The following is a 72,089-nucleotide window of genomic DNA, read 5'->3' as shown; positions in this document are numbered from 1 at the left end:
GCAAAGCATTGACAAACAGGAAGAGCAGTTGTCAGCTGTTGTATTGTGGTATCAACATACATCATGTTAGGACAACCAGAAAAAGCAGATCATGCTTTGTAAAACAAGTGAAACCCTGAGGCCACTGAGTTACATGAACTCTTCAGTGGGCTCTCAAGCAGACATGTCTAAAAGAGACAAATTTTGCAGAGGTCTCCCTTATCTCTTATTTCTTTGACATATCCCTAATTACCATAATAAGATGATGTTTAGAAGACCCATGAAGGTTTGTAGAAATTCAAGATTTTTTTTGTTATTTTGAGTAGATAAACGATCTCATCTGTGGTTGCTTCTTTTACCAGTGCAACCGGAAACCCATACCTATTTCTCAACATGGGTGATACCTATCCATATATTCAATTAATCAGCAAACACTTTCTATGTGTCAGGAAAAAAGAGATGAGAATATGATGTTTTAGAAAGCAAAAGATAAAGGTTTACTTGGTTGAATATAGCCACTTAAGGAGAAAAAAAAGAATCTTTAATGAAATAAAGGACTTCCAAAAGTTCCTCTTGAAGAAATCAGCTGAGTAAAAACTTTGAAATGTAAATACCCAAGTCAAGAGAAACAATTAGTCAATCACCAAGCATTTATTAAGCATTTGCATAATTTTAGATACTGGTCTAAGTGCTGAGGATATAAAGAGAGGCAAAAATGTCCCCCAAACAGAAGTCATTGCAAGGTATTTACATAAACTACTTTGAATATTTTTTGGATATTGGTGCAGTCTGGCTTGTCTATTATCCTTCATTCTTCCTACATTATCAGTCCATCTTCTTTCCTATTATATTTTCACTGATATTTTGATGTTCTCTTTCTGGTTTCATCTATTAATGTTCTTGATATGATAAATCTCATTAGATTTCATAAAAAGATCTCTAAAGGTTCACTGTCTCTTTCATTCTTTCTTTTTGGTTGGTTTATGAGGCAATCCTACTGGTTATCTTCTGTCATGAGTTTGTATTCGAACCTATTCTGGTATCCTTGGCTGCCATGTCTCTTTCTTTGCTTTATGAGGTAAATACCTTTTGACTTTTTCAGTGACAATTATTTTATGGAATTAAACTCTCAGAAATGATGGGAATTAGAAGCATATCTTTACTACTATCTTGTTTCCAGAAGGAATATATTGCTTGCTTAAATCAGTTGAGTTGAAGTTTTTATAACTGAACATGGTATCTTTCCCCCCCTCCCCACAATCCTCCTTTCTTTAACATTCTTCTAATTTGATTTTAATCTTGCTGTTATTGGTGGATATTCTGATGATAAAAAGATGGTATTCTGAAATGATTATCACTTTCTCAAGCAGTTATTTATTATACTGATTAAAATAATAGTTACAGTTATTTTTTGTTATTGTTGTTTAGTCATTATTAGTCATATCTGACTCTTTGTGATGCCATTGGGGGTTTTCTTTCTCTCTCTTTTTTTTTTTATCTCAATAAAATTTTTTCAATTACATGTAAAGATAGTTTTCAACATAGATTTTTTTTATAAGATTTTGAGTTCCATTTTTTTCTCCTTCCTATTGTGACAGTAAGCAATCTCTTATGGCTTACATATGTAGAATGATTTAAAATATATTTCCACATTAATCATATTGAAAACACATGAAATAATACAGAAATGAGCAGAATCAAAAGAACAAAAGAAAAAACCATTAAAAAGCAAAAGCCAAAAAAAAAAAAAAAAAAAAAAAAAAAAAGGTGAAAATAGTATGTTTCAGTTCGTATTATGTTTCCATAGTTTTCTCTCTGTATGTGGATGGCATTTTCCATTCCAAGTCTATTGGTATTGTTTTGGAATACCACATTGCTGAGGAGAGCTGAGTCTATCATAGTTGATCATTATGTAATCTTGCTATTACTCTATACAATGTTCTCCTGATTTTGCTCACTTGACCAAAAAAAATAAAAATAAAAATAATGAACAAAAATCTATTCAGCATCAATTCATGTAAATCTTTCCAGGCTTTTCTGAAGTCAGTCAGCAGACATCATTTCTCATAGTTTTTATAGAAGATTTTAATATTCCAAATTACATTAAAAAACCTTAACTTATTCAGCCATTCCACAGTTGATGGACATTCACTCAATTTCCTTGGGGGTTTTCTTAATAAAGATACTGAAGTGGTTTGCCATTTCCTTTTCCAGAATTTTATAGATGAGGAACTAAGGAAAACACGATTAAGTGATTTGCCCAGAGTCACATAACTAGTAGTGTCTGAAGCCAGATTTGCACTCAGTAGATGACTCTTCCTAACTTTGGGCCTGGCACTCTATTCACCACACTACCTCACTGCTCTGCCATCTTTTTAGCAGTGTTGAATTTAATTTAGCTAATGCTAATTAAGTGCCTACTGTGTGCCAGGTTATGTACTGGTATTCAGAGAACCCTTATGAAGTCTATATTTTACTGGGAGAATACAAAATATACACAATTAAGTATAAGAAAATTCAGAGTATTAGAAGGACATGGCACTAACAACTGGGTCAGTGTGGGAATCAAAGACTTATTGGAAGGGGTCACACCTGAACTTTGAAGGGAATTACAGATTCCAGTATGTCAATTATATATTTTCTTCCAAATCACTTTTTAAAAAAAAGTCATACAATATTTATTTATTTATTTATTTATTTTTAATAATAGCTTCTTGTTTTTCCAAATACATGCAAAAATAGTTTTTAACATTTACCTTTGTAAAACTTCCTCCTTCCTTTCCCCCTCCTATAGATAGCAACCAATTCAGGATAGATTAAATATGTACAGTTCTTCTAAAATTATTTCCATATTTGTCATTGCTGTGCAGAAAAAAATCAGATCAAAATGGAAAAAAAAATTTAAATACATAAGAGAAAAAAAAGTCCAACTCACTTTTTAAAAAAATAAATTTGGGGGGGGGTTACATTTTAAGGTCTGAACTTTTTCTCTCTGTCCCTTCTTTCCCATGCTGTTGGAGAAGGTTACTATTGCTTACTCCCACACATATACAAACATGTATAACATGTGTGTATTTATGTGTTTGTGTATGTACATACACGTGTGTGTGTGAGCGTGTATAAAACAATTTACTAGTTCTTTCTTTGGAGTTTGATAGCATCTTCCTTGATAGGTTTTTTGTAGTTGATTTCGATAGTTTTGAATAGCAGAATACCTTAGTTCTTCATGGTTATTCTTTGAACAATATTGCTGTTACTGTAAACAATTTTGGTTCTGTTCATTTCTGTATTATTTCATGTATTTTCAAGTTATTCTAAAAATAAACCTGCTCATCCTTTTTTTACAGCATAGTATTCCTTTGTAATTATATACCATAGCTTAATTAGCCTTTCCTCAGTTGATAGGTATTACTTCAATTTCCAATTCTTTGTTTCCACAAAGATAGCTGCTATAAATATTTGAAAACATATAGGTTCTTTTCCTTTTTTCCTGATCACTTTGGGAAACTAACTTGATAGTTGTATTGCTGGGTCAAAGGCTATGCACTGTTTTATAACTTTTTACCTAATTCCAGATTCAGTTTATAATTCCATCAACAATGTCTCAATTTTTCCACATTCACTCCAACATTTGTTATTTCACCCTTCTATCATTTTCACTAATATGATAAGTGTGGTATATCTCAAAGTTGTTTTAAGTTGCATTTAAAAATCAATAATGATTTAGACTATTTTTAAATATAACTTTATATAATTTTGATTTCTTTCAAAAAAACAACAACCACCACCACCACAACAATAACAACAACAACCCTGCCTGTTCATATCCTTTGGCCATTTATCATTTGGGGAATAATTCATATTTTTATAAAGTTGATGAAATTGTCCATATATTTGACATATGAGACCTTTAACTGAGAAACTGTGTATAAAATTCCAAGTTCCACTACAATTTTCTGCTTTCCTTCTAGTTCTCTTTAGTTTTATTTGACAAAAATTTTTTATCTGACTTACTTTTAAAAGAAAATGTTCTAGATATAAAGTCTTTGAAGTTTTCAGTGATCCATAATCATGATCATTTGATTAGGTGGTAATTATAGATAGAATGCTAGACTTGGAGTCAGGAAGAGTCCAGTTCAATTTTTATTAATTGTGTTAAATTAGGCTAGTCTTTACTTCTCTTTAACTTCATTTTTCAGCCTACAGCTTCCTTATTTGTAAAATCAGAATAATAGCAATAGCACCCACATTCCTGAATTATAGTGATTATAAGATTTGATAAGGATTTTGCAAACCCTAAAGCTATATACAAATGCTTATTATTGTTATTATTGCAGCTGCTCAATTCTTAATCCCAAAATATATTTTCTGACTGCAATTTCTTTGTTTTCCATTTTTATTGATGGTGAGGTCAATATGGATTTAATTCAGTATTTATAGTAATGTACTAAGTTACTGGGCTTTGGACAAAAATCTTAATATCCTAGATCAGGGTCTTGTTCAATTAATGTTTGTAGATGAAATAAAAATGGCTAACATTTAAATTAATATTCATAGATGATATAACTATTGTCTAATCATACTGTTCCTTCTACTCCCTTTTCCACTGTCACTAAGAAAATGCAATGGGGTTTACATAGGACTTAGAGCCATTTTTATATTCTTATCTGTCCATGAAATGGACTAAAGAATTAATATTTTGATAGGCAGCCTGATGGTGATAAGCCTCTTTTTCAGTGATGTTTGTTCATAGACAGCAAATTCAGTTTGTCACCAAAACCATCCCCAAAGCATTTCCATCTTAACTTTTTCATCTTCTTTTTAAAAAAATAAATTTTTTTGGGGGGGGTTACATTTTAAGGTCTGAACTCTTTCTCTCTGTCCCTTCCTCCCCATTCTGTATCGGAGAAGGTTACCAATTCTTACTTACATACACATACACACATGTGTATAACATGTATGTGTGCATATATGTGTGTGTGTATGCATGAGAAAATGAAATGGGGTTTACATAGAATTTAGAGTCATTTTATATTCTTATCCATCTCATTGGTTGCCATGAAATGGCATAACTTCATTGGCATAGCTCTTGAGAGATCATCATCAGGTCCATGTGGCAGTAGGGTTGGAATTTGTTGGACATCAAGATTCTTATTCTGTTCATGCTGTATTTCACTATTCAAAAAAAATTATGAAATTTTCTGTCAAAATAAGAGTTGTTTTCCCTTTTTAAAAAAGCAGTGTTGTTGAAAAAATATTAGAGTCATAAGACCTAGAAGTGACTTTGACTCTGATATTTATGATCTAGGTGAAAAATTACTTTTTAAAAAAACTTTTTGTTACTTAATTTCCTAAAAATTCACTTTTAAAATGAGAAGGTTGGTCAAGATCATCTCTAAGGTCTCTTTCATTTTAAAATCTTTGATCCTGGAAACTTTTTTGGTCTTGAAAATTAATTCAAGAAAAAAGAAGCTCCTTGTAAGCTTGTGAAATCTACTGCTAAAGAACCTACTTGGCAAGAAAGTCTCCAAGTTTATTTTTTTATCCTAATCTCTTCATCCCTTCCCTTTGTGTGGTATGGCAAATCCAATTTACAAATACTCAGAGATATCTTAAATGAAGAATAGAAGTATTTATTCTTAGATTCTTGCAAGAAGGGAACATCTGACTGGACGCCAAACCAGTCTAGAGAGGTTAGTTTCCACAGAGATTGAAATGAGTTATATAGTCATGACCACAAGAATAATGCTTAGAAGTAATATGAACTTGTTAAATTTTGACCTGAATTTTATGATGGTCAGTTTTGCAACTACTTATGACTGTTTACCCTATTTCATTTCCCCAGATAAATTAAATCTCAATCTACTTTAGTTAATGATTTTATAAGAAACCATATAATCCCCTCACAAAGAGATTTATTTAGAGGTAAGTAATCCATTAAACTAGGATAACCAAGGAGATGTGGTTTACCTCAGGCTTCCTCAACGAATGTCTCCAGTGCATTAATTAGTTAACTTCTAAGAAGTTAAGTAAAGGTGCAGGAGATCAGATATTTCTGATCTTTTGTCCTCCTTCCCAGAGCCTTAATGATTAATAGACCCTTGAATTAGGTCTGGAATTATCAAGTGAGAGAGGTTTAAGTTTTGGGATTCTCTTCAAGTGATTATTCTTGGGAAGTCCTCAGTTTCCTGTTACACTCAAATCCCTCCTTTTTTTTTTTTTTTTAAACAAATAAGGACTTCCCACTCACCAATTCCCACCATTTGTCTTGAAATCAGTTATTACAGAACAGATTGACATTTTGCAGACATAAAAATACAAAGATAAATAATCTAGGGAAAATGAGGCAAGACAATTTAAGGGAAACTGAGTTAGGATAATAAGAGAACTGTGGCATAACATTCCACACTTTCTCTCTTCTGAATATTCAAATAATTGATTTACCCTCCTCGAGATAGGTTTAATTTTGACCAACCCTATGTAAAGCAAATAAACCAAAATAAAACTATAAAAATGCAAGAACTTATGGCAAGGACAAGTCTCTCCCTGATAACCTTAGAGTTATTAGCATAAAAACAGTATTCCTCATTTAGGGAGGCACACAAACCTCCCGGTTGTAGAAATAGCAGGTCCTCTGCAGTTGGGAAGCATCTCAGCCAAAGAATCCAGTTTGAGATGGACAGTTCACTGTGAGTTTGGTCTATGGTCATTTGTGGATTTAACTCAGCCTCTGCTTATATAGGGACTAGTAGTACTCAGGACAGTCCTGCTGCCCATCTTAAAAGGGGTATCCCTGGGCAGCTAGGTGGCACAGTGGATAGGGCACCAGCCTTGAATTCAGGAGGACCCGAGTTCAAATCTGGTCTCAGACACTTAACACTTCCTAGCTGTGTGACCCTGGGCAAGTCACTTAACCTCAGCCTCCAAAAAAAAAAAAAAAAAAAAAGGTTACCCCAAGTTTGTCAGGGACTCCAAAGTGGGGGAAAATGGAGCTTGGAGTAGCTCCACCTGTCCCCTCTTGATAGAACAGGAGCTGCTACTAGGACCCAGATTTCTGAACAAATTATGCAGTTAGACTAAGGCAGGTAACTCTGAACTATTAGAGGCCTGATAGCAAACTGCAAGGTCCTTTGAGAATGCTGAAATACAAATTAAGGAACTGGGGTTAGAGGAGTGGAAACAAATCAGAGAGACTGCCAGTCCCAAGACAGGTGGTTATTTCTAAAAAAAAAAAATAATAATAATAATCCCAAAAACTGAGTGTGCAAGGGCAATTTCAACAGAATAAGGGATTTAAAAGTTAAAACATAGTCCAGTAGATTTTAAGCAAGGAGTAAAAATGAAAAGATTGTTTAAAGGATTTCTAGAGAAATATATCAGTTTCCCAATTTTCCTGTCTCTTCCTCGCCCTTTTTTTTTCCTCATGGAAAGGAGTTATCAAATAACCATTCCACATATAAATCCCAAGAGTGAATCAAAATTCCTATACATAACAGACTAGTACAATAAGTTTCCTAAAAATCCCTCAAACATACAGCAATAGTTCCATCCCAAATTTAAACATACAATAATAGATGACACAATCATGGTTCCCAAATTCCCCATATCAGTCCAAAGTATACTAGGAGCAAGAATGGTAGTATCTCAAAAACTGCTTCATGCTGAGGATGGGCTAAGATGCTCAGTCCAGGAAGGGGATGGGTGTGGCCATGCTGCCTTCTACCAAAGCTTTGGCTGGGCTGATCCATGTCTCAGAAGCAATTCAAAAATCTATAATTGGATCAAAATCTAGAACAACAATAACAGCAACAACACAAACCGCAAATCTAACAAATAAATATTAGGGCAGTCTGAGATAGAAAGACTTGGTTCATGAGACTGCTGCAAAATGTGAAGAGCCAGCAGCCTCCTATGTGAAGAGATAAGTTTCTTAACAGGACAGGCAAATGGCTGTCAGCTATAGTCCCAAATAAATAACAGTTAGGTCTCACTGTGCTAATTGTCCTCTCATTAGTTGGAAACCTTTTGATGTAATCAAAATTTTCTATTGTGTGATCAATAATGGTCTCTAGTTCTCCTTTGGACATAAATTCCTTCCTCCTCCACAAGTCTGAGAGGTAAACCATCCCATGTTCCTCCAATTTATTTATGATCTCGTTCTTTATGCCTAAATCTTGGACCCATTTTGATCTTATCTTAGTATGTGGTGTTAAATGTGGGTCCATGTCTAGTTTCTGCCATACTAATTTCCAGTTTTCCCAGCAGTCTTTGTCAAATAATGAATTCTTATCCCAAAAGTTGGGATCTTTGGGTTTGTCAAACACTAGATTGCTATTTTTACTCACTATCTTGCCCTGTGAACCTAACCTATTCCACTGATCAACTAAGCTATTTCTTAGCCAATACCAAATGGTTTTGGTGATTGTTGCTTTATAATATGGTTCTAGATCAGGTACAGCTAGACCACCTTCATTTAATTTTTTTTTCATTACTTCCCTTGAAATTCTCAACCTGTTGTTATTTTTTCTAGGTCATTAAAATAGTTTCTTGGGAGTCTGATTGGTATAGCACTAAATAAATAGATTAGTTTAGGGAGTATTGTCATCTTAATTATATTCGCTCGGCCTATCCAAGAGCACTCAATGTCTTTCCAATTATTTAAATCTGACTTTATTTTTGTGGCAAGTGGGAAACCTTTTAAAAAAATACTTGAATATCATAAATACAATATCCAGTAATAGGTAAATGATCAGGCTAAATACTTATTTGCCAAGTATTTAGGATATAATGATTACATATAACCAGGTTGGAAACAACAAGGTATGACATAATTGAATTGCATTTGATCATTGCTCTGATCATAGAAATCAGTTATAGGAGAAAAAAAATGTAGGGGCATAACTATAACATAACATAAGCAGTTAAAATTCATCTTTCAGCACATACAAAATAAAATAGCTTTAATTCATTTTTACTCCAGTTAATTGTCCCACTAACTGTCAGAGAGTGGAGCTTTAAAACTCCCAAATAGCATTAACTATAAGCCCAAGAAATTTTTACTTCCAATAACAAATCCCATTAACCAAAATTTCAGATAAATCCTAAACAGATATTTACAATAACCTTATATTTATAACAGTAAGAATGTCTCAGTAAGTTCACTTCTTTCATATCTAAGTAGATGTTTCATAATGAACATTATCCATACAAATCAGTTTGCTTTTAAAATACCCAATACATAGACAAATATTTCAAATTGCATATTGTCCATAACAGAAACATTTTCAAAGAGGAAAAAAACAAACAAACTTATTTTCAGAGGCTCTTTAAATGACCTCAGGATGACTCAATGCAACTAATTAAAACTTAGATAGAATATCCTATACAGAACATCCTAATACATAAAAGAATCCAAGAGGTTCTTAATATTAATCTTTTAGAAATATCATATTCCTTAATCAAGGAAACTATTCTGTATCAAAACAAACAAATATTCACTCAATTAACTTAAAAGCCTATCTTTTGAAATCATTTGCCAAAGCCAAGCCTCTGCAGAAAGACGATGGAACACACTTATTGGGGGAGTTTTTGAGGGGGAGGATTCCACATGGCCGACCTTCCATATCAGACTTCATTGGGGGAAGGGGATTTCACATGGCCCCCCTTCTGCCCTTTTCTTATTCCATGTGGCATTTCTCCTAATTCCACTATGCTTCTCAACCCTCTACTCAACTTCCTCTTTCTTTCTTGGTACATAATTTTCTTACTGTTTCTCTTCCCCAAAAACACATCCTGTCTCACAGCAGTCTCTCTGTGACTGCTCTTCCCAACTAGTTTGTTCTTTCTTTTTCCAACTGATTCCTTCTTGAAATCATTCAAGCTTTCAATTTGCTCCTACTAATCAATCCTTCTTAAATCACTTTCATTCTCCTTTTCCCAAAACTTTTAAGATTCACAGCACAATGAATAGCTAAATAACTCCATAAAATCCATATAAATGCTCAGCAGAGCTGACAGAATTTTTACAGATTACCCATTACTTCTAGAAAAGTAACATACCATCTAAGATACAAACACAAACTCCTTTAAGGTAAGCCACCAGCATTTTGTTTAATAACCTATATTTTAATTTGAAGTCCAACCAAATTAAAAAAAAAAAAAAGTTTTTCTCTTCAGTTGTAAAGCCCTCAATATTCAAACAATTTTAAGATTTTATACTTAGAATAAATCTAGTATATGCGAGGCAACTGTAAAATTATTTCCCCAATTTTAAAATTATAGTACCACTTTAAAATAAATTAAGTTCCCAAAATTCTTAATCAAATATTGCAGACAATTACCAGTTCTCCTGCCCAAATTTAGCCCTCTTAAACTTTTCTGTTCTCTAATTCCATGAGAACAAACTTGCTAATAATTTTTCTTTCTTCTCCTGGGATAATTTTTAGAAACATGCCTAGTTTTCCCACAGGTCCAACAGGTCAGAGGACTCTATGTTTGGCTATTTACCCCTCTTGCTCTGTTTTACTCAACCCTTTTCCCTGTTCTGGGGTAGCTTGTAAAGTCTGAATTAACAATTTGATTCTTTAACTCTCTCTCTTTTCTCTTTCCTAATCTTTCCTTACATATACCTTCATTTCTTCTTTCAGTAATTCCCCAATTGATTTATTATTCCATCCTTCCAATTTCTGCAATTTCTTATTTATGTCTGGCCATGAATTGAAGACAAAATATAGCTTGAACACACTTTCTATTGCTAGATCTTCGAAGTTTAATCTCGAATATTTTTGAATCTCCTCTTTGAGATGTTCTAGGAATCTGAAAGGTGATTCATCTTTTCCCTGTCTAACCTCTAAGGCCTTGTTAATATTTTGTCTTTTGGGAAAGGAATTCTTAGTCCCAATAATAATTAGGTCTCTTAAATCTTGCGTATTCTTCCTGCATGCTTGATTATTATTATCCCATTCTGTATTTACCAATGGATATTTTTGTTCTGCAGCTATCACTTTCTGAAAGCAGACTCTTCCATAGCTGCTGTTTTTTCTTCTGAAGTGAAGAGAGTGGCTAAGATATACAATTATCTCCTCAGCTGTTCTAATTCTCTTTCCAAACGACTATATACTAGTTCCCTGTAGACTCCTGATGCCCCTTGGTTCTCCAGTTTAATGAAAGGTGTCTGCCTTTCTGATTCTGCCTCCACAGCCGGGGGTGCTTGTGGCACCACTGACTGAGGAGGGGCATATACAATAGAGGGACTGCAACTAAAGTATCCCAAGGGTGAGATGGGATCTCCTCAGTCTCTGGTCCTTCTTCCACCTCTTGCCTGGCTTAGAAACAGCCAGTCTTTTATCCCTGAAAGCCAGATTGATACATTGATTCCTCTGGATTGAAGGGATTTTTCCCATTAACATATAAATTTAGTCATTGACATGTCCAATTATCAGAGGAACCATATTTTGGCCAAATCATTCCTCTACCCAAATCTTGTCCACCCCAAACAAAACAACAATACTTTATCATTTTCTTTTATTTTTATACCTTGGCAATTTATTCTAATTCTACAACCAGTTCCTTAATGGACTATTGGCTGGTACTTCCTTACCTGGTCCTGGTTGGGGACTTCGACTGCCCCTTATAGGTACCACACCTTAATTTAGTGAGAGCTAATCTCTCGGGTCTCCCCTGACCCAGCCAATTGATCCCCAGATTCCCAAAGACTTTCCTTGATTTGTATGTACAATTCCTTTCAGGCCACAAGCTCATACACATCTAATACAAAACAGCAGGTCCTATTCTGCTTTTTCTTTCTTTACTGAGTCTCTCTGCCTTGGGCTTCTGCCTAGCAGGGAGAACACCTCCAGACCCCGGAAATTTGAGCGCCTTTTGGTCTCCAAAGCCAAGCAATGATCATTCCCTTACCAGCCATTTATCCTGGATGAGCCCCCATATTGTGTGGTATGGCAAATCCAATTTACAGATATTCAGAGATATCTCAAATGAAGAATAGAAGTATTTATTCTTAGAATCTTGCAAGAGACAAAACATCTCCAGACTGGACTCCAAGCCAGTCTAGAGAGGTTAGTTTCCACAGAGATTGAAATGAGTTATAAAGTCATTACCACAAGAATAATGCTTAGAAGTAACATGAACTTGTTAAATTTTGACCTGAATTTTATGATGGTCAGTTTTGCAACTGCTTATGACTGTTTACCCTATTTCATTTCCCTAGATAAATTAAATCTCAATCTACCTTAGTTTATGATTTTGTAAGAAACCATATAATCCCCTCATAAAGAGATTTGTTTAGAGGTAAGTAATCCATTAAACTAGGATAACCAAGGAGATGTGGTTTACCTCAGGCTTCCTCAACAAATAGAGATTACCCAGTTTACAGATCCCTTACAATTGTCTCCAGTGCATTAATTAGTTAACTTCTTCTACGAAGTTAAGTAAAGGTCCAGGAGATCAGATATTTCTACTAGAGGAGCAGATCTTTTGCTCTCCTTCCCAGAGCCTTAATGATTAACAGAGCCTTGAATTGAGTCTGGAATTATCAAGTGAGAGGTTTAAGTTTTGGGGTTCTTTTCAAATGACTTCTTTGGAAGTCCTCAGTATCCCATTACATTAACCTTGCTTTGCCTTGTTTTGACTTGTCTTGCCTTGCCCTGCCTTCCCTTGCTTTATCTTCCCTTCCCTTCATTTCCCATTGCTTCCAGGAATTTCACAGGTATAATTGATATCTAAGGGTTGTTTTAATTTCCATTTCTTTTATAGAAATTTTGTGATTTTGTGATTTTGAATTTTTTCCCAGTTTTTGATAATTTATATTTTCTTTTGAAAATTATTTGTTCACATTTTCTCATTATTGGCCTTTTGGAAAGGGCTCTTAGTCAACTACTTAGAATTTTAGAGCTGAAAAACAACTTGGGAATCATTTAGTCCAGGTATTCCTGACTTGAAACTTGAATTTTTTTGATAACTATATATATATATACATATTTTATTTCATGCATTTAGAAACATTTTACTGAGAAGGGGTCCATATCTTCACTAGATAGCTGAAAAATCCATGATACAACCTAATTTAGCCCTTTCCAGCCTGAAATCACAAAAAGCCAGGAAATATAGCTGAATTCTTTAGGTTCAAAAAATTCAGTATGTAATATTTTAGAATACCCCAGGTCATCTGGATCATTTAACAATTTTTGTTGTTATTTGGTATTCTTGAGATCTCTTTTGTGATCACAGAAGTGTTTTAAATACTAGTTTAGATTTTTGCTTCCTTTTCTTTTCTCATCTTTGAAGATAATACATTTTTCCATACTTTGGTTGAAAATTTAGCAGTGAAACAGCTGTTAGGGAATTACTATAACTAACAGAAAACAGCTGTTAGGGAATTACTATATTCCAAGGGATGTTTGTGAGTAATGTAATTGACATGAATATCTTTTTGAGCTCAAAAATATAAAATCATACTAGGTTTAGATTTTGATGAGGTTTGAGCTAGTGTTTATTGGGCTTGGATTTTCTTTGAAGGGAATTGGAATATTAGGAGCCAGAGGCAAATGATATCTTTGAGGTCAAATTCACATTTTCAGGTTTTATTCATAGTATCCTAAATAGAAAAATGTCATATTTTAGCATGCCAAATAATAAATGCTTAAGTAATAAGAATCATAGAATTTTTGCCTTATAGCTGCAAGAGAACTTAAAGGACATTTAGTCAAATCCTTTCATTTTTTTACAGGTGAAGGAAACTAAGGCTTAAGAAGTTTTAGTGATTTGCCTAAGGTCATTCAGATTATAAGTATTAAAGCCCAAAAGAGGACCCAGATTCTCTGGCTCCCAGACCAGTACTCCCTCCACTAGAGCATACTGTTTCTAAGGAGAAATAATTTAAACTCAAACAAAAAAAATTAAAAGTACTAGTAATAATAAATTACAAGATACTAAATGGCTTATAATACCTTAAATCTGCATCTTTAAATACCTTTCCTCCTTTTTCTGTTAGTTTTGGCACAGTTATAACAGATAGTGAAATGTAGCATTTCTTCCCAAATTGCTTTTAGTTTCCTTCTCCCATATTTTTCATATTTTCCAAGGACTAAAAACAAACCATGAAATCCAATTCTACTTTTGGAGGCTTTGATTGTGTAATCTATGATAGAGGGAAATATAATTTTGGGGTGTCAACCTGAAAAATTAGTTGGGGAAGGACGTGGGGCTTGCAAAGGAATAAGTAATTATGGCTCCTGTGTTGTTGTTGTTCAGCCATTACAGAGATGTCTTTCTTCATGAATCTATTTGGGTTTTTTTTTTTTGGCAAAGATGCAGGAGTAGTTTGCTATTTTTTTTTTCCCACTGATTCCTGCTATTTGCCAGATATAAGTGCTTTACAATATTATCTTATTTGATCCTCACAACTATATAATACCACATGTAGTATGTAAGTAGTAGATGCTATTATCATTTCCATTTTGTAGTTGAGAATACTAAGTACTAAGGATCACATGGCTAGGAAGTGTCTGAGGTCAAATTTGAATTCAGACCTTCCTGACTCTGGGTCTAGCACTCTAAAGTACTGGACTATGAGTCAAAAAGTTTCTTAGCTAACTTTTCTAAGGCTCAGTTTTTCTATCTGTAAAATAAGATTTAATTCTATAAATTCTGTGATCCTATCAAGCTCTAAGTCTATGATCCTAAGATAGATATCAAAGACAAAAGCTATTAAGCTTCTTCCAGATGATGCATTTTAAAGTAGTATCATTTGCATCTATAATTTCTAAAATTCCTTCCAAAATGTGTATTATTGACAAAAATCACTACTCATAATTAAATTAACTTTAATATTAGAGTCTGTGCCAAACATAGAATGTATAATTCCTCCAAGAGCTTACATTCTACTTAAACATGAGGGAAAACAAATGTCTTTATAATACAAATAAAATCTCATTGTAATTAACATTAAAAAGAAAGTCTATCACAGCATTTCCCTCTTCACTTTATTTTATTATAGAATCCTATGGATTCCTGCTGCATTATATAGCCCAACCCCCTCCTTTCATAGAGAAGAAAATTGACTTTCAGTGATGTAAAATGGTTATATTCCAGGTTATATTGCTAATCAATGGCAGAGACTGAATCTGGATTCTTCCAGGTTTTCTGAATCTCACCTTTGTTTTCTCTCAACTACAACATTCCCTTGTGATGTTTCTAGTTAGAATGTGTAACCATAGAAATAACCTTCAGATTTAGAGCTGGAAGGAATCTCTGAGACCTGTTAGTTCATCTCTCTAATTTTAGTAAAAAGGAAACTGAGATTCAGAGAGTAAGCATGTTCAAGGTCTTAGGAAGTATCAGAGGTGAAATTCAATCTCAGTCTTTGACTCCTTAGTCTTTGACTCCTGAGTTTTTGACTCCTGAGTCTGTGTTCTTTCACTGTATATTAAATGTATGAAATAATGATAGGAATAAATCTGTGGCTTAATTTGCATAGGGAACACTTGATGAGAAAATCTGTCTATGCAGATAGATATATTCTTTACAATTTACAATTTTAAAAAGTTGTCTAGAGAGACAGCTAGGTGGCGCAGTGGATAGAGCTCTAGCCCTGAAGTCAGGAAGAACTAAGTTCAAATCTGGCCTCAGACACTTAACACTTCCTAGCTGTGTGATGCTGGGCAAATCACTTAAACTCAATTGCCTCAGCAAAAAAAAAAAAAAAAAAAAAAGTTATCTAGAACATTGTATAGTTAAATGATTTGCCCAGGATCACACAGCCAGTAATAGTACTAATCAATAACAGTCTGCAGATATAGAACATATTTCTGTACCCAGGTGTTTTCACTTACATTCACCTACATTATTTGATCCCTGCACCAGTCTTGAAACGAATGCTCTAAGTTACTGTGTTTAATTTGGTTTCTACCCATGTAACAATCCCTGTTTAGCTATTAAAAAACTTACCTATTTTTATGATGACTAATGCATGTGTAGGTTAGGTAGCCACCTACAACCTGTTGCTATAATTTGAAAGATGTTTACTTGCCTATCAAAGACAATCTCCCTAAAAGACTGTCACAACCAGATTTCCATCACTAGAAATTCCCAATGTCTTTCAAAGTATCCTAGAAATGTATGATCCTTAGATATTATAGGGATAGTAGTTCTGAAAGCACACTTAAAGGGCATAAAAAGTCTTTATTTTTTCCTCTTCTGGACTGTAATGAAAGAGTGACTTAGTCACTAAATAACTTGGAAAATTAATGAACTAATTTGATTATGGGTGACATAAAGGTTCTGGTGCTTTTGTAGAAATCTTACCCAATCATTCCCAAAGAGGCTATATAGAAATGAAGCCTAAAAGTGATGATAAATGGCCTCAAGGAAATTAGTCACAAATCCTCTCAAACATCTTTTACTGATGGAAATTTTTATTACAATAGGCATGAACCACTTAGTATCATTGCTTTTCTATTCCATTTGTCTGTGTAAAAATAGACCTTACCCTGAAAACAGATATTTTTCTAATGCCCCATCACAGTGGATGACATCAATATAGTTTCTGTTGTTTAGTCATGTCCAGGTAGCTCTTCAAGTACTTAGAGAAAATCTGATATACTTCACTATAAGTCCTTTAAACATTCTATTCTATAAATTTTCATAAGGCATGCCCCAAATCATTATTAAATAATAATAGTTTCAAGAAGATATAGGCCTCTCAGAAGGAATGTTCATTTTTGAATGTGAAGATTTAGAGGATTATCTGGACTGCCAATTTCATGAATTAGAAGAGAGGGATGCTGAGGATTTTTATTCCTATCAGAACTACAGGAAATGATCATCTTTTCTTCAGGGAATTGAATAGATTATTGCTATATTAAGGCCTCAGATTCTCTGTTCTATGTATTTCAAAATTGGTTTTGCAGACTTGGACACTTGTCTTTTTCAGACATGATGTAATCAGCATAGGAAACTGAAAGATATACTGCCTTGTAATTCATAAGCAACTGGATTAGTGTTCTGTCACTTGGAAATTCTGCCTAACACCACAGAAAATCATAATTGTTGACTCAATCTGTTCCCATATTAGAAAGAAAAGTATGTCTCTCAGTCCCCAAACCCCATAGGAATCTTCACTTCAAAGGCAAGATTTCTTATTTGTTTTTCCAAATATTTATTAATTTCAAATTCAACATATGAACAAAACCTGCTTAAAAGTGAATTTTTGTTGGGTTGTGTTTTAACAAAGAAAGTGTAAAGACTTTTAGACTCTAAGAGCATGTGTCAAAGTGAAAGAGTTCATGCTGTCACTGCTAGAATATTGGAGGCATTGTGTAATTTATACTGCCTCTAATTGTATTGTATTTGTGAGTCAAACTGTCTTTTCGTTCCAGCAAGCTTGCACAAAGGGAGCATTTGTTCTCATTCTTTTCTGACCTCAACACTTTGGTTGCAGGCCACTGTGCTGAAATTCTGACACATAGAAAAGGGAACTTGCTTTAGGAGGTTTTCAGGGGTCAGCAGAATCTCTGGACTTAGAACAGAGACAGAGATATGTGAAAATTCTCCCTTAATTTACAGCCCCTAGTTCTTTGGAGGGCTGCTTAATTGTTAATGCATTATTGTGTTCTAGTTACTGGGCAAGAGCTCAGATAGGTTTTCTGTAGGTATTTCTTTTGCCGTATTTGGTATAAGCTATATAGTAGGAATGCTCCTAGGCTGTAATTTTCACTTTAAATTTGAGATTAAGAAAGAGGCTTGTCTTCCCTTCCCCTCCCCTTACTCTGTTCTAGAGCAGAATCTAAAACCAATTAAGAATAAATGTGGCTCTTTGTAGAAAGCCAGAACTCTGGAGAAGTATATTTGAAAGAGATATACTTGAAACAAGGTGTTAACTCAGTGGAATTGATGATATAATGGTTATCTAGTTTATATATACTTAGTACTCAGCATGGTGATATAATAGTTCTATAACTGATGTAATTGTAATGGGCTATTTAAACTGAGGACAAAGTCAGGCACAGACATTCTATCTTTGATTTTCCTTGCTGTGGCTCTCTTGCTTCTCTTGCTAAGATCAGACTGGCAGATTGGCAGAATGCTGGTGGAGGAGATTGGGTCAAACTATGACAAACACAGACTTGTGAAGGGGACAATAAAGACTTTGGATTTTATTCCTGACTATTCTTGTGGTCACTATTTTGCTGAGACCAAGACTTGGTCCCAAGGCCCTCCAGAAAGCAAGCCCAAACATTACAGCACATGGTTCAGCATGCTGCAAACACTCATGTCTTTCCTACCCTAAATAAAAATGTGATAGACCTGAATGTTAAAAAACAGATTTTTTTGGAGAAAGCTTATGAATTAGAAAAATTTTTTCCATCAGTGGCATGGAAAGGCAGCAGTGGATAGAGCTCTGCTCCTGGAATCAGGGAGTTTTTCAGTTGTGTCTAACTCTTTATAAATTCATTTGGGGGTTCCTTGGCAAAAACACTGGTTTGCCATTTCCTTGTTCAGCTCATTTTACAGATGAGAAACTAAGACAAAAGGGATTCAGTGATTTGTTCAAGGTCACTTGAACTAGTGAGTAAGTGTTTTATGTCATATTTGAAATGAGGAAGATGAGTTTTCCTGACTTCAGGTCTGGTATTCTATCCACTGTTCTACCTAGTTTGCCTTGATAAAGACGGGGATCTGAGTCTAAATTCAGCTTCAGATAGTTACTAATAGTGTGACCCTGAACAAATCACTTACTGCCTCAGTTTTCTCATCTGTAAAATGAGATAATAGCACTTAGCCTCTCAGAGGTATTGTGAGGACCAAATGAATTAATTTATAAAGTAATTAGTACTTTTCACATAATAAAGCTTCTTTTCTTCTTCTTGTTCTTCTTCTTTTTTCTTCTTCCTTCTTCTTTACCAGAGATTGTGTTTGTGCTACACTTTCCATTTTTCTGTTCATGACAACAGTTTGAGGTCTTTTGTGCCTGTTTTGTGTTAGGATACAGATTTTGGGTAATATGTATGTGGGATGTCATATAGGATACGGTTGACTTCCTTTCTCCCTTCCCTTCCACCCCCTCTTTCCCTCTCCCTCTCCTTTTTCTCTCCCTTCCTCCTTCCTTTCCTTCTACCATCCCCATCTGCTTTCCATATATCTATTTATATCTATCTACATATTCATGAAAGGGATTAGATATAGATATATGGATATATATATATAGGATATATAATGCATATTCATATGTTCATATATCTATATATAAATTTCATACCTACACACACATATATATATATATATATATATATATATATATATATATATATATATGTAGCCATATATCTATATTCATTCTCTTTCACATACTTTTCTGTACGAGATCAAACTGATTTTCTTGATTTTCCTGTCCATAAGGAATCTTCTGTCTCTTATAGATCATCACCTCCTTTACCTGAGTGGAATCCCCAAACTGACTCCTACATGAGATTTCTACATGAGAATTGGCATGGTTCAGTGGAAAAGCAGTGACATCTGGAGTCAGAGGATCTAAGTTTTATGTTTTAATGCCACTGTGACCTTACTTAATCATTTATCTTCCTTTGGTCTCATTTCCCACTTTTACAAAGTGATACAATTAGACTAGATTTTCCCTATCTATGATTTTATGAGACTTCCTTAAAACTACCAGATGCTAAAAAAGAAAAATTGCCTTTTATTTATTCTTTTTAATAATAGTAATAATAATAATAATAATAATAACAGTTTTAAAATTTGCAAAATGTTTTACAAATATGATCTCATTATTCCTCATAAAAACCCTTAGAAGTAGGTATAATTATTATTCCTGTTTTACATATGAGCAAACTGAGACATAGGGAAATTAAGTGATTTGCCCAGAATTATACAGCTAGTAAGAATCAGAGACAGGATTTGAACTTGAATTTTTCTCACTCTCTATCCAGTAAATACTACATCTATTACACCAATTATCTGCTTCTATTTATACTTTTTTTTTTTTTTTGGTAATACTTACATGTAGGCATGCATCTCTATCTTAGAAGACAATCTTTTTTGTTTTTGTAAATAGTATTTTATTTTTTCTAATTGCATGTAAAGATAGTTTTCAATATTCCTTTTTTATAACATTTTGAGTTCCAATTTTTTCTCCTTTCCTCTTTCTTTTCTTTTCTCCCAAGACAGCAAGCAATCTGATATAGGTTATACATGTGCAACCACGTTAAACATATCTCCACATTAGAAAGAAGAAACAGAAAAAAAAGGGGAAAACCATGAAAAAAAAAAAAAACATTAAAAGTGAAACTAGTATGCTTTGATCTGAATTTAAAATCCATAGCTCGCTCTCTGTAGCATTTTCCATCCTGAGTCTTTTGGAATTAGATGACAAGTATTTTTGACAAGACCCATTTTATTTATATCTTTGTATCTGTGGCACCTCATATAATGCTTGACAAATAACTGGAATTTAATAAAAGTTGAGTGATAGTTGGCTTATTAAAAGAGGTAGAAATAAAGGCAGGAGAATTTGAGATTGATAGCTACAATTCTTCTACACAATTAGACAGGAAGCTCGATGTATTAATGTATATAATAATGTATTAATGTTCTCCTGATTCCAGGCCTGGTGCTCTATCCACTGGGCCAAATAGCTTTCTCTTAACAGCCATTCTTAAAGGATGCCTAGTAATGGTTTTTTAAAAAAAGTTTTTATTGATATACTTTTTAAAAAGTGATTTTAAAATCACTGACATTATATGCAGTGTTCTATACCTGTGAACTACCACTTCTGCAAAGGATTGCAAAGTTCAAGCTTGTTCTTTATAATTTCCAATATTCAACTTCAATTGTTTTCATTTTGTTTATTCTACTTACATAGTTGTTGCCATTGTGTATATTGCTTTCTTGGTTCTGCACTTTGCATCAGGTTGTATAAGTCTTTCTATGTTTCTTTGTCTTCATCCTGCTCAGTGTTTCTTAAAAATGGAAATATTCGGTTACAATTATGGACCACAATTTGTTTAGCTATTTTCCAGTGATTATCTATTTTGTTTCCAGTTCTTTGCTATCACAGAGTTCTGCTACAATGTATTGAGAGTCTTTTTTGCTAATGATCTCTTTGAAGTATAGGCTCAGCAGAAGAATTTCTGGATCAAAGGGAGTGGAAAGGATGGAAATAAGCATTTATTTCCTACTTTCCTATTTATTTCCCCTGCTATGTGCCAGGCACTATACTTTACAGATACTATCCAATTTTATATATGGATATGAACAGCTTAGTTACTTTATACATCAAATTTCAAATTGATTTTCAGAATGGTTGTACCACTTTGAAATTTCCCAACAATATATTAGTGGGTTTATCTTTCCATAACTTTTCAAATGCTGTTCTTTACATATCATTGGAGTCAGGAACAGTGCTGGGACCTAAGAGCAGATAAAAAGTTTTGCTGATTATCATAGTCACAGCTTAACTCAATCTTGGGGCCTTTGGGAATATAAAAAACACTGAAAGCTACTAACTGGGCAACTGCCCAGGTCTCTGATCATTCAAAGAAATAATCATCATCCCATAAATTCCTTTGTATGTGATTTTCAGCTTAGATGATTTTGTAAACTGCAAAAAGTATAATCTTAAACATACAGAGATTTTTATTGCACAAGTGAGAAAATACCATAGTTGGGAGAGAAGGAACAAATAATTTTCAATCTGTACATAGTTTCAAAATATCACTTCCTGCAAATTCTTGGGAGAATGATCTTTCATGTATGATATGGATTCATTATTTTATTCTTTCTACATTTTTGTGAAGGAACAACATAGAAAGTAAATAATTCAGGTATTGTATGTACTTGAATTTGGAAATTTAAGGATTATCCATCAATTGGAGAATGGATGAACAAATTATGGATATGTATATGAAATAAAAAACTCCCTTTTCACAAGAAATGACACAAAGGATTGGTTCAGAGAAACCTGGGAATACTTGTATGAACAAATGAAATGAGCAGAACCAGGACAATTCATACCTTACAACAATATGGTAAGGAAAACTGTGAAAGTTTTCAGAACTCTGATAAATGTAATGACTAGCTCTAATTTCAGAGAACCAATGAAGAGACATATTCTCTATCTGTTGACAGAAAGGGGATGGGTATAGAGTACACAATGAGATTAACAACTTTTGAACATGAACAATGTGGGATTTTTTTTTTTTTTTGCTTGATTAATTTATTATAGGAGCTTTGTATTCATTTTCATTTTACAGAAGTGGAGAAGAGGAAAAGAAAATAGATCTTTGTTAACTGAAAAAGAACTCAAAATAAAACATAAAATAAATGGGTTGCACTAGACAATCTCCAAAGGCACTTCCAATTCTAATTCTTGTGAATCTGTTCTATAAACTATGTCTTACTTTAGTCCTTAAATTCCTGGATAATTTTTTCCACATTCACATAACATAGAATGTAGTTCACCACAAAGATAAATAACTGTTCTATATGAAGTGTATTTTTACTTATTTTACTATCTGTTTTACCCAAACTGATTATTACCACATCTAGCCCCCTCAGGCCTGAGAATTTCTGTGCCTGAAACATTGTTTTGCTTTTTTTACTAGTACAATTTGTAGCTCAGGCTAAAGTTCTCTTGATAGAGCCTGGATCCTAGCTTTGATCTCTGGTATCTATCTTGTAGGAAGAAGTGCATTGAGAGAGAGAGAGAGAGAGAGAGAGAGAGAGAGAGAGAGAGAGAGAGAGAGAGAGAGAGAGTATCTCTAACCGCTCCTACAGCATTTAGTCAAGAAAAGGAGAGATGTAATAAAAATGAGATTGCTGTCTTCAAGTATTTGATGAGTTGGATTTGGCTAGGATCAGGAGGTAGAAATTCCAAAGAGGCAAATTTAAGCCTGATATATGAAAAATACCCCAACAAATATATCAGAATGAAAGTGAAATAGCTTTTCACCAGAAAAGCTCAACTTAGCCTTGATGTCTAATTTCAATCTTTATTCTTCCTTGGATTATTGTTAAATCACACAAATAAAAGTTTAATACTTTATATAAAATCATAAGTGAAAGGAGTCATCCTTGTAGTAGTAATTAATAGTAGAGATGCTTAATTCAGTCTGGGAAACAAAAAAATTGAAATTTATCTATAAAAGTAAGTGTGTTTAGGAAACAGAAAGAGGGACAACAAATGACAATCATTGACACTCTGAAATGTATAATAAAAATGAGAGAAACATCTGTAGTCTATAGAACTACACATATAGAATTCTGGAGAATTTCTGAAGGGAAAAAGGGACAAGTATTTAAAATAAGATGAAGGCTTGGCAGGATTGTGATCTAAACATGTAGAGGGAATACACACACCCATGGAATCATGAGGCCTTTGTAATACTTAAAGATTTTTAAACATTTAGCCCAGTTTCTTCAAATTTAGAGTTGCTGTTTTATTGGTTAGCCTGCCCATGGGATCATAGATATGCATCTGGAAAACCAATTAGAAAACTAATTGCCCACCTTTTTGCTTCAGTATTATGAAAATTTCATTTTCATGTTCATTGACAAATACAAGTATTCATTATATTAATAGGGACCTAAAACTTTTAAAAATGAAAGATTGTAAATTATTATATTTTTTGTAAACTTATCAGTTGTTAATTTCAACTCAAAGATGTGCATGTTCAGCTCAACATTGTAGAACTAATGTTATCCTTCTTGATTTTTATGATCCTTTTGGACATTTTTTGTGTATATTTAACATGAATTTAATGTTTTATTACAGAGTTATAGTTTGTGTGAATGTTTTTCTTTGGTGCTGATTTCTTCCTTATAAATCATTTCATTCTTTCTTCTTTTCTTTTAAATATCCAAAATAAAATCTCCTTGGAACATAGTTCCAATAATGGAACCCCTGGATCAAAGGATATAATGTTTTTTATTTTTTTGCAAGTGATATATAATTCCATTGCCTTTAAAACAATCTCCTGATTTTTTAGAAGAGGAAAGTGAGGGCCAGAGACATGATGTGACCAAATAAAGGCTACTCATATAAGCAAAAAGTCAGGCTATGATTTTTATCAATTATACCATATTCTAGCCTTTTTTCAAAGGATTTGGATTCAGTTCTAAATAGTACTTTTTACTGGAATCACCAGGACTCAAAGCTTTTTAATTTTTTTTTTCCATTTTAGGGAGATGATTTGTACTTTTGCAGTGCCTGAGAAACTGAGGCAAGATAGAGATTAAAGGTTTTTAATATTTTATTAGTGGAGAGTCTAGACTGGGGGTAAAACAGAATCCATGGACAAACAGGATCCATGTTCGACCCCCAGTCACATGGATGGGGCTCTTGTCTCAAAGCATCCAATGATAAGCAAGGGATTCCAGAGACTTTTATAGGGCTCCAGCAACCAGGAAAACAAATGCAAGGGTGGGTAGAGCACTGGGTAGAGAAGTTCCAGGAAAGGACCATAAATTCAATTCTGACAGATTGGAGATAAAGAAGGAAGGATCATAAATTCTGATAAGTTGGGAAGGAAGAAGTTAGGAGATACTAAGTCTGAACCAGAAGATAGAGGATCCCATCTAAGTATTTGAGATAAGCCATCTGGAGTTTTATGACTCTTTGGAATGCCAGAGTAGCCAGGGCTCCCAGTCCTAAATATCTCAGTCCTAATGGCCAGAAAGATTGCCACCAGGGAGACTGAGGCAGAACAATTCAGGGAAATTGAAGCATGACACTTTCTACAGATGTAAAGTTCTTTTGTTGTTGTTGTTGTTGTTGTTTAGGTGAGGGAGTGAGGAATGTAAAAAAAAAAAAAGTGGTAGAAGTTGTTGGAAACAATGTTCAAATTCATCTAAGAATTGTTACCTCTGATTTGGTCTTACACTTGATGTAAGATTGGGATGGGAGGAGGCTCCTTAACCTTCTTCCTGTCTTTCTTGTATAACTTTCTTGGATTTGTTTCTTCCTCATTCTTTTTAAGAGTTCCTTCTCATTACTTGGTGTGTTGGGTGTCTAGACCAATTCTACTGAAAATCTCAACAGCTCAGCCCTATTATTTAGTCTTAGGTCTCTGTAAAGATTCATTTGAATCTATCTTGCTCAAGATATTAACTTCCTGTCATATTGATATTGTAGAACTCTAAAAATAAGTTGCCCCTTCTCTGCACAATTTACATTGGGAGTTTTTACTTACAGGAGTTTCCTACATCTGTGAGGTCACAGGTCCAGCCCTATTTCTTTCTCAGATTTGGTCAGAATCAGCTTCTCTTTCTACTTTTCATTTGCTTCAGTGTCATCTTCTTTACTGTCTTTACTTAACTTGTCTTCACATATCAATACGTCAATCAATCAATTAAAAATTTTTTTTTTAATTTTTGCTGAGGCAATTGGGATTAAGTAACTTGCCAGGAGATGGAGTGAATGTTTTTTGGATGGAGATGGAGTTTCTTGGATGAATCAGGAGGCTAAGGTACAAGGTGGAGAGTAGACAGTAAGAAGAAGTGGAAAGGTAGGACAAGCTAGGTTATGAAGAGCTTTGAATGCCAAACACAGAATTTAATATTTGATACTGGAGGCAATATGGACTCAATGGATTGGAGACAAATTGAGTAAGGGAATATGGTCAGAACTTTTTTTTTAGGAGAATTACTTTGGTGGCTAGATGGAAGATTGGAGTTGGGGAGAGATTTAAGGCAAACATACTAAAGGGCTGTGGCAATCATTCAAGTATAAGATAATGGGGCCCTGTAATTAGATTGGGAGCAATGTCAGAGGAGAGAAGGGTAATATTAAAGAGAGGTTGGAAAGGTAAAATTGATGGACTTTGGGAAGAAAATTGGATTGGGGGGGGGGGGTGTGACAGTGAATAATCTCGAATTACTTTTAAGTTGCTGAGTCTGAGGCCCTGTGACGATGTTGCTTTCCTCTGCAGTAATAGAGAATGTGGCAGGGAGGGTATCTAGAGGAGAAATATAATAAGAGAAAATAATAAGTTCAGTTTTGGATATGTTGAATTGAAGATGTCTACTGGAATCCAGTTTGAGATGTCTAAAAGACAGTTGCAAAGGTGAAATTTGAGGTCGTAGGTTATACATTGGATGCTGAAGTAGGAATAAAATTGTGGCAGCTTCACTGTTTTGTTGTTAAAAACAGATCAATTGAAATATGCTAGTGGATCTCTTCTGTTTCATGTCCTTCTTCCAGGGTTATTTATAAGTATTCCCTGAATGATGAACCTTTATTGTATCTTCAACCAATTTCTCTGCTGGTTTATTACTTCTTACCATTTAAAAGTATTTTGCGAAGTGATAGCTCTTCCCTTGCCTTCATCTCTTATGTTGTAATGGTTTGCAAATGAATTTATACTTTAAATTGCTCTTAGAGATCACATTTCTGAAGGGAAAAGAAATCTAATGGTGGGAAAGCTCTCAACTTTTTTTTTAGCTTCTTACTGCCACTGCTTTTATTTGTTTAAATTAAAAATTTTTTTGTATTTTTAAAAAAAAATTTTTTTAAGAAGTGGTGAAGGAGTTAATGTTTTGGCTTCATCCACTTGACATTTGAGTTGGTTAATTGAATAGAAAAAAAAAGGAGAAAGGGAAGGGATGTTGTCATAGAATTGATGAGATTTGGCAGCTAATTGGATACATGGGATAAATGAGAGTGTGGAACATTGAATCTGGGAATTGGAATTTTTTTTGTGCTTTTCACATAAATAGGGATTTTGGGAGAGAGATGGGTTGGGAGGGAGATAAATGAGTTGGGACATATTGAATTTAGGATCTGTATGGGAGAACCAGTTTGAGAAATTTGATAAAGCACTATGCCTGGATTTAGGAAGACCAGAGTTCAAATCTTGTCCCAGACACTTATTAGTTATGTGACTCTGGACATGTCACTCTACCCTGTTTGCCTCAGTTTTCTCATCTATCAAATGGCCTAGAGAAGAAAATAGCAAACTACTCCAATATCTTTGCTAAGAAAACTCTAAATGGGTCATGAAGCATCAAACATGACTGAAATGACAGAACAACAAAAATTGTATGCATTCACCCTATAGTTTATATGGTATTTGATAAGTACTGATTCTCATGACTAAGTGATAAGAATGTGGAACAGGTTTCAAAGCCTATGAAGTCAAACAAAAATCCTAGAGAAGGACCAAATATAATGAAGAACCAGTTTCATTTCCTAAACTTAAATTCTATATTAAAGGTAAGAGGTAAAAATAGATTTAAAATTTTCTATTTTCATCTTTAAAGAAGGTATATAATCAAATCAAGAAGAGGAAATGTGGCAGAACTATCCAGTTAATATTTTACATGGAACAAATGGTTTCCATTGCTGCTGATCTGCCACCCTCAAAGGAAAATACTCTCCTAAAAAGAGAAAAAATAAAGAGACATGATGTTTTTCATCACTGAAAAGCTATTCACAGTCAGATGAAAATTCTGTTGAATTGTGGGTCTTGAAGGAGTCCAAGAAGTACATTGTAAACCCAGCTAAATACAAGACAGTAGATCATTAAGATACAAGATCATTAAGATACAAGAACTGCAGTGAAAAGAGGAACACTTAAATGACACTTGACAGGCTCAATTCAATTGGAGAAGAATAAACATGTATGGAAGGTCCCAGAAACTAGTTTTTCTTTTCAAAAGGGAATAATGTGAGTTCTGTTAGTGGAGCTCAGTATATTCAGGGGCAGTTCAGAGCAACCCACCAGGAACTAGAAGTAAGATTCATAGGTAGCTTTGTGACTTTGGCTGTGTTTGAAGTCTAGTTTAAAATAACTGAGTTTGAGCAATTTTAAACAGTAACTAGAAATCTTTATTTAACATGCAGCTTACAAAATATTGATTTTAAAAAAAAGTTCCTCATTGTAGTGTGTGATACTTTATTTTGTATCCATTGATATTAGTATACATGTTTAACATATGTAACTGTGTAATTTTTTATAGTCAGTCTATAGGTTATGATATATAATATTTTTTGCCCATTTGTTTTGTATAGAAATTTGCTATATTAGATTTTTAGTTTTTTGTTGTATGTTGAATGAATTTTAAATTCAATTATTAGGGAGCTTTAATTATTCACCCCATCTACCACCCCATTCCATAATGAATTAGCACTTATATTAGAATTTTATTGAGTTAAGGTTTAATTAATTCAATTAGCATATATTAAGTACCTACTATATATGCTAAAAATTCTAGGATGAAGAAAAAAATCCAAATAATGTTACCCTCAAAGAAGTTGTATGTTTTATTGGGGGAAACAATATGCACAGATAAGTAAGGGGTGTGTGTGTGTGTGTGTGTGTGTGTGTGTGTGTGTGTGTGTGTGTGTAGGAGGTTGCAAGTAAGCTGAAACTTGAATAGAGATTCCAAAAGGTGAGTAAGAGATTCCCCTTATAGGCAGCTAGGTGGCGCAGTGGATAGAGTACCAGCCTTGAATTCAGGAGGACCCGAGTTCAAATCTGGTCTCAGACACTTAACACTACCTAGCTGTGTGACCCTGGGCAAGTCACTTAACCCCAGCCTCAGGAAAAAAAAAAAAAAGAGATTCCCCTTACAGGGGATAAATAACTTGAGGTGCATCTGGACAAGAGAGAAAAGGTCCTATACATGAATAACAAATAAAACTGTTTGGCCAGAATGTAAGCTGTGTGAAGAGGGAGTATATGAAAGACTTTAAATGCCACACAGAAGAGTTTGTATTTGATCCAAGAGGCAATAGGGAACCATTGACTCCAGGCTTAGTGCTTTATTCACTGTCACCTAGCTGACTCTGAAGGAACTGCCTAGATGCAAAAATTGATTTTTTCCACAGCAAAAATCTGACCATGTTATTCCATTGCTCAAAAAGTTTCAATGGTGGGGCTGGGTACAAGGAAATCGATCAAGTCCTGTTTCTGACATAAGCTGATTGTGACCATGCGCTCAGGCAGTTTCTTTAGAGTCATCTAGGTGACACAGTGAATAGAGCACTAAGCCTAGAGTCAGGAAGACATGTGTCCAAATCTAACCTCAAACACTTACTAACTGTGTGAGTCTGGACAATTCACTTGACCTCTGTTTGCCTTGGTTTCCTTCAACTGATAAATGGAAATAAAAACACTTAGCTTCTACAGTTATTGTGAGGATTAAATGAGATATTTATAAAGTATTTCGCCCAGTGCCTAGCATATGCTTTTTCCTTCGTCTTCCTACTGCCTTCAGGCATTTTCTCTTAAATGTGTGTTTCCTTACTTTTTCATGTCTTATTTATCTAATGGAGCATATACATCAAAGTGTTTCTTTTTCTTTTCCATGTATAATAGATTGCCTTTATTTTTTATATTATTTTAAAATATTTCAACTGGATTTGAAATCATTTTTCATATACCCAAAGATATAATTTTATTATATCTTTCATATTTGCCCCATACCTCCTCCCTTCACTCCCCTTCCCCCCCACACATATTGAATCCTCTTTTGTAACAAGGAAAAATATTTAATTGAAACCAACTGATACATTGACTAGTAATATGTAACATGTTTCCTACCCATAGTTTTTTACCTCTTTTCCAAGAGAAGAGATATATGTTAAGTACATTTCTTTTAGAACTATTTATCAATGTATACTGTAATGAATTAATACTTGTTCTACAACTGCTTCACTTCCAGTAGAAAATTTAGAATTTAATTTAGAATGCCACATATTATAGTCATGAAGATAAATAACTGGGATAATTACACAATTTTAATATGTTCATTTTCTTTTCTAGGTAAGTAAATGGGGACATGAAGCACTGACATTTCAAATGACCACCATGTTGCAAAAGGTACTTTTAGTATTTTAGCATTACCTTGTTAAAAAGGAAATCCTATAAAGGTATTTGAAGATTAAATTTTTCTCAGATACAGTGGTTTAAGAAATTTAAATACAATAATCATAGATTAAAGGTTTTTTAAATTATAAAATATTTTAATAATAGAATTGAATGCTGTTGTTCAAAATTCTTGATTGAAATTTTAACATGTAGCCATCTTTCCTTTTTCTTGAGTTTATTAATGTCAGTAACCACTGTACCAAGATAAATATCTTTCATTCCACCAGTAATTTGATTATTTACTTTTGTATATGTGTGTGTGTGTGTGTATAAATCTATAGATCTGAGGGAGGAGAGGATAAAATAAAATAAAAAGTCAATGGCTGACATAAAGCTGGTTTACATACTTTCTTTCACTTTTTAGTTGAAGTAATAGTTTGCTTAATGATTATAGTAGATTATACTGTGAAAAAACATAAATTTTTTTTATTTTCTAAGATCATATTATTTAGAGCTATTTATTGATAAATTTTAGGCTCTTTATAGGTCCAAGAACTCTTCTATATTGTCACAGATATATAAGTGAGAAATTATGTAATACTTAAAATTGTTTTATTTTATAAGGAAAAAAAAAAAACATATGTGAGAACCTGGCTTGGTCCAAGGGTTTAAAAAAAGGATATCTCTAATTTTCCTTGTAGTAGAAACTAACTCTGCCAGTGAAGCCCAATAATAAATTCTATGCATATAAGCTAACACAGGAAAAATTGTATAATACTTCTGATGTTTAAAATTACTAAAGTTTATGAATAGTATCAATGGAATTACACTTCATATTTGTTGTTATTATTCAGTCAGTTGTGTCTGATTCTTCTTTACCCTGGATCATATTGTCCCTGAGTTTTCTTGGCAAAGATACTGGAGTAATTAGCCATTTCCTTCTCCAGTGGATTAAGACAGATAAAGGTTAGTGCATCCCACAGCTATGTCTGAGACCATAATTGAATTCTATCTACTGAGCCACCTAGCTGCCTACTTCATATTGTCATTATTTTAATTTAGGAAGTGTGTCTATATACAGTATCCTTGAGTAATAGCTACATGATTCTCTAAAAGAGCTCTACTAAATAGTATTATGCACAAAAAAAGTTTGGAGTAACCATCAAACTAAGCCCCACAAGGAGATCTTCCCTCAGGATAAGTTCTAACCTGTGAATAGGCAGTCTAAATAACTGCTAACACAGTATGAATTAGATGGAAGCTGAAAAACCAGCCTGATTGGTTTAGTTAATCCTTAAAACCTCTGTTAAAATTCAAATATATTTCTTCAGGAATAGAAGAACTAGATCATCAGCATTAAGTAATAGATATTTATCAAATTAGGTTTTTGTAGCAGAGATCAGTATTCCAAGGGAATAGGATTTAGGATAAGTACATTTTAATGGGAGGGAAAGAGAAGGAACTGTTCTGAAGCAAATGCATGCCACAGTAAATATTCTTGGGCAGCCATAAGGTAGCATCAGTCCTTGGGGACATATCTATTAATGGGGTGGTGTTTAGAAGATAGATAGTTAAGGAGGGAAGGAATCTAAAAGAAGAGGCAGTTTTGCAGAGTATTAACCAGAACTATAGAACCAGAATTGATAAACAGATTGAGGACTTACTATTAGGCAACGTCCTGGAGGTCTTGGGGGACGTAGCGATGGCAGGTAGCGGCCAGTGTTTAATCTAGTCAGACTCAGGTTAAAAAGTATTTGAAGTCAGTTGAGTTCAATATTACTGTAGACATTCAAGATCAGGTCATGAGCAATTAGCTCATGAAGTTTCAGATAGGGAAAGGCAGAAATTGTTCACCTTTCTTGTGGAACTGTTGCTATGATTACATTTTGCAAACATTAATAAAATTTGTTGATATAATAATATAGCACTTTGTTATTCTTAATAGTTTCAGACATATTGAAAGTGCTATTTCTATTTGATCAGATAAATCTATTGCTATCAAGGTCTAGTATTCTGGTCAGCTCCCCTGGAGAGAATTTGACCTGATTGAATATAGAGATAAACTGATGTCTTCTATTATTAGAACCTCAGACCTTCTAAATTTGTTCCTCTTTCTGGAGCCTCCAGTCTCTCTGACTTGAGAATGATTCTCATTCCCCAGAGATTTAGTCCCTGTGTTGGACAGAAGGCATACAATTTCCAGTAGGACTTGGAACTTCTCAGAACTTCTGAATCTGCATGAGGTCTGACAACATGTTATCTTATTGACTTCCCCATTATATAGTTTGTTTTTTGGGTGCCTTCTGCTTTACATACTGAGGCTCTGACAGGAGGTCATACAAACTCTCTGTGAAATATAATGGTTAAATTCTAAAATAAAATCAGTTAACATAATTAAAAATGTTTCACATTCCATCATTAATTTTTACTTCTTTTGTTGTGCTTGTGTCTCTTGAGTTCCTTTGGTTCTCTTGTGAAGCCATAAAATGATATGAAAATTTTTAGGAGGGGTAAAGATAGATGGTACTGATGGATATTTTGAGGGCCCGAACTTTTTGGAAAGTTTAGTGATTTTTTTTTTTTTTGAAAAGCACTTATTAATTTAATTAAAACTGATAGGAGTAGCTTAGTGGATAAAATTAGCTGGCCTTAGAGTTAGGAAGTGTTATGTCAAGTCCTCCCTTTGACAGATAGTAGCTTGTGTGATTTTGGGTAAGTCATTTAACATATCAGTTGCCAGCTATAGTTGTGTAAAATTGTTAGCTTAGCCCAGAGCTTACTACAGTGATTGACACATGTAGGTAGACATTTAGTAAGTGCTTATTAATGGATTAATAAGCTGCAGAACTGGTACCAATCTGGATTGGGAAAGGAAGTTCTCTATTAGGAACCTCTGATATCAATAAAATCATAATTCTGGTAAAAAGAAACAAAAAAGGTAGATTGAACTTTTAAAGGGTCAAACAAGAGAATATTAGAAAACAGAATTTTAAAAATCTTAATTTGGATAGGTTTTTAAAAAAATAAAAAAATTTTAAAAAGCAACTCAGCAAAATTAATCAATATTGCCAATCATGTCTCAAAATATACATACTATTCAAAACTTATCTACCTGTTCTCACTTCTTCAAAGAGGGAATATACATTTTCTTAACTTTTACTTCTAGACCAAGTTTAGGAATTTTTCTGTATTCACTTTTGGAAAATAGCATTCTATTGATGATTCCAATATTCTTTTAAGTCATTGTGTCTGATATTAAAAACACACACACACACACAATTCTATAAGTATTAGCAATGCAATTTTTTTATCCTTTATTTTATGAGTAAAATGTGATCATTCAGGCATTTTTTACTCTGATAGAATATTGAACTATTCTTCTAGTCAGTAAGCATAATATTACTTAGGCATAACGTGGATATGCTGTAATTTAAGCCCCTTGGATTATTAGTATAAGTTTTTGGAGAAACATGCCTAATCAGGAAAAATGTTGTAATTACATTTGCTTTAAACTCTTAGAATTATTAGTATTAGAATTATACCTTTTGATATCTTTACCAGTATTGGAAGTGATTTTTTTGATGCACATATTAGATTTCTGTAATTGTGCTGCTGTGAAAAGTATCTGTTGTTAGGGGAAAAAAATCAAATTTCTGATTTTTTTCTTTAGCAATTTTTGCTGATAATAAAATGAAAATGTTTGGTTTTAACATAATTATACCAAATATTATATGTGATCTATATATGCTCTCAACTGAGGAGTAGGGAACTAGGAAATAAAAAATATTGCTACCTTTAAAAAATGACCAGCTTTATTGCTGTTATTGGGATTATATCCCAAAGAAATACTAAAGAGCGGAAAGGGACTTGTACGTGCCAAAATGTTTGTGGCAGCTCTTATTGTTGTAGCTAGAAACTGGAAGTTGAATGGATGTCCATCAGTTGGAGAATGGTTGGGTAAATTATGGTATATGAAGGTTATGGAATATTATTGCTCTGTCAGAAATGGAAAATGGCAGGAGGAATACAGAGAGGCTTGGAGAGACTTACATCAACTGTTGCTGAGTGAAATGAGCAGAACCAGAAGATCACTGTACACTTCAACAACAATGCTGTATGAAGATGTATTCTGATGGAAGTGGAAATCTTCAACATAAAGAAGAGCCAACTCACTTCCAGTTGATCAATGATAGACAGAAATAACTACACCCAGAGAAGGAACACTGGGAAGTGAATGTAAATTGTTAGCACTACTGTCTGTCTACCCAGGTTACTTATACCTTTGGAATCTAATACTTAACATGCAACAAGAAAATGGGATTTACACACATATATTGTATCTAGGTTATATTGTAACACATGTAAAATGTATGGGATTGCCTGTCATCGGGGGGAGGGAGTGGAGGGAGGGAGGGGATAATTTGGAAAAATGAATACAAGTTATAATATTATTTAAAAAAAAAAATGACCAGCTTTTTGGACAGAGGTTCATTGCTCTTATAACCAGGCTGGATTATTAAAGGTATAGCTATAAAATAATATAGGGCAGCCAGGTGGCACAGTAGATAGATCACCAATCCTGGAGGACCTCAGACACTTAACACTTCCTAGCTGTGTGACCCTGGGCAAGCCACTTAACTGCAATTGCTTCAGAAAATAATAATACTATCTTTCCTCTGTACCTTTTGATATCTGTCTTACTATAGTAACTCTGATAATATACATACACTGTGGACAAAAAAGAGTTGGTATCCAAGGATTTAATGAATTTTCTTGTTCATTTATTAAATGTCTATTATTAACATATCTAAATGAAAAAAATTTGCCCCAAATCTTTTAATTAACTTTGTATTGCATTCTTTAAAATATATTTTACTTTTAGAAATGTTAGTAGGCTGGGGCAGCAAGGTGGCACAGTGGATAGAGCACCAGCCTTGAATTCAGGAGGACCTGAGTTCAAATGTGATCTCAGACACTTAACACTTCCTAGTTGTGTGACCCTGGGCAAGTCACTTAACCCCAGCCTGGGGGGGGGGGGGGGGGAAAAGAAATGTTAGTAGGCTGTAAGGGCCCTTTAAATGGGCGGACACAGTGCATCGGGAGATTGAGGCCCAGAAGTAATTTCTGTGGATATTAGGACTGCCCTTGGGCGGGATCCTGGCCATATTGAAATAGTTTTGTAATGGGTGACTCTCTCGCTGATTGGCTGTGTGTGTGACCTCACAGGCCCTATATAAGCCCACTGCAGGCAGCAACCGCCCTCTTTAACCTCCTGCTGTTCACCCTGGCTCACCAGCCTGGGTGGCCAAGCCAAGATGGGTAGCCGAAAGAGGTAAGGGTTTTGGTAGTGAACACATGGGTCTTCTGACCAGGTGTTCACTAGGGAACCAACAAGTCAGGGCATCAGTTAAGGCATTATGTGAGTAGGTATAATAAAGGCTTTTAAGATTACACGTAGTTGTTCTTGAGTGCGCTACCGGTTATTAAGCTATAGATTCAAGAGATTGTGGCCAGAGACCTTTGAAGGCCTCAGAGGAGGCGAGCCGGGTAGAGCTCACACTGCAAAGGACAGTGGTCAAAGGTACTCTGGTGGGTCTAGGACAGACTAGTAATTGTAACTGCCAGGAGAGCACGTTACAAATGGCGCCCAACGTGGTGGACGCATCAGGAATTATCAGGTTTTGAAAATATTTAATATTCAGAATTAAGATTCTGAAAGATCCGGTAGAAACGCCACTTAAGAGGGAAGACAGAGAAGCAATATGGACCCAGGTAAATCTGGGATCAGGCTCAAGGACACAGCTGAACATAATGCTTATTATATAAAGAGGTTAAAGAGCCAGATGGAAGATCTTTTAACAAAGATCACCACTGAAGAACAGCAGGAAGCTTGTAATCAAGCTCCACAAAGGCTATCCCCACACCCAGTAAATAGAGCTAGGAGAGGGAGCAACCTAGAGCTAGTGCGTATGTATGACAGCATAGAGTATAAAATGCCACAGCAAGAGTTGCTGGAATTGCAGGTTAAACTACAGATTGAGCTAGAGAAAGAAGAAAAAGCTAGGTTACTACAGATAGAACAGGAAGAGTTCAAACCAGTGGCTGAAACTAAAGAAGGAAATAAACGAATCACATGGACTTCAGTTGTAGAAATTCTTCTTAGCGTTTTGTTGGTTTACCTCCTGCATTGTTGTTTTAAGGAATTTATTGATTACTCTTTCATTGAGAAGAAGTTTAGTTCTTTTTATGTGCAAAGCTCAGGTTTGATTTTAAATCAGCCTTTGGGGAATTTTCCAATTCTTCTTCCCTCTGCCTCACCTTCTTGGGCCAAGGGAGAAGGGGGAGGAGGAAAAGGAAGGGCGATAATATCATCAGCACTGCCCATTAATCCATTTAAAACTCCTGTGTCTTCATTTCAAAGGACAGGAGTAGGCTTTATGCCCCAAGGCAAAAAGGAATTGTGGGGTATTGAGTATAATCAGAAAAGTTTTGAAAATACAGTTCAGTTAATTTCTAAGAAACCTTACAGGGATAAGATCTTGCAGTTAGAGAGAGTGGAATTTTATACTTGTAAAACTGCTAGGATCGTCTTTGGAGAGTTGGAACTCCTCTTTTCTTACCTCGTGGATTTTCCACTTCCACAGGTGAGCTTGATTTCCCAACCCCCTACGGGTACTTATAAAACAGTGTTTATGTCTAGAATGGGTTGGAAAATTGCTATTTTAATCACTAGAATAAATAGACAGTGTGTGATCTTTGACCCAGGAGGAAAAGTAATATCAGATTTATTGATTCACACTCCTGGAGTACAATTCGGTATCAGAAACTCAAACTTTGATTTTTAGGCAAAAGAATTCAGGGATATAGCCGAGTGTTCTAGTAAAGTCATTACTGCACAGACTATCCCCAAGATCTTCTCTTCTAAACAAGAGAAGGGAATTTTGGGATATGTGATTGCTTAGAATTTTTAAATTTTGATTTTACATTTTTAAACATTTTTGATTTTACATCTTCAAAGTATTTTGATTTTACATTTTAAAGTTATTTTGGTTTTATATTTTTAATCTATTTCGGTTTTACACTTTTAAATTATTTTGGTTTTACATTTTTAAATTCTTTGCATTTTACCTTAGCAATGCACTTCGGGCATACACAGAAAGTGCAGCTAAGTGACAGACTGACTTTTGTCTGACTTGTTAATCTTTTTGACAACAACTTTGTTTCCACTGTCATGTGGAAAGGCCTGGATGGCATTTGGAAAGGCCCAAGTTGGGCCCCGGGGACATTCCTTCCTAGGTGCAGATCCAGCAGCAGAGTTCATCCCCACCAGAGACATTTGTAACCTGGGGATCCAAGAGAAGGACCAGACAACAGTCCAGAGAGACCAGCCAGATGTCCACAGCCCTTCAGACGCTGATGGCAGCGATGCCCCTCCTGACCGTGACCAGAGACAGCAGACACGGTTCCAGTGTTGCAGCTGAGATGGACAGTTTTGGGTGATACGCAATATAAAGACTGTAAATGGGCAATGGGCCTGCTTGCTTCTCCCGTGGCCACTTGCCATATGGTGGCCTGGGAAGAGGCTTTGCCCTATGCTTTCTATTGAAGGACTATGCTTTTAAATTAGTGGGTGAAAAACCAACACACCCACCTGCCATTGTTATTGAGACAATGTTACTGGACATGACTTTGCTTATGTGCACCTGTGAAACTAGAATTGTTCTAGAATTGTGAAAAGTGCAATAGTGAATTGTGATAAGCTAGAATTGTTCTAGAATTGTGACAAGTGCAATTGAGAATTGTGATAAGCTAGAATTGTTCTAGAATTGTGACAAGTGCAATTGAGAATTGTGATAAGCTAGAATTGTTCTAGGAGTGTGAAAAGTGCAACAGAAAATTGTAAGAAACTAGAATTGGTCTAGAACTGTGATAAATGTAACTAGAATTGTGGCAACCTACCTACTGATATTTGTTAACTAGAATTGTGATGTTTTACCTTGTTGACTTCCCACCTCAGTGTTGACATCCTACCTCATTGGCATCCAATCTCTTTGGCCTATTATCTCGAGTATGACTTTGATGAATGGGTTGAACATTTGGGCCACTGTTGAGCCTGGTTCTCATTGTCATACTTCTGTTTACTGATCTGCTGCTTTGTACCTCCTTGGGCATAACACTGTCATCTCATGGACCAAGTGAACTATAGCTGGTGCTAAAAGTTTAGCTTGGTGAGATGTGCGGTTCCCGCAAAACAAGAGAAAGGGAATTGTAAGGGCCCTTTAAATGGGCGGACACAGTGCATCGGGAGATTGAGGCCCAGAAGTAATTTCTGTGGATATTAGGACTGCCCTTGGGCGGGATCCTGGCCATATTGAAATAGTTTTGTAATGGGTGACTCTCTCGCTGATTGGCTGTGTGTGTGACCTCACAGGCCCTATATAAGCCCACTGCAGGCAGCAACCGCCCTCTTTAACCTCCTGCTGTTCACCCTGGCTCACCAGCCTGGGTGGCCAAGCCAAGATGGGTAGCCGAAAGAGGTAAGGGTTTTGGTAGTGAACACATGGGTCTTCTGACCAGGTGTTCACTAGGGAACCAACAAGTCAGGGCATCAGTTAAGGCATTATGTGAGTAGGTATAATAAAGGCTTTTAAGATTACACGTAGTTGTTCTTGAGTGCGCTACCGGTTATTAAGCTATAGATTCAAGAGATTGTGGCCAGAGACCTTTGAAGGCCTCAGAGGAGGCGAGCCGGGTAGAGCTCACACTGCAAAGGACAGTGGTCAAAGGTACTCTGGTGGGTCTAGGACAGACTAGTAATTGTAACTGCCAGGAGAGCACGTTACAGTAGGCTATTGAACTAACGGCAGAGCTAACTCATAATAGGGATAGAATTTTGTCTTATTGACAATTCAAATGCTTCAGGGGCCTCAAGTGTTAATATTCAATATCTAACAATATAAACATGATCATCCTAGGTAATGTTTTTTCAAATTTATTTATACAAATATATACAAAATACATAATAATATTTGACTAGTTTTAAAGCTTGTTAACATACTTCACATATTTCATGGGAGCCTTATCACAAATCTATGAGGTAGATACTTTTGGCATTATTATCCTCATTTTACAGGTGAGGAAACTGAATCTTTTTGTTTGTTTGTTAGTTTTTATTTTGCTGAGGCATATGGGGTTAAGTGACTTGCTCAGGGTCACATGGCTAGGAAGTTAAGTGTTTGAGGTCAAATTTGAACTCAGGTCCTCTTGACTTCAGGGCTGGTACCCTATCCACTGCGCCGTCTAGCTGTGCCAGGAAACTGAATCTTAAAGAGATGAAGTGACTTTCTCACAATCATAGAATGTACCAGAAAGGAACTCTAGTTTTCCTGATTCTAGCTCTAGTAGTTCTACCTTCCGACACCTGAATTTGGAATATCTTTTTTAATCTCCTTTTTATGAGATAATATTTGCAAAGTACTAGGCCCATGATATGTACTTAAATGTATGGTCCCTTTATCTTTTCCTCCCTCTTGTGTTATGTGTACGGGCTTTTATAGGCAATAAGCATGAACATGATAATATTTTAAATCTAATTATAAAGCAAATTTTTTTTTTATCTTACAGAGAAATAATGGTCTATATTTACATTTGGCTCTCTTCATTTTGTTTTGATTAACTAGCACTATTCAGGACAACAAAGAAAATAGTAAGAAATTCTTGCAGCTTTTAGAAGTGCTCCTGGTATCATCAAATAATGGAGAGAGTTGTAAATATTATTGGAGGCACTATTTGCAGAGAAGCCTTGTTGGGTTCTGCAGGGAACCCTGAACCTCAGTTGCTGAGTCCAACTTTAAAGTAGCTTGCCTTAAAGAAAATATACTGTAGTAACTTTTGACTTAAAAGGAACAAAAAAATTATGTGTTTTATTGCAAGTCTAAATCCTATATCTATAAAAGAGTGGCTTTTTAAAATTATAGCTTTTTATTTACAAAACATATGCATGAGTAATTTTTCAACATTGACCCTTCTGTTCCAACTTTTCCACTCCTTTCCCCCACCCCCTCCCCTAGATGGCAATTTTAGTCCAATGCATGTTAAAATATGTTAAAGTATATCTTAAATACAATATACATATACATATTTATAATTATTTTGCTGCTCAAGAAAGATGGGATCTAGAAAGAAGGTAAAAAAAACATGAGAAGGAAAACAAAAATGCAAGCAAACAATAAGAAAAAATGGAAATGCTATATTGTGGTCCATACTCATTTCCCATAGTTCTCTCTTTGGGTGTGGCTGATTCTCTTCATTACTGAACAATTAGAACTGGTTTGGATCATCTCATTGTTAAAGAAAGCCACATCCATCTGAATTGATCATTATATAGTATAGTTGTTGAAGTGTATAATGATCTCCTGGTTCTGCTCATTTCACTCAGCATCAGTTCATGTAAGTCTCTCCAAGCCTTTCTGAAATCATCCTGCCGGGCATTTTTTACAGAACAATAATATTCTATAATATTCATATACCACAATTTATTCAGCCATTCTCCAATTGATGGGCATCCACGTAGTTTCCAGTTTCTAGCCACTACAAGGAGGGCTGCCACAAACATTTTTGCACATACGGGTCTCTTTCCCATGTTTAAGATCTCTTAGGGATATAAGCCCTGCAGTAGCACTGCTGGATCAAAGGGTATGCATAGTTTGATAACTTTTTGAGCATAGTTCCAAATTGCTCTCCAGAATGATTGTATCCATTTACAATTAAGAGTGGCTTTTTTTTTTTGTTTGCCAATGAAAATAAAAAGTGAAATGTTGCAGAAAAAAAGGGACTATATTCAACCCCCCTAATTTGCTTTTTGACAAAGGAGTGATGTATCACTCAGCTAAACAAGTTGAAATGAGTAGATTTGCAAATGTGTATTTTTTTTTACATTCTAGAATCTAATTAGAAACAAGAGTGTTGAATGAATTAATTATTTTTTCTCTTTTTTCTCCTATCCCCCTCTCCCATACCCATCCACTCAAGAAAGATAACATTTATAAAACCTTTTTTTTTTTTTTTTTTACTATTAAGCAATTTTATCAGTGAAATTTAAAAACTTTAAATATCTTTGTTAGAGAGACAGAGAGACAAAGAGGCAGACAGAGATAAAGTAAATGCATTAGGGTAGAGGTCTTTCAGCTCTAAATTTCTTTGATTCTTTTGCTATCTTTTCATCATTATGGAACACAAAAACAATTCGATTAGTTTTAAAAATGCTTCTTTATGAGAAGCATTTTTCTTTACTAGCTTAAAAAAATGCATTAAATAAAATTAAAATCAAACCAAACCAAATGTCACTCTATTGGAAATACTGGTTTAGCTCACAGTGTGGCACATAGATACATAAATAGATTATCAGTGTATCATGATCTTTTCAGAAAATTATTATAGTAATATTGGTTAATATGATTAAAGTACTTTTATTTCAGACTTTTTTTTTTTTAATACAGGGATACTTTTAAATAATAGTTTTCTCTTTCAAGAAAAAAGTTGTAAAAACCTAAAAGCAAACCATCTAAATATGTAGAAAAGACCCCAAACAAATTAAGCTGAAAAAAGTTCTAAAAATAAATTATTCATGTTCAATTTTTGTGAAACTTCTCAGTCATAATGGAAAAGTTTATTTTTTTAATATCATGAATTCAGTTATAAAATTGTAGGATTTAAAAAGAAAAACAACTTTTTTTAAAATAATTTTTTTATTATATATATATATTTTTATAATATTATCCCTTGTATTCATTTTTCCAAATTATTCCCCCCTCCCTCTATTCCCTCCCCCCGATGACAGGCAATCCCATACATTTTACATGTGTTACAATATAGTCTAGGTACAATACATGTGTGTGAATATCATTTTCTTGTTGCACAATAAACATTAGATTCCAAAGGTACATGTAACCTGGGCAGACAGATATTAGTGCTAACAATTTACATTCACTTCCCAGTGTTTTTTCTCTGGGTGTAGCTACCTCTGTCCATCATTGATCAACTGGAAGTGAGTTGGTTAAGAAAAACAGCTTTTAAGAAATAAGAGGTAAGGTGAGAAATCATTCTATTTGTCAGCCAAAGGAGAATCATGAAAAATTTTACTCTTGTTAAATGATACTGAATACTAAAAAAAAAAAAAAAAAAATCCCCTTTTATAGATGTGATGAACTGAAAACCAGTAGAAAAGCATTTGGTATTTTTGTAAATTATCTTAAATTAATAAGCATTTATTTTCTCTTTCATTTTCATCATTTACCACTGATGGAAAAACTAATTCTTATAATAAATAGGCATAACCATTAAAACAAATTCTCACATTGGCCACGCCAAGAAATCTATATCTCCTTCTCCATCTTTTATCCATCTCCTTTCTGGCAAAAAGTGGGTAAAGTAGGTTACCCACTTTATCTAATTTATCAATGGGCCTCTGAAAGCCCTAGTTGGTCATTAATTTGGTCAGAATTCTTAACTCTTTGAACATTGTAAGTTTTTTACAAAGTGATAAGCTTTATAATAGAATGTATCCTACTTGCCATTATGGGTGTTTGAGGAAACTGCAAAGCAAACCATTTCTATTTAGTTACTCCTTTGAAGAAAATTAATTTTAAATATAGATGGTCAATGAAATAGTTAAAATTGGGAATACATTTGTTAAATGGGGGAAAATGTTGGAATTTGAGTCAAAAGATGCAATTTGAATTAGTTTTAATACTTATTGACTATGTGTCTATGAACAAATCATGTGACTTCTCAAGAGTTTTATTAGTCTCACTTTTAAAAAAATGAGAGGGGCTATAAGTCCTTTCATTAACTTTTTCACAAACTTTCTTTCATAGAAGAATTTTTGTGAGGAAAGGTTTGTGAATTTTGTGGTGTTCTGTACTTGCGATTTATTGATATTCAAATTAGTAGCTTTTAGTATTAATGGTATTGAGAGAATAGAGTGGACTCAGGTTGCTTGTACTTATGTTTTGGTTTTTGGTAATTGCATTCTCTTAATTTCTTATAACAGATATAGATTTCTGGTTTTAGTTCACTGGTTTCATTGATTCATAACTCTTTTAAATTTTATGCTGTGTAGGACAGTAGTGACCACTAAAATAATCAGAAATCTGAGTATAAGTGCAGGAAAAAAGTTTATTTTTTCTCATGAGAAAGGGTACACATTCTCTGACATCATGGTTTGAAACACACACACACACACACACACACACACACACACACACACACACACACACACACACACATCTCAGGCAAGAGGTAGTCCCTTTTTTTAATTCTCTAACAGGAGCTCCCCTCCTCAACCCCCTGGCTTCTTTCCCCATTAGCTGGGGTTTCTAAAATGCAGTTTCTAAAAAAGTGAGACAAGAAAGCTTGAGATTTTCCTCTTCCTCCCCTTACCACTCTTTCCCCCCCCCCATGTCCTTGTGAATTTCAATTTTTTTTGTTTCATTTTTCCAATTTAATTTTTATAACTGTGGAAAACAAATAAATGCCCATCCATTTCTCACAATACTTTCTGTATCCTGTGGTAATGCTTAAAAATAATTCTCTAATAGGGTAGATATACTCTTTTGTCTCTTTTTTTCAGCTCCAGAAAGCATTTATTTAAATGGCATTATTGGTAGCTTATTGATGGCTTGCATTGTACTACTCTTGTCATTTTCCCTACATTTGTTTAAAAAGATCTGTAAAAGTCCACAGAAATTATTAAAGTTTTTTATTGATGACAAGCAAGTCAAAGAGTGAATGAGTAGACAACTAATGGTTAAAAAATAAAAGGGGGATAAATTACGCTAAAACAGCTTGACAAGTGGAAGATTATGAAACCACTAAGTACTAAATTTTCTTTTTTTTTTTTTCTAAATGGATCATTATGATGGCAGTGGGGAATACATTGTTCAGAAATTTGAAGAAAATATAGAGTTTTGATGAGGTCTGACTCAGGACAGAGTTGTTTTCAGCTCAATAGAGATATCAGGTCCAGATCTCCAGCTAAATAAGACCACTTAACTGCCCTGAACTTGTCCTGTCTTTGTCAGGAGAATTTCAGGGCTCACCCCAAAGGTCAAGAAGGACAGTTTCAAGGAGAATAGTTTCAGGGTTCCCCCATCAGTTTTGCTAAGTAGAAAGACCCCTCAACAAGATTAGGGTTCCCCTGGTTTGGTGTCCTGAGTTTGGCAAAAGAATATGCACATTCCGTCTCCAAGTTAAGAGGCAAAGATTTATTACCCTGCTCATAAGTGGGCTAAAGTTCCAAAGGAGTTTTAGTAAAGAAGCAGAAATAAGAAGATAATTACTTGAAAGAGAAAAGAAAGAGAAGCAAAGATTAGGTTGATATTTAATATTATGGTTTAGAAATTGTGGAGTGATGGGGGGGTAGTTCCTGTTATTGATTCCTACAGTTTACAGACCAACAGAATTAATATTAAATTACTCCTATTGGCCAGCATTGTTTATAATACTTTCAAGACCAGGTAGCCTTAGGGTTTCTCAAACTTCATCAATCACTAGATCATGTGTTTCATTTACATGCAGAATCAGAATATATTAGATAGCTATTCATAGAATATCTTAGATTCCGCACCTCATATTGATGAACATTTTCAAAAGAGTCAATTAATATCTAGAGATGTGAAGTTGAGGAGGGGAGTACTTGAGAAGCTCCTTGGAGGAGAGATTCTCCTTGAACCCTGCCTCTGTGAGACCCACCCCAGGGAATCAAGATAAAGTGATTTATCTTGATGGGACTATTTGAAGTAATCTCATTTAGCTGGATCTAGATTTCTATAGACCCCTATTGTTGGCTCAAAACCATTCCAGTAAGTGGTATCATCTAGGCCTGGGGGCAGTGACAGCATTGAGGGAATCTCATTTGGTTGAAACTTCTCAGATTTCTTTATAAAAACCGCAATTTAGACTCATTTCTTTGCAGAGTACCTAACATGCCAAGGAACTTCTTTCACCCTGGCATAGCAGCAACTTCTGCCCCCTGAAATGATATTCTCTTTTAGTGTTACCCTCTCTTTATTTTTCTCACCTATTTCCCTAACAAGGGAATTCTCTGCTAGAAACTTTACTTCTCTGTCCGGACCTTGCCACCAAGGAATTCAGTCTTTCTATTCATGCATAGCAAAGGTTGACTTCCCAATGACAATAATAAACTTCTTTTACCAGTCTAGCTTTTTGGGTTTGTAAGTTCCTTTATGAAGGACCTCTGTGCCACCAGAAAGGGGGTCCTAAGGGAATCTAGGGGAGCCAAACTTCTTCATTTGGTTCCCTGAACCCCAAACCTCCCAGTAATGTCATCATTTAACTCCCTGACCACGAGGAACCCTACCTACCCTCATCATTTTGGTTCCCTGACCAGGAACCCCAAAATCTATACCTCATCATTTTGGTTCCTTAAACGGGAATCTGAAATCTACACCTCATCAAAATGATTTGAACTATAACCATTAAAAATGGATTTACATTTCTAAAAATTAATTTTCTTTTTTTCTTTTTTTTTCATTTTTTTTCCTTATGCAGTACAAATCCTGGAAACATGAAAAACTGTGATACCTTTGTGCTATATTTTAAAACTCCAGACAAGAAATTAATTTTGTAGGTATTGTGAAATGTCTGGAGAAACATCTAGATGATATTCTAGATTTCTTGGCCATAAACCTTTGTGCTTCTAATTTTTAAAAATAATAAAATAAATAAAAATAAATCTACTCAACTATTAAGATACTAATGACTTTTTGTTTAGTTGCTGAAAAAGGGTATGGCCAAGCCACCTTGTTAATAGAGTGAAGGAATTTTGTTTCTCAATGAATGCTTCTTTCAGTAATAAAAGTCTGGAGAAAAAAGGCTAGTGGAGGGTTAGGGAAGGTTAAACATTTCCTTAAATACTTTCTTTTCATCTTCCTTTGTACAGAGGGCTATATTTGTTTTTTTTTTTTTTTTTTTAAACATCTCCACTTTCCAATTTTAAAGTAAATTTTCATGCATGCAATACTGGTTGCAAGGAAAACTATTTTAGCTACTAAATTTTGCTAAGGTAAACTTACTTTCATTTAAAGACTGAAACATAAAATAAAATGTGTATATTTAGAAAAACATTAGGAGATTGCAGTTTTGAGTTATTAGTTCATGTAATAGAGTTGGAGGCTGATCTCATCTTATTTCATAGATGAAGATACTGATTCATAGCAAGATTGAAATTGTAATGCCGGAGAAACTGAGATAGAGATTAGAGAATATTTAATAATTTATTTAAAAGGGAGAGAGGGGACCAAAGGAATCCATGGTTTGGTCCCAGGGCTGAATGAGACTATTGTCTCCAAGAATCCAGCAAACAATGTGAGTTCTCCATGACATATATACACAGGGCTCAGATTCAGGGGGTAGACTGAGACAGGGGTGGAGTCAAGGTGCTGAGAGTGGGAATGGGACTCTGACAGGGTGGAGTGAGCCTCTGAAGAGGGGGATGACATAATAGGGAGAGGCACTCCAGAGATGGGGAGAAACATCTTGATAAGATGGTATCTGATATTCTCTTAGCTTGGGATGGGGAGAGGCATTCTGATATTCTAAAACATAAGATCTTTTATCTTTATCAAATATTCTGATTAAGAAAGAGGGGTGGTTTTGTAGGACTGAGCAGACAATTATAAGCAGAACAATTAGGAAAACTGAGTCAGGACTGGGTCAGAATAATTAGGGAAACTTGAGTCAAAACAATAAAAGAGAACTGTGGCATAACAAAATGAATTAGATAAAGATCTTGTGGTAACAAGTAGTATATATAATTGCTTTCAGAATTCATTAGAACTACAGATCTTGTGCTCTTTCAATAGCTAAGAGCCAATAAATGTAATGTTCTCTGGTTCGGTTTTCTTGGGGTCTCTGGAAGCAGCCTTCCTTTCAATTCAGTAATCACCACAAGAGTAGCCAGGGGTTAAAATCCAAATCCTTTATTATCTCTTTCAAAGTCTTGTCTCTTTTCCTGGGATGCAGTTAGCTTTCTTAAAGGCCTTCTGGAGTCTTGGTTTCAATGGAGAAACTGAAGAAGGAGAGCCTGCCACCAAGGTGGTGTGAGATGGGATGAATGAATCTGAGTCCAAGCCCTTGTGCCAGCCTCTAGTGTGCTTGTCTTCTCTAGCTCTGTCTCTCTAGCTCTAAATGAATCTAGCTGAGGCTCCCAGTTTATATGCTCTACACTGAGTATAAACCAATCATTATATCACTAGGAAACCATTATTTGTTGTAAGATTATATCAATCATACTAAATTTAGAGAACTATTAAGCACCATGCTAAACTAGCCAACCATTGTCATAAGACAATTCCACTTAGTACCTTATAAGAATCCTTATTTCAAGTTAAGAGTTCTGGTCCATAACAAATAAACACATTAAAAATCTATTATAAATCAGGCTCTTTGCTAAGTACTAGAGATATACATTCTAAGGGAGAAAAACAGGATGCTGAAAGATTGAGGCATAGAGCCAGGATGAAGTATGATGTATATGGGGTTGAGACCAAATAGTGCAGGTGGTAAGAAATGAAGTTAGGTGGAAGATTCTCACTGCAAGTGCCAAGAACTAGATCTCAATAAGTCTTATTAGGCTAGCCAAATTTATTTCAATATTCATGTAACTGAGTGAAGACCTCTTGTGGGAGTATGGCTTTGAGACTGCAATAATAAGTTGAGCTATAGCTAAAAAGTTGCAGGTGTTGGATTATCTTGAATGAACATTTCCCTTCTTGTTTCCCCCTTAATTAGTATTTAAGCACTTCTTTTAAAGACAATGATACCTTTGGGAATTCAGATAACAGAATTCTCTTGTCCAAGAATATCTGCTTGTATAGCAGTTCTCTAGGGAAATTTAAATTAAGACTTTGTTATTTACTAATATTCTTTTGTTTCTAGGATAGATGTCTGTATTTGGAGAGTAAGCCTGGATTCTCCCACACAATGGGAGAAAAGGCCAGAGGTGGATGGGGCTTCTGGTCTACTTAATCTTGTGTTTTGCAGTTTGTGCACTCCTCTCCTGACACCTTGTCTGTTGGGAGTTGCCCTTTCTTGTGAAATCATAATAAATCCTTTTTTGTCTTTTTTTTTTTTTTTTTTTTTTTTTTAACCTCGAGAGTCTCTGATTTTAATTTAGGTGAGGGTTACTGTCCCACATTTTGCGGGATCATTTTGGGATATTTCCTGTTTAAGAGGGTTCTCTCTCAGACTGAATCCTTGGGCAGGTGCCCTTCAGCAAGTTCTCCATTGTGGTCCTTGGACTTGACTCAGGAACTCCCACTCGGATCTGATAAACTCCTGAGAAAATACTTGATAGACATCAGAGAAAGCAAAAAGGGAAGTAGGTTAGCAAAGATAGAGGATTAATTTGGCCCAGGAAATAAGCCAGCTGAGAAAAGTTTGAAATCAGTCAGGTAAGGAACAACCCAGGTAGGGTAAGATTGGGTGAGTCCTTCATTCTTTTTTTTTTTTTTTTTTTTTTTTTTTGCCAAGAACTAGTGAGACACTTCAGCGACTAGGATTGGGATTTTTGAGAATTTGAGGCTCTCATTTCCCTTTGACATTGGAAAAATTCTAAATAGTCTAGTCCTTGAGGATCTCCATTTTCTTTCAGGAAAATGAAGTGAGTTCTCTATGAAAAGGATAAGATTTTTTTTTTTTTTTTTTACCTTGAGAGTCTGATTAATTTGGATGAGGGTCACTGTCCTACACAGTTCACAAAACTTCTTAGTTTGTCTTGCATCAATTAAGTAAAAAAATTTAAGTCCAAAATTTAATATCCTAGATTAATAATTGCTGACTTTTTTTTAAACAAAAAAAGAAAATTTTTTTACAAAATAGAAATATCTATGTCTTTTACTATTGAATAGATATTTTTAATAGACAGGTAGGTAGGTGGTAAAGAGGAAAGAAGACTGGGCCAGGAATCAGGTAGGCCTGAGATTAAATCTAACCTCAGATGGTTATTACCAGTGTGTCCTGGATAAGTTATTTAACCCAGATTTTGTAATGCCAGAGAAACTGTGGCAAGATAGAGATTAGAGAGTTTTTAATATTTTATTTGAAAGTGAGAGATTTACTGGGACCAAATGGATTCATGGTGTGGTCCCAGGGCTGAATGAGACTATCTTCTCCAAGAATCCAGCAGCCAGTGTGAGTTTTCAATGACAAATATATGCATGTAGCTCCAAGCTGCCAGGAAATAGACCCAGGCAGGGGCAGAGTCAGAGCTGGAAAGGACTATCAATCCAATTCAGGGGAAGGCACTACACATTCTGATAAGTAGGGAAGGTCTGGGGTCATGATGTCTAAGATAGAAGGTCTTTCTCCTTATCTGAATCATGATGATTGAGAGGGAGTAGTGGTGTTGCAGGACTGAGCAGAACAATTAGGAACTGAGGCAGCCCAAGGCAGGACACTTTAGGGAAACTGAGTCAGGACAAAGGGAACTGTGGCACAACAATTTGACTTAGAAAAAGGAGTCTTTCTAATTTTAGACCTGGCACTCTATCCATTATACCACCTTACTGCCCTTTTCATCTATAATGTAAGGGAGTTATACAAGAGAGTCTCTAATGTTCTTCTTAACTATGCAATTCTATTATTATTTTGGTCTTTTCTATGAGAAAAGATGTGTTCTGTTAAAAGTTTCAGTTTTACATGATCACATTTGTTACTCACTATATTTTAATCTTTCTGAATTTGTTCTCTTTGTCTCAGTCTCTATCTCTTTGTTCCTCTCCTTTTTTAATATCTTTCTCTTTCCCTCTCTCATTTCAGTCTCCCCTTCCTTTTCGCCTTCCTTTCCCCCCCCACTTGGTCTTCAAAAAAGAGTTACATAAGATGATAATTTGAGGGGGGTGGTAATATTGAGTGAAACCTTTATAAGGATGGGATATCTAGACATACAGTAAGTGATCAATGAAAGAGGAAGTAAGGTGATCTTTAATGGATAAGAAGAAATAGGACCAAGAGTACAAGTAAAAAGATGAATTTTGACAAGGAGCAAAGTAATTTCCTACTTTTAAGATGTGAACTAAGAAAAGAAAGAGGAATGATAAATAAATGATTTGACTTTGTAGTGGCCAGAAACTGGAAATTGAGTGGATGCCCGTCAATTGGAGAATTGCTGAGAAAATTTTGGTATATGAATATTATGGAATATTGTTCTGTAAGAAATGACCAGCAGGATGATTTCAGAAAGTCCTGGAGAGACTTACATGAACTGATGCTGAGTGAAATGAGCAGGACTAGGAGATCATTATATACTTCAACAACAATACTGTATGATGATCAATTTCTGATGGACGAGGCCCTTTCCAACAATGAGATGAACCAAATCAGTTCCAATAGAGCAGTAATGAAACCAGCTACACCCAATGAAAGAACTCTGGGAGATGACTATGAACCATTACATAGAATTCCCAATCCATCTATTTTTGTCCACCTGCATTTTTGATTTTTTTCACAGGTTAATTGTGCATTATTTCAAAGTCCGATTCTTTTTGTATAGCAAAGCAACTATTTGGACATGTATACATGTTGTATTTAATTTATACTTTAACATATTTAACATGTATTGGTCAACCTGCCATCTGGGGGAGGGGGAGGGAGAAAGGAGGGGAAAAATTGGAACCAAAGGTTTGGCAGTTGTCAATGCTGAAAAATTACCCATGCATATATCTGGTAAATGAAAAGCCATAATAAAAAATAAATATTAAAAAAAAAAGAAATAAAAAAGAATGCTATAAAAAATGATTTGAGATATGAAACTGGGAAGAAGGGGAAGCTTGTGATAAATTTTGTAGGTAAAGGAGGAAGCTAGCTTCTTTGATGAAAGTGGCAGGAGTTAGGAAAGGTTTCAGAAGAGGAAATGTGAAAGAGATAGTCAGAAGCCTGATAGTCAACTAAAGCAAGCTAGAGATTAGAGAGTATTAAATACAGAATTTATTAAATGGAGAGATTTACTGGGACCAATGGATCCATGGTTGGTCCCAGGGCTGAATGAGACTATTGGCTCAAAGAATCCAGCCCGGAATGTCAAAATGCAAGACTCTTTTATAGGGTAACAAGAACAATGACATAATGGGGGAAGTACCTGGATGGGGCTGACCTAATGGGGGGAGGCACCTAGGATGACATAATAGGAGGTACTGGAGAGACTCCTGATATTCTAATGATGTCTAAAATAGATAAAGACCTTTATCCCATCAAACATTAAGAGGGAATAAGTATAGCCTAAGGTCTATGATATAAAACCTTTATAACCTTTATCTTAACATTAAAAGGGAGTGGTTATAACCAGAGGCAGAGTAACTGAATAGGACAATTAAGGAAACTGGGTCAGGACTTTAAAAGAGAACCACTGTGGCACAACTACAAAAGGAAAGAAGAACAAATGAAAATCTAGTTGATGTTGGATGATACCATTTTGTAGAGATCCTGCCAGCAGGGGTATTCAGATTACCTCAATGGTTCACCAGGAATTGAGGAGGAGAAAAAAACTAAATAGTTGGAGCAATCCAAGTTAGTGTTTGGATGCAGTCTTAAGATGAATATCTTAAGGTAATACTGTGGATGGAGTACCAGTAGGAAGTCTGGAGGACCTGAGTTCAAATTTGTCCTCAGACATTTAACACTTCCTAGCGGTGAGATTCTGGGCAAGTCACTATTAACCCCAATTGCCTCAGGGGAAAAAAACAAAAACTAGATTAATATTTTGGATGTATGTTGTAGAAGGGATTCCAGTTTGAAAAAAGGTTGAATTAGATGATCTTTTGGTTCCTTTCAGATTTAGGGTTCTTTATGATTTCTCTTTCTTAGTATGGAGAAATCCTTTCCATCCTTAGGTATTCCCTGTATTACTTTATTAACTATTTAAGAATGTCAGAGTTTAGTTATAATTCAGACAGTCTCCCCTTTCAAAGAAAAGAGCCTAGGGTCTGAAAAGAAATTAAAAATTTACAGGAGTCTGTCAGTCAACTATGAAACTTAGATAGAGTCTGATCATTAGGTTATTTTACTATATCTGTCCCATTTTCTTCAATTAGTTATCTTTTAACACAACTATCCCTGCATCTATGGGGTTGTTCTATAAAGATATTAGAGCAACAGTTAAATAAAAGACAATACTTTAAATGGATTATAGACAGATAATGGAATACTTTACTATCATTAGTTTAGTAACATTATAAGGTGAGATTGCTGGCTAGCATCTTACATTGTATGCCAAGGTGATTATATAATTTAGGCATAAAGGGGAATACCATACCATAAACAAATTAGGAGAGGAAGGACTCGTTTACCTGTTAGATATATGGTTAAGGGAAGAATTTAGGATCAAACAAGATATAGAGAGTATCATACATGTTAAGTGGATAATTTTGATGATATATAATTTCTACACAAACAAAACTAATGCAACCAAAACTAGAAGGAAAGCAGAAAACTGGGAAAAAATTTTACAGCAAGTATCTCTGCTAAAAGTCTTATTTCTCAAGTATATAGATACTAGAATGATCAAATTTGTAAGAGTAAGAGTTATATCCCAATTGATCAATGGTTAAAGAATATGAATTGGCAATTTCTGGACAAAGAAATCAAAGTTATCTATAGTCATATAAAAATGCCCTGAATCACTTTTGATTAGAGAAATGCATGTTAAAACAACTCTTAAGTACCACCTCACACCCATCAGATTGGTTAATATGACAGAAAATGAAATGATAAATGCTGGAGGTGATGTGGGAAAACTGGAATACTAATGCTTTGTTAGTAAAGTTGTGAATTGATCCAACCATTCTAGAGAGCAATTTAAGACTGTTCCCAAAGGGCTATAAAACTGTGCATAGTCTTTAATCCATCATTACCACTACTCTGTATCCTAAAGAGATTAATACAAAGGGAAACAAACTTATTTATATAAAAGATATTTATAGCAGTTCTTTTTGTGATGGCAAAGAATTGGAAATTGAGGGAAAATTGAGGAATGACCAAACAAGTTATGGTATATCATTGTAATGAAATGTTATTGTGGTATAAGAAATGATTAGCAAGATTATTTCAGAAAAACTTGAGAAGAATTACATAAACTGACACAGAGTGAAGTGAGCAGAACTAAAAGAATATTGTATACAATAACATTGTGATCCAAGACAATCCCAAAGGACTAAATGATGATTTATGAGTCCTTCCTTCCTCCCTCCCTTCCTTCCTTCCCAAGTTTTCTTCCACAAAATGACTAATATAGAAATGTTTTTCATGATTGTATCTGTATAAACTATATCAGGTTGCATATTCTTTTGGTGCAGTTGGGAAGGAGAGGGAGAGATAGAATTTGGAACTTGAAGTTTAAAAAAACCCTAAATGTTAAAATTTGTTATTACATGCAATTGTGGGAAAATAAAATGTTATTTGAAAAAATGAAATTGTACATGATTCCACAAAGGCAATATGAATCTACTATTATTTTCCATCTCTACCCCACCTAGTTCACCCTTCTTTTCTGAAAACAGATTTTTAGAAAGAATCAGAAAATGTATTGTCATTTCCAAAGTAGCTTTTCAAATTCATAGAATCTCGGGATGACACTTTATAGAAGTCATGTCATACATGACCTAAGACAGTATATAATAACAGTGATATGATATATAATATCAACAGATTTAGAAAACATTGATATGACTTGAAACACAACAAATAGCATTTCCTTTTCTTTGGAAGGGCTCAAACTTGAGACTAAAGATACATGAGATTAAAGGCATTCAAGGGGTTAGAACTTCAGTTTTAGATAGTTAACAATAATAAGCTATGACTTGTTGAAGTAAAATATAAAAGATAAAATTACTTTTGCTTTGATATCTGTACTTATTTTATGAAGATTATTAGCAAAACACATCATAACTTTTTTTAAAATAGTATTTTATTTTTTCAAATACACTTTCTAAATTCCCAATTCTCTATTCTTTCTAAAAATCAGTTTTCAGTAAAGAAAAGTGAACTAGATGGGATAGAATATAATAATGGCATAGAAAATAAAAGTAGATTCATATTGTCTTTGTGGAATCATGTGCAATTTCATTTTAAAAATACCATTTTATTTTTCCACAATTGCATGTAAAAATTTAATATTTGGATTTTTTTTAAGCTTTGAGTTCCAATGTTTTCAACATTCATTTTTGTAAAAATTTTGTGTTCCAAATTTTTCTCCCTTCCTTCATTACTTCTTCTTTCCCAAGATCTCAAGTAATCTGATATAGAATAAATCAGACCCAAAGAGGAAACAACATGAGAAGCAAACAAATAAACAAAGGTGAAAATACTATTTTTCGATCCACATTCAGTCTCCGTAGTTCTCTTTCTGCATGTGACTGACATTTCATAGTCCAAATGTTATTACAATTATCTTGAATCACTGCACTGCTGAAAAGAGTCAAGTCTATCACAGTTGATCATCACATAATATTGGGGTTACTGTGTAACAATGTTCTCTTGGTTCTGTTCACTTCACTTAGCATCAGTCTTACCAGCCTTTTCTGATATCAGCCTGCCCCTCATTTCTTATAGAAACATAATATAATATTCTTTTACGTCCATATAATGTAAGCTCTTCAACCATTGTTCAACTAAAGAGCATCCACTCAATTTCTGATTTCTTGCCATTACAAAAAGAGCTGCTACAAACATTTTTGCACATGTGGGTTCTTTTCCCTCTTTTATAGTGTTTTTGGGGTACAGATCCAGTAATGACACTGCTGGATCCAAAGATATGCACAGTTTTTAGTCAACTGGGCATAGTTCCAAATTGCTCTCCATAATGGAGATCATTTTACAATTCCACCAACAATGCATTAATGACTGAAGTTTCCTACATCCCCTCCAACATTTAACATTATCTTTTCCTGTCATCTTAGTCAATTTGAAAAGTGTGAAGAGTTGTCTTAATTTGCATTTATCTAATAAATGTGATTTAGAACATTTCTATATGACTATAAATGACTTTAATTTCTTCATTTGAAAATTGTCTGTTCATACCCTTTGACTATTGATCAACTGGGGAATGATTTGTTCATTTAGAAGAATATCTAAATTTGACTCAGTTTTCTATATATTTTTAAAATGATGCCATTATCAGAAACACTGGCTATAAAAATTATTTCCCAGATTTCTGTTTTGTTTTTTTTTTAATCTTGGCTGCATTGGTTTTGTTTGTGCAGAACCTTTTTAGTTTAATGTAGTAAAAATTATCCATTTTATATTTCATAATCTTCTTTAGTTTTTCTTGGATCATAAATTCCTTCCTTCTCCACAAATCTGACAGGTAGACTGCCCCTTGCTCTACTAACTTATAGTGTCATGTTTTATATCTAAATAATGAACTCATTTTGACCTTATCTTGACCCTTATAAGGTGTGAGATGTTGTTCAAAGTCTAGTTTCTGCCATACTATTTTCCAACTTCTCCAGCAATTTTTGTTGGATAGTGGGTTCTTATTCCAGAAATCAGATTCTTTGGGTTTATAAAATAGTAGATTACAATAGTCATTGACTATTGTTTTACAACGTTAGAATTCTTAAAATGGGATTCAAAAAGTCTGAGAGTCTGTGAAAAGATGTTGGGGGTGGTATTGGAGAAGTGGCTCCTGAGTATGGGTAGGAAAAATAAATTACATCTATATTTTCAATAACATGTAACAGAAATTTAGTATTCCCTTCAAATATTAAAAAATATATATATCTTAGGGGGGATCTATAGGCTTCACCAGACTGACAATAATAACGATCCTTGACACGCAAAAAAGCCTAAGAACTCATGGTTCATTATTTTACTGTTTTTCTAAGATAAAAGTTTCTTTAGGTTCCACTGAGTTTTTGAATTTGGGGAATTTTACATATTATTAATTTTGATGAGAGAACCCTAGATTTAGAATTGGTGATCATGGGATTGTAGATTTAGAACCAGAAGGTTTCTTATTCTATTTTAGTCAAACCCTTGCCTTTTATAAAACAGGCAGTTGAGTCCCAGAGATGTGAAAAAATTTACAAGAAGTAGGTAGAAAATATGAAATTTTAAATCCAGGTTCTCAAAGTCCAGATTCTGTATATATTCTTTGTTTACACTGGCTTTCTAGATGTTATAGATATGCTTTTGGTTTTCGGAAACAGGGAAAAAGATTGATTGTTGAAGTCCAGCTCCAATGAAAAAGAAGAGTGTGGTTATGAATTTCCATGAGTTAGGCGGGATTTTGTCTGATTATTGATCTGAGAGTCAGGGTTTTTCTGTTCTCTAAACTAATATTGCAATAATACTCAACCTTTTTCAGGCTACTTAATGTATATTCCAAAGTTACAGGTTTACATCATTTCCAACATTCCAATTTGACATTAACATTAAACAGTAACTAGCAGTAATAATGGTAATCAACTTATCTAACAAAGTCATACATTAGAGCAATTAGCAGTAACAAACTACTTATCTAACAAAATCATAAATGGTAGCAATTAGCAGTAATAAGCTCCTTTTCTAACAAAGTTATAAATTGCATAGTTTGTGAACCTTATTCCATTTACATGCATTGTCCATCAAGATACCTCACTTTTATCTCAAGCATGTCTCTCATCATTGTCAGGGAAGCTGGTGAGCCAATGCTTTCAACTGCACACCTTATAGAGACCAGGTCTCAAGTAATACCTGGATTGGACTTACTGAGCAAAGTTTACTACTAGTTGAGTAAGGGGAATTTGTGAAACAGTAACATAAGGCACACAGAATAATTGTTTTTAGAGAAATATAATGATGAGAATAATGAGGAAATATTCTACCAATTAAGTAATACCTTGCTGATATAGATGAATGGGGAGGGTATATGGAGTATTCCTTATTCCTTTTGTAGGATTACTACATAGGATTTCAGTTGTTTTTCAACTTGATATTAAGATTTTGCATGGCATTTGCTTTCATGTTTTGGTCTTTAAATTTTTTTGGCCTAATTTTTTCACTCATTATAATTACAATTGCTTCTATATTTAAATGTCTAGACATAAGGCACTACAAGTTAACTTTTGTTAAGTTTTTCTTTCCTGTGGACTCTGCCATGTTTACATTTTTAAGTGTTTCTGTTTTCAAAAAGCTTTCTTTAGAAGGCATGATGTGGGTGTTTGGCTGGGAAAAATCAGTTGGCAAATTTTTTAGAGGAAAAAAAATCATTTGATAAACAACTCATTGTGAGTGCTTTCATTTTACAAAAAAAAAAAAAAAAGAGAGAGAAGTTTTCTATTTCTGATTTCTAATTGTTCAGTACAGTTGTTATTAAACCAGTGACAAAATCTGAATCATTTTTCTGTTCTGCAGAATTTTGCCACTATTCAAATTAACTATTTGCTCAATTCTTTGGCTATGGAAACTCAGGAAATAAAGAAAAACACAAAATGGTGCTTAGTTCTGTGTTTTATCTCTAAAGCAGTAGTCAAAGAGTGGCAGAAAGAAGAGAAGAAGATGCCAAGAATCATAGTTTTTAGATAATTTGTAAACAATATCTAAATAGAAGATTCATGAATGATGACCAATATGTTAATATATTTCTAGAGGAACCAAACCAGATAATAATAACTTGCAGTATGAGTAAAACTAGAGAGGTTTTTGAAGAGGAAAATTCTAAGAGTTTGTTTCATCATGCACTCAAAGGCAAAAAGTAATGGTAATTGATTGCATTGTTTTCCAGAGCTCAAGATGAGCATAAACAAAAAGAACACCTTGAAAATCACTGAAGTTTGTGTACTAACATGTTACAAAGTATAAGAGGGTAAAGAAATTTCATTAATAACTCAAAATTCATCTTTAATCTAATTTGAATATTCTTAAGGACTCAATGAAAAATGACTGTAGAAAAGGGCAGTGAATGATAAGTTGGAAGATATTGTTATGAATAGCAATAAGTAGAATTTATATTGATATTTAAAGTCTGCAAAGCACCTGAGATTACCTCATTTAATATTCAAAACAACCATGGGAGGTAGATCCTATTAGAATCACTATTTTTATAAGAAACTGAGGCAAACAGAGGGTAAGTGTCTTGCCTAAGGTCACATAGTAAGTGTCTAATGCTTGTTATGAATTGAAAGAGGCTAATATTAACTCATCTATAGTTGCATGCTCACTTATTTAATGATTTATTTAAGCAGAGATTGGGCATGGTAACCCCCAAACATCATGAAAAAACAAATTATTATCTTAACAAATAAATAAATGGTTACCAGCATTGGAGAAATTTTTGAATCATCTCTCTGTGTGTAGTCAGATTATCACTGAGTATAGGAAGTGATACTAAACTAGGAGAAAAAAGACATTATAAGAAATTATGATCATATCTATTTCATCCATGTTAGTTACATCAGATAAAAAAATGGAAAATGGATAAAAGAAATTAAGTTGGATTTTTTTCTTTTCATTTAGAATTTTAACTGATGCAAAGAAACTGCCACAAAGAGAAGGAGAAAGAAGATATACCTTGCTTTAACAAAGTAAATCCTTGATCAGCTTGCCTAACAGAGAAGGAAACACTGGTACTGAATATTAACCTTATTTAAAAATACATGTAGCAAGATGGCAGAATATTGTAAACAGTATCAGCTCATAGAACAGTCAACAGCCATAGAAAGGAAAAAAAAATGTTTACAGAAAGATTGATATGAAACTCAATTAAATTAGACAATGCCAGTAGCACTTTATAGTAGGACAAGAAATAAACAAAAAAGACCCAGCTTTCCAGGATTCTTAGAACTATTTTCATCATTAGTAACAATTCTATTGTTTCAGTTTCTTCTTATCTACTGGCTCCTCTCTCCATACTTTCAAGCCATCTTTTTATATTTATTGTACTTTTCATGGTCAGACTCCTAGAAAAACTGTCTGTACTCTACTTTAACTTTCTTATCTCTCCTTAATAAAATCTGTTACCTTTAGGATCTCAATTTAACAATCCACATAAGAAAATCTAAAAAGGTGAAAAATGTTTATTTTACAAATTGTGATTTGTAGGTGGATGGTTTTGATTTAATCCATTAGTTCATAGATCATGGACAGACAAAAATGAGCAAGACTTGTCACTGAATAGGACATTGCTCTAGATTACAAAATTGTTCAGTGCTTTTGGTGATTCCAAGATGCTCACAGACACAGAAATCTTATCTTTGTGAATACTGATATTCTTTTAAGATTGATGCTACCTGACTGCAAGTCTTGGAGTCATTCAAATTCCTGAAAAATCAGAATTTCATGTGATTCAAAAGATTCTGGGGAGATGTATTGTGAGTTCATGTGCAGTAGCATAGTATTAACAATGGATTTCACCCAATAAATGTTTTAAAAGATACAATACAGGAAATGTTTAATTAGAAAAGAAAACCAGACAACCATGTAGTTGGAAAAATACTAAATAATAATGCTACCCAGAAAGTCATTGAGGGATCATGAACTTCAGTCATTACCTGTTTTCTCTTCTTTTAAACATATTTTTAGGAATAATTGCAGCATGTATAGTCCCTTGATGAAAACATGAGATCCCACAATTATTTGGTGATCTGGTTCATGTTTCTAGATAGTCATTTATAATTTATTTCTTTTGAAAACTATTTGTTCATATTCTTTGACCACATGGCAATTGACTGAATGCAAAGATATCTCATCTCAAATCAAAGATTCAGAACTACCCATTTTCTATCCTGATGTGTAATACAAATTATTCTGCCAAATAAATAGTCCCTTTTGCTTACTCATTAAATAAAAAGAACAAAAGTGCAAATTCATAAATCTCTATATATGAAAATGGAAGAAAAAAAATAGCAGAACAAAGACTGAATGTTGGTAAGTAGTACTTAGAATAATAGCACCTGTTATGTTTCATCCCTAATAGTTCCAAAGTGTTTATCTTTCAATCCATGATTGTTGTATTCTATAGAAAAAATGGCAAGTTTCCCATTAAACTAGACAAATACCTCAAGTTTGCCTAGTAATGTAATAGGATTCTTTTTATTTTTGAAAGTAAAAGTCATTTAAACCTGGGCAACATTTATTGCCAGGATAAAACTAGAAATATAAAATAACTCTAGAATGTAGATATACTTAATATGTGCTTTCCAACCTCAAATCAATGAGCTGTGCTCACTGATAAGTAAAATATTTGAGAGTATTTTATGACCTTGGGTAAGACACTTAACCATTTTGACTCTATTTTCTCCTTTGTGAAATGTATATAGTGACCTATAATAGCTTACTTATAAATTCATTCTGAATATTGAGATAATATTTATATGTAATTGTGAGTTTTATTAGCTTTATTTGCTGTATTTAGCTTAAGTTTTTGACTTTGACAGAAATGAGAAGAATCACTTCTATTATGGTAAATAAACAACATTACTTATCTCCTTAATCCAGTATGACTGCATATTTTTTCATTGATTGTTTTTATCAAGGTGCTTTAATTTATTCTTAATAATATCCTCTATAGCAGTGTTCCCAAACTTTTTTGTGTGATTATTTTTTACCCTATTAAAAATTAAGAATATCAACGCATTTGTAAAACATTTGTTTATGTGAGTATACCTCTCATTTGCTCAATTCTGTTTTTTAAGGAATTATTTTCCTTAGTGAACTTTTGTACCTCCTTTCCCAATTGGCCAATTTTGTTTGTTAACAATAAACATTAGCTTTTTGTACTTCCTTTTGCACTTCTCTCAATTCTTTCCCTAATTTCTCCTCTATCTCTCTTATTTTATTTTCAAAGTCCCTTTTGAGCTTTTGCATGGCCTGAGTCCAATTGTTATTTTTCTTGAAGGCTTTGGATATAGGAGCTTTGACTTTGTTATCATTTTCTGAATGTGTTTTGATATTCCTTGTTACCATAATAACTTTCAATGGTCAGAAACTTTTGTTGTTTTCTGCTCATTTTCCTAACCTATTGTTTGGCTTTTAACTATTTGTTAAAGTAGGGCTCTGTTTAATTATCTAAGTAGAGTGGAGAGTGCAAGTAACAGGAGTTTTGGGCAGCTGTTTTCAGAAATCCTTTTAGGAATCTTACTACAAGCACTCTTTCTTGCCCTGGAGATGCCTGGCCCACTGTAGGATCTAGTGTGCTGACCAAGGCTGCGCTGGGACTGCAAACCAGACTATTATCTCATTATTTCAGACCCTCTTCACTGACCTTCAAGTTCTCCATGGTGCTCCCCAGCTGAGAAGTTCAGAAGCCTCCAGCATAACTGCTGATACTGGGGTCCAAGCGGGAACTGGGATTGCAGTCTGTTTCCACAATCTTTTATGTTGACCTTCCAGGTCTTCTTTGATGTCTCTGGACTGAGAGGTCTGGAAGCTATTGTCACTGATTTAGAGGCCAGGCTTAGGTGGGGGCTAGGGCTGGGGCCTGGGCTCTGCTAGCATGCCCTACATTGGGATTGCTCACTGGATTCCCATCCTGGTGTTACAGACCTTTTCTGTTGAGCTTCTAAGTTGCCTTTGACTGGAAAATGTCCAACTCTGTCTTTTTGGGGGTGTTCTGATGCTCTAAAATTTGTTTAGAATCATTATTTAAAAGAATTTGGAGTAGTTTGGGGAAAGAGGTTGGATTAGTTCCTGCCTTTGCTCTTCCAACTTGGTTCTGCCCCCCTCTGGGCATATCTCTCTATGTTACTATATTAGAAATGAAAACATTTTAGTATTATTAGGAAAATAGTTTTGGCCTTGAGGACCCTTGAAAGGGCTTTATGAAGACTGCTCTATAACATTTATCTTTTCTTCTTTACTTGCCTTTTGACAGATCATGGCCAGACTAATATAGAATGTTTTGAGATTATATATGGTTTTTACTCCTCTCTGACCTTATCTCAGGATTGGATATATCAAAGGATGTAATAGAAGTTTGAGAGAAAAGGGACTTTAAAGGTCACTAGTCCAGCTCTCATTTTACAAATGAGGAAACTCAAGGGCAAAGATTTGCTCAAAGGTCCATTAAATAATGAATAATAGGGCTGAGATTCAAACCTAGACCATCTGGCTATGCATTATTCTTCTATGCCATAATAAATTTTAAATTATACAATATAAATTAGAAGTAGTATATTTATTTTAATGGATTTCTCTGTTTCTAAGCAGTTTGCCAAGTGTTTAAAAATTAAAATGCGAACAGCAGACTCCACAAGATTTTATTCCAATGCTTCATGGTAGGAGAGCAGGTGACCATGAGTTCTCAAAAGCTAGGCCAATGAAGTGAAGCTCTGGATAATTGTAACATATTGAGAGAGCTTCAACTGCAGCCCTGGTAACAGACTGAGTTTGCTTTCTGAGGACCAGCCAAGCTTTCTAAAGAGAGTTCATCAGAAGTAGTCTGGCCAGGCAATCCAAGAAACAAAAACAAATATAAAATGATCTTCCATGCTCTGTGGTTCCATCATATTGGGGCAGTGACAAAGTGGCAGAAAGCAGGGGAGAAGACATCAAGAATAACAACTTTAGAATTATCTATATACTTTAAAGTGGTCATTAATACTCTTAAGTATGAGCACTTTATCCCATGATCAACTTTAGTAGGAACTGAAATCAGGTCCATCTTGACATTGTTGTTGTAAATGAAACCAGAAGAAAGAGATTGTAGCCAAATAGAAAGATAAACTTCTTGGAGAGGCACCTAAAGGATTCAACAGAGATGCTTTGTTGTGTTATTTTTGGACATTTTTACTAATCTCATATTGCAGTACTTATAATAAAATATTTGCAAAAAAATAAGACTACACACCTTTTCAAAGGTCACAATGCCTTGCATAATTTCAGAAAAAGCCACTGATGTACCCTTTTCCTTCTGCATTTTCTACTCATGTCACAGTCTAATTTGGTACAGTATTGTTATACAAATTGTTATACAAATGCACCTGAGATCCAAGGAAAAAATTACTGTTATGTAACATTTCTTAAATATCATTGTATAATATAGTGATTAAAGATTTACATTTACAATATAACTTTAATATGAGACTGAATTTATTGCACCTAGGAACTTTTGGTGAAAAAATATTCAGGAAGTTTGCTGGGTATATAATTTTAAGGATAATATAATTATAATCTTGTTTTTAAAAATTGATTAGTTCAAAACAACAACTGTCTTTCTTTTTGTCAGGCAAACACTGTATAAATATATTTTAGTTCTTCTGGAATCACTTTAATGGAATAGTACATGATACCAATTAACAGAGATTTTGATATTTGAAGAATATTTTAAAAATCTCCATCTTTTTGTTCTTCATCAATTCATCAGCAAAGCATTTCACACATATTTCTGCTGTTCTTGTTCTTCCCTTATTTTTGCAAGTTTAAAGGATAGTTTGGTTTATTGGCTGATCTTTGGGTCAGCAAAATCTGAGTTCAAATTCTGCCTTTGACACAAACTAACTAATCTCTCAGTGCCCCAATCAGAACTTTAAGATTCTAAATTCTGAATAATTTATTAATTTGCATTAATGGAAGAGAGCTTCCATTTCAGAAGTTTATCACATTATTTAATTAGAACTTTGGACCAAAAAGGAAAAAAAAAAGTTATTTGTTACTGTAGCAACTTAGGACCTTTATCTCTTGATTTCTTGGTTAGAACATTCACTTAAAAGTTGGAATATTTATATGCAATTTGTTTGACATGTGGCCACCTATTTGCCATCACCAATGGTTAGCACATAATGGCATATGATGGACATAATGGCACATAAGGTAGGCACTTAATACATATTGATTGATCCATAAAGAGAAAGATTTTGAGTTTATTTGTTTTGTTTTGTTTTAGTGGAATCATGATATAGTAAAGGAACAGGAAACTGAGAACTAAGAGAGTTGGGTGGGGGACAGCTAGGTGGAGGGCAGTTAGGTGGTATAGTGGATAGAGCACTAGCCCTGAATTCAGGAGGACCTCAGTTCAAATCTGATCTCAGTCATTTAACACTTCCTAGCTGTGGGACTTTGGGCAGCCTCAGGAAAAAAAAAAAAAAAAGAGAGAGACTTGGGTGATAAGTACCTAACTTTGGGACCATGGTATGAGTATCTGAATTTCTTTGGGTCTCAGTTCTTTTTACTTGTTTGCATGTTGTTTTTCCCAGCACACAATAGAGTCTTAATTAATGTTTATTAATTGGCGTATTGTTGTTCAGTTGTATCCCACTCTTAATGATCCTAATTGGGGTTTTCTTGGCTGAGATGCTGGAGTGATCTGCTATTTCCTTCTCCAGCTCATTTTGGAGGCACATAGAGTGCTCCAAAGCCAATACTTTCATTTTTGATATTATAAGGCCAAATAGTGAGATTTAAACTATAAAACGATCCTAATCAGAGCTCAGGGAAGGATTCTAGGAAGATAGCATAGTAAATTGGTAAATTTTAGGCTCTCCAGATTTCCCCCACAAACAAAATAAATTTGCTCCTAAGGGCAAATATAGACTGGTGAAAAATCAAGAAAATTTCGGGCAGAACAGGAGTCCTCCCAGTACAACCCAACAAGATCTAAGGATAGAGTCCAGGCCAGAGATTAACCCTTGTGAAGTGCAAATACCTCCAGGATAACTCTGCAGAAATATCAAGTAGGGACTCTTCAGATTAGCTGAGTGTGGCTGGAGCCTCAACAGGAACCACCAAGAGTTTCACCTCCTGGATTGTTTATGGAGATGAGGTCTGAGGCTGGGAGACTAAAAACCTAGGCTGATCAGGTACTCCAGGCACAGCAATGCTACAGAGACAAAGCCCTGGACAAGAAGGAACCAGCACCTGGTAAGTGCAGAAGCATGGGGAAGGAATGCTACTGGCTGTGAATACTTATAGGAGGGTGGAGAGCTATACTAACACCTCTTATTAGAAAAAAAAAGTGAATTGGCAAAGAAGAAAGAACCCCCTCATAGAAACCTACCATAGTAGTAGGAACAGGGAAGACTGCAGTTCATCTTCAGATGTAAAAAAAAAAAAAAAGGTTCTATCCCAGAGACTACCATGATAGCTCCCTGTCCAGGGAGAATTTATAGAACTCAAAAAAGAATTTAAAAATCAAATAAGAGACATTGAGGAAAAAACAAAAGAAATAAATAAAACCATCCAAGAAAAACAAGATTATGGAAAAAAAAGATTAACTAACTAGAAAAGATGATATGAAGTTTCAAAGATGAAAATAATTCTTTGAAAATTAGAATTTGGCAAAGGAAAGCCAGTGAAAGTATAAGAGACTAAAAAATAACAAGACATAAGAAAGAATGAGAAAATAGAACAGAATGTGAAACAAAAGAAAACCGGCAGATCTGGAGAACAGATCAAGAAAAGAAAATATAAGAATAATTTGACTGCCTGAAAGTTGTGACTAAAAAAAAAAAGAATCTTGACACAATAATGCAGGAAATAATCCAAGAAAATTGACCTAGAATGATGATGATCTGGAGGAGAAAATAGAAATAGAAAAAATCCACTAATCACCACTCAAAGAGATCATTGTGGAAAATACATAGGAGTATTATTGCCAAATTTCAACCCCCAAATAAAGAGAAAATTTTGCAAGAAACAAGAAGAAAGCAATTCAAATGCACCAAAGCTACATTATAATTGTACAGGACTTATCAGCAGCTACTATAAAAACCACAGGTCCTGGAATCATATCTACTTGGCTTGTGGCCAAAAATATCATTTCCAGCAAAATTATTCATAATAAAATGAGAAAAAAAATGAACATTCAACCAACTTGCAAATTTTCAGGACTTACTATTAACCAAACCTGAACTTAAAAGAAAATTTAACATATAAGAGTCACTATCAAAGATCAATTTCAAGGTACTGAATATGGATAAATGGTTTATTTTTTTTTAACATGGGAAAAATTTTACAATTTTTTAACATTATATATTTAAAATTCATATCAAGAATAGGGTAGCTCAAAAGAAAGATTGGCAGAGTTAAGGTAAAAATAGTAATTATATTATACAAATGAGGTGCAGAGGAAGAATAAACAGAGATATTAAAGGGGGGAGGAGTTCTAAAAACCTACTCATATTGGGAATAAGTTTAATAGGCAATATAATATTATATATATATATATATATATATATATATATATATATATATATATACACACCATGGAAGGTATAGTACCCTCCATTATCTGTAAAGAAATAAGGGGGGAAGAACAGAGGAAAGGGGAAGCAAAGGGTGTGGGAAAAGACAAAGGAGAGAATCTATGGATGGAAGGAAGTTAAGGGATAGGAAAGATGTGTGTGTGTGTGTGTGTGTGTGTGTGTGTGTGTGTGTGTGTGTGTGTGTGTATGTGTATGTGTATATGTGTATCTATATATGTATATATAAAATATATATTTTTTCTTAACTATAGATTGCTTAGAGGTGGGGGGAAATGAAAGGGGTAAAAAGAATAAAGTAAATAAGGTACACAGTAGAGAACAAATGAACAATTTATAAGGAAGTAAAAAAAATGGACATTTATGAATATAATTTTTCACTAATACACACACACACAATATTTTCTTTACCTGGTAATTTGTTATATATTTTGAATCCTCCCTAATGTCCTGCTGGGCATATGACAATGTTCTCTTTTGTTTTGTGTTCCTTTTCTGACTTTCTATTTTTCTTATTGTTTGCTTTTTTAAATACAATTTGAAAAAAAGAAAGTTTATGACTGCTCTAAAACTAGCATTTTTACTTTAGATATTGTAAGGCCAAGTGATGAAATTTAAACTAAAAAGTGATCCTAATCAAAGCTCAGAGAACTTTTGGAAAACCCTTGAAACTTTTGATTATGATCTTGTGAAAGAAGTGTTATTATGTTGTCAAGCTTCAGATGATGGTAGTGTGAAACAAGGAATTTGGAAAGAACAATGAAATACTCAAATTTTTGGAATATGTATTAAAACTACAAGAAAATGACATTTGAAATTCAGTGCAGATTTAAAAACATTGGCATGAAACATTTAAATGGCATTGCCTTCAGTGGTTTTAAAGGTAAATAGGAGCAAAAATATTACTAATGTGATTATATTATTTATTACTGAAACAGTAGAAAAATAAAAGTTAAAGCATGATTTACATATTTTTAAAATTCATTGAATATATATAACCATTGTAAAGCTAAGGTTCCCTACATTAAATGCTATTAGATATGACAGTAATAAACTGTAATTATTGTACATATAGGAATGATTAAGTTATATAATTCAATACATTGCCTTATGAAATTCAGAATGACTTTTCCAAAGTCAGACTCTGAATATATATCATAGGTGAGACTTATTGAAATGTTACAGCTGGCTTATGTTTTCTCTACATGTTGAATTTCTTCTAAGCCCTTTTGTCATGTTCTCTTGTTAGCTGAACTTTTATGAAGTATTTGTTAGGTTAAATGAAAACAGTCTTGAGACTAGGAGTAAAAAATACTCATTGGAAGTAGGTGAGTCATTAGAGAAAGTTTTGTTATATGACCCATGAAACAGGACAATGATCTCCTCTCTTGAGTTGAAAGTGACAAAGTACGAGAAAAAGGGGAGAGTTATCAATGTCACACAATTCTTAAAACATCCACAAATACTAATTTAACAATTGGCATTTGTAACATGAAAACAATTAGTAAGTTGATATACTTCTGAAGGAAATGAACCATATCCTTCCTTAATGATATTTTTTGTTGGGAAAAAAAAGCCAGAAGATATTGAGAATTATCAGTTAAATGGAAGGAAGAATGGTTCATCGTTCTTCCTTAAAGAGGGGAATAAGTAAGTTTTATAATGTGTAATCCCAAAAATACAAACCACAATTTTATGGGATACTTGTTGATCTCATTCTTTAATGCTTATGAGAAACATATACTAAATGACCACCATGAAAGTAAGTACAGCATATGACACTATTACCTGTTTCAGAGAACAAAAGAGAAAAAATATGAAGAAATAAACATGATTCAGCAAATTATCAGAACAACTTTTATCAGTTCAAAGGACAATTATTTACAAGTGACAATGATAACTGACATTTATATAGCACTTGTTAAAACTTCCAAAGCACTTTATAAGTGTTATTTCATTTGAAACTCACAATAACTCTCTGAGGTAGATACCGCAGTCATTATTACTTCTATTTTACAAATGAGGAAATGAGATAATTAAGAATCAAATAAGTTAAAGATATAGTCAAATGACAAGTTAGTTTCAGAGGTGGCTACCTGAATAAGTTTCATATAAAATTTTCACTTCACGGGGAGAAAGAGACCCTCAGTCTCTGTCAGATTCTCTTTTTTTGATTTGTTTTTTGCTTTGGACCTACGGTTTCATTGATGTAAGAAATTTCTACAAATATAGGCTAGCAAATTCTTTGATTTATAATCCTAGGAAGTTCCCTAAAACAGTGAGATTTTCCCAAGACCATATAGCCAGTATGTGTCACAGATGATATTCTGATCCAAATACAAAGACTAACTCCCCATCCATAACTTCTTTGCTATTTCATAAGATTCCTGAAATACCCAAATGTGGCATTACACTTTCTAATGTAATAAGATTGACTTTAGAATTATTATGTATTTTCCTTGGCAAAGTCAAACAATGCCCCAGACATTTTTAGCTCGTGGAATTAGGTGCTGTGGTTTATACATATGAGAGTGTTTCTGCCCATTGGCAAATATTTGAAAACAAATGATGCTTAGGATAAACTTTTTTTTCCTTAAAAAATAATTTCCTACTAAGATTTTAGAACTTACTAACAAGAAGAAATATTTGTTTAGGACAATTACAGCCATTGGTAAATGATATCTTTAAAATGTGTTCTAAATCATAGATTATAATTACATTTGTAAAATGTTATACCAATGTGGAATCAATGAAAAATATTGGATTTTGATCCACAAAAATGAAAATATAAACTCTTGAATTTGCTTCTAATATACATTATTATAATTGTTTTCAGTGGATAGTATAATTATAATTGCTTTTTGGAGCATTTAGAGGATCAAATGTATAAAAAGTGCTTTGCAAATCTTAAACATTACATAAATGTCAGTTATGTAGATAAAAACTTCTCATGGTTAGGACTGATGAATTTATTATGTGCACTCTTTTATAGTAACAACTTGTGGTTTATTAGCATTAGCTCTGAAGTTATTTTAAATAATATTCATTTGTATATTTTGTAGCTATTCCAGGACTGATTGTTGGCTTTGAAAGAAAATCAATACTTTTAGGATTCTTGAAAAGAGAATGAGATTTTCATGAAGCTGAAACTCTTGAACCAACTGTTTCTCTGAGGAATGGGTACTCAGCCTATTTTTGGAATGTCTTACATGATTATGTGTATGTCAATTACTGCATCTATCTTCCTTTTTGTTTTTGACACTTGCCAACACAGCTGACTTGCCAAGAGTAACATGTTCAAATTTCCTTCACAAAACCTGACTTTACTAGGCCTGATATAATTTATCCCATAAAGTAAACTAAGAGATAAAGTTTACTCCAGATTTAAAACTGAAATTCTTTTATTCTTGATATGGACTCAGTTGAATGTTGTTCTTTCACTAAAAATCCATACGATGATTCTGATAATAATGAGCCTGATTTTCCTTATGTCTTTGGAGTGGACTGATCTTTAGTATAATCTGAGATCTTTAATCTTTGAAAGCAATTTACCTTTACAAATGTGCTTGTTATTGTATAAATATTTCTCCTGCTTCTTTACCTTGGGGTCTGTCTGTCTATGTACCTATATATCTATCTCCTTATATATTGTGTATTGTATATATTACATATATTGCTTTGTAAATTTTAAAGTACTATATAAAAGTCAATAGGAATCAAACAGTAAAAACAGGGTACTATAGATCTTAAAACTTGAGTGTCAGTGCCCTAATTTAATATCATAGATGCCAAAAATAAAAGAAAAATCTATATGAATATAGCAGTATACAATTGTTCTCATCTCTCTCAAGCTTATAGTTTGTAATGTAATGCCTGAGAAACTGAGCAAGATAGAAATTAGAGAGTATTCAATACAGAATTTATTAAATGGAGAGATTTACTGGGGCCAAATGGATCTATGGTTGGTCCCAGGGCTGAATAAGACTATCGTCTCAAAGAATCCAGCCCTGAATGTCAAAATGCAAGACTCTTTTATAGGGTAACAAGAACAAAGGCATAATGGGGGAGGTACCTGGATGGGGATGACCTAATGGGGGGAAGCACCTAGGATGACGTGATGGAGGGAGGTACTGGAGAGGCTCCTGATATTCTAATGATGTCTAAAATGGAGAAAGACCTTTATCCCATCAAACATTAATAGGGAATAAGTATAGCCTAAGGTCTAAGATATAATACCTTTATCCTAACATTAAAAGGGAATGGCTATAATCTGAGGCAGAATAACTGAATAGGACAATTAGGGAAATCGGGTCAGGACATTAAAAGAGAACTGTGGCACAACAGTAATAATATTCTTTTTGAATTCTGAAGGTAGAAAAACAGGACTTCCAAGAACCTGATGCTGCTGCTGAAGCTGACCTGTTTGGTTAAAATATCAAATTGTTCTGCAACAAGTTATTTTTCATTTTCAGTTTGTTGTAATTGATCTTTACTGATAAAGTGAAATGAGGTTACTGACATTTGCAGTTGGTCTTTATTTCAGAGAATAGTTGTAGGTGTGCCTTTTAATTTATTTTTGCTATAGAAGGTTGTAGACACATTTGCTCTGATAAAGCAGAATATTTTAAGATTAATGAAAAAAATTTCCTTTCTTGAAAATAGTTTCTAAATAGTTTCTTTTTGTCTTAGAGAACTAAAATATTTTAAAAAGAGATGATAGGTCATGATAGTATCACATTTATCTTTATTATGCCACAATTAGGTGCTTTCCCAATGTAATGCAAAAGCAAAGAATTTTATTGATTGAGAATTGCAATTAAGAATTACCATGGGTTGGTTTATTTAAGAGAATGAAGCATGGACAGCGCAAAATATTATCTTGGTATCCATGAAATATTTTTTAAAATTTTATATTAAAGGGGCAGCTAGGTGGCGCAGTGGATAGAGCACCAGTCTTGAATTCAGGAGGACCTGAGTTCAAATCTGGCATCAGACACTTAACATTTCCTAGCTGTGTGACCCTGGGCAAGTCACTTAACCCCAGCCTAAAATTAAAAAAAAAAAAAAATTTATATTAAAAAAAGAGGAAGCCTTCTCATATGTTGGGTACATATTCCAAGGAGAATTGATAGGAGAATATGAACAAAAATAATACAGAATTAAGAAATAAGGATGACTTTCTATTTGTATTCCTTAAAGGGAATACTCATGTTAATAAGTCCATTGATCTATCAATGTATATCTAAGTGTATTATTTTCCTTTTAGTTGATCAAACCTAATAAATTTGAGGTTTTGTTTTTTTTCTCATTCTTCTATATTCTGTATAAAAAAGAAAGAAGATGAAAACAGTAGAAGAAAAAAACCAAAATACTAGCTACCTAAGCCGAGAGTTTCTAATAGTTCTCTTCAAATCATTTTTCCCTTAAAAAAATATTTCATGGTGTGGTAGAAGGAACAGGAGGGTGCTATCAGGCTAAGTTAGGGAAGATCAAAATTTGAAACAATTATGGGGCTTGTTGTAATGTCCAGGGTAGCTTTCTCAAGGATCTCTCTCTGGAGTCTGGAGTCTGGAGTCTGGAGTCTGGAGTCTGGAGTCTGGAGTCTGAGATTGAGTGAGAATGTGCTCGAGCTGCTTATTTCAAGTTCTCTCAGCCCTTATATATATACCTCAGTACAATTACATCATTACAGCACATTGAGCATGAGAGAATTGTAGAAATATTATATCACTTTACTAAGTATTAAGTATATGTAAACTAGAGAACATTATTATCTCATTAATCAAGTATCCTTGTTTCAAGTATACTTTTCCAGAGTTTTGGCCCTCTACAACTTGTCATTTAACAGGAATTACTGATGGATATTTAAAAAAATTTTTCTTTAATCTTTAAATAGCTCATGGAAAGGTCACACGAGAATAGAATACAGGGTTCTTGGTTGACATGAGCTCTACAGCTCATGTTTTTTCCAGTGATCATGTGTGTTATGATTTGTTAACTTCAATGACCTTGAGATTTGTCAACTCTAAAGAATATATTTTATTTTTTGCATTTACAATTTTTAGCTTTATGTTAGTGGATG

At 34.1% G+C, this 72,089-nt stretch overlaps 1 protein-coding gene across 1 annotated transcript; it reads left to right on the top strand.

The window, feature by feature from the left end:
• Nucleotides 1-34,871: 34,871 nt before the first annotated feature.
• On the top strand, nt 34,872-50,634 carry LOC141545537 (uncharacterized). Its single transcript, XM_074272634.1, has 2 exons — nt 34,872-47,788; nt 49,782-50,634. The coding sequence occupies exon 1, from the start codon at nt 35,582-35,584 to the stop codon at nt 36,662-36,664; it is 1,083 nt and encodes a 360-aa protein (XP_074128735.1). The 5' UTR covers nt 34,872-35,581; the 3' UTR covers nt 36,665-47,788; nt 49,782-50,634.
• The last annotated feature ends 21,455 nt before the right edge of the window (nt 50,635-72,089 follow it).

This window comes from Sminthopsis crassicaudata, chromosome 6 (assembly GCF_048593235.1).
Source record: "Sminthopsis crassicaudata isolate SCR6 chromosome 6, ASM4859323v1, whole genome shotgun sequence".
NCBI classification, from domain to species: domain Eukaryota; kingdom Metazoa; phylum Chordata; class Mammalia; order Dasyuromorphia; family Dasyuridae; genus Sminthopsis; species Sminthopsis crassicaudata.
This window is presented reverse-complemented; position numbering and strand designations above follow the sequence as displayed.

What these genes read in the sequence shown, in the direction of transcription:
- LOC141545537 (XM_074272634.1), top strand. Translation starts at nt 35,582, where the DNA reads ATGGACCCAGGTAAATCTGGGATCAGGCTCAAGGACACAGCTGAACAT.